Raw genomic sequence first — 71,680 nt, 5'->3', positions numbered from 1 at the left:
AGCTAACAAGCTACAGTGCAGGGTAACTCAAATGAGCTGCTAAATGATATCTAGCCAACTTTACATACTGTAGAGATAGCTAGCTAAGTGAATGAAATATCACCAGCTACCTAACTTCATATTAGCTAGCTATCTTGATGTATTCGTCAATGTAAAAAACAAACTCCAAATGCATTTGTAGGTAGCTAGCTAACAACCATGGAGGAGGTTGAAAGGATAGCAGCCCCAACTGTCAAAGTGAGAGAGTAGGCTATTCTGGATAGGGCAGGTACTTGTGTAGTTCCAATCCCAAGAAGGGAGATAATAGATAATAGTAACATAATATTCAGTGTGGTGTAATTTGAGTATAATGACGTCTGTTTCTTGTGAGGTTTTCTGTTCTCAGATAAAGAGAGCTATGAAAGCCTGTCTACATATGAAGATGTCCCAATGAAGAGCACTGGTTCTCAGTCCTGGTCCTGGGGACTCAAAGGAATGCCATTTTTCTTGTTACCTTAGCACTGCACAGATGAAGTAAATTAGATATTGAGATGAACCGGTTTTACAATATTTACATGATGCATAAGACGTGTACTGTGCTATTTAAAAAAATATATATTTTTCTGTATATATGAATTACAAATCAGCTTTTAACTAGTTAAATCATTTTTCTAGTCTATTGCATAGTTACAATGTGTAGCCATTGATGTCCCAGGACCAAGATTGGTAAACTCTGTTGAAGTGTATATTTGTAATACATGCAGACACTGCATAATTCAAAGACTGGAATTTGATACTCCTGGTATTGGGTATGAGTGAAAAATGAGCTCAAAGACATTCATACCTGAACTGCACCTTTATTTTCCAAGGTAGAGTACATAATCAGTGAATATATTACATGTACAGGCTACAATGTGGGGATCTCATGCAAGGTAATAACTACATGTGTATATGACTTGAATCCTTGGCACAAAGTTATATTTTATTCTACTCAATCCATAGGCTTCATTAATGTCATTCAGACTGTTTGAAGTTGATACAACTGGCTATTATAGCTGAGGTTCATAGCTAGGTTCTGAACTGATGTGTACACCAAATGTTTTATGGTCCATACACAGATCGGCGACATAGCTAGCTACACATCCATAGGCATACAGGTATTTTTATCCTCCACTGCGCACAATAAGCAATAAAATAGTTAGCTATCTAGGTTACTTCATCTGCATTGCATGGCAAATATCATCAAGGCAAGCTTACAAAATTGTAAATTACATTCAATTTGTAGTAAATGGTTTTGCTAGCTAGATTCTTTACATCCACTGTTTCAAAGGACGACAGCCTTGTTTGCTGGTTGTTTCAGGAGTCCCTAAAACATTAAACAACCAGAATTACATTTTCATACTCATTTCATGTTGGGCCGACTTGGGCTCCCAGTCGACCCGATGGTTATCTTAAGAGCGGGTGAGGTGGCGATGATGGGACTGGGGGTTGGCATCCTCTCTCACATCAAAACATATCTGCAGACAAGAGACAGATGGTGTTTTATTCTAACACTGTCAGTCATCATAATCATCAGGAGTTGAAATGCAAAACTGACCTTGGATCATTAACTCTGGGACAACTACATCTATCTGTATTTCAATGTAAAGCATCTCTTTAATAATACTTCCTGTTGACCCAGCCAAGTCACCTCTCACCTCTGATCATTCTGTGCCCTCTATGTAGCCAGTTCAGATGCGGGAGGGGTTCACCGACACAGCTGATATAACCTAGAGGATTTAGGAAAAGGGGGAGAGGGATGAAGTGAAGGAGAGAGACTGTTATTGAGAAAATAAGGTAGACAGAAAATAAAGAGAGTCTTCAACAGGAATCTGTGTGTGGCCTCACCTGGCGTCCACACTAAGTGGCTGCAGAGTACTTTATATTGAAAAACATGCACAGACACACAAGGACAAACAATATGGCATAGTTATAGAAATAATTAAGTGTCTGGCTGGCCCTCTTGCCTATTCTTTGAAGGTGGAAGGAGCCACAGTTATTCTTCTGAGCCTGCTTACTGCACAACACAATCAGATTGATACATGAGTGTGTGGGTTATAGGGTGTCTAATTGTTTTGTTTTTTTCTCAATATGGGTGATTTAAAATAGCCTGTTTTGTTTTTGTACAGACATCACACCCTTACCTAAACAGCACCCTCACCTGAGAAGTAGAAATCAAAGGAAGGGAAACTGGGAATTGAATATCTGCAGTTGACAGCTAAGTAAATGGAAGGATACTCTTATTGCAAATTGGATGGCTCTTAAAATAGCCTTTGGTTGTGCATAGTACTGTATAGTCTATGGTGTTGCCAGGGAACAGTAGGAGATGAAGATCTCCCACACACGGATTGCCTCTCTTGCTGCGTTGTTGGACCCTATCTTTAAAACATCCTGCAGAGCAGCAGACTTCTCCTCTGGCACACGGTGGCGAGCTGCAGATCCCCTCCTGGTCCTCGTGTCCATCCTCATGACGTTATGCAGAACATAGGTAGCCTTCACACGCCTGAATTCCTCCAGGAGGCAGTCCCAGATGGCCCTGGTCACCAACCTTGCATTGTCCTACACGGTAACTGTATGTAATCGTTTTGAAAGAATCTCCAGTTACAAGGTATCTATAGGAATATGGAGGATAATGTCATTATTAGACTTTTACATCCCCAGGTAGCATGTGACAATAACAGGATCATATCAAGGATAGCATCACAAATGAATACATAAGTACCACTTGAAGCTTGATGATGAGTTGATCATTTGACTCAGCTGTGCAGTGCTAAGGCAAAAACAAAATGTGCACCTCTGAGTCCCCAGGACCAGGACTGAGAACCACTGCTCTTAATTGGGACCTCTTCATCTGTAGACAGGATTTCAAAGCTCTCTTTATATGAGGACAGAAAACCTCACAAGAAAGAGACTTCATTACACTCAAATTACACTGCACTGAATATTATGTTACTATTATTGTATTATCCTGAATAGACCAACATATCATTGGAGGACACAGGATGTAATCTTTACTTGTCCTTTATTAGGAACTGATTTACATCACTATCTATCATGGAGACCAATACTCAACTATCTCTATTGCTCACAGAACAGTTACCAATCTAGGACCAGTGATAGCGCCGCCTATTGGTTAGATGAGCCAGCATAATGTATCACTCTATAACACTCCTCCCCCCATTAAATCTGAACTAACTCTTGGTTAGTTTAACATTTTTAGATTTAACACCTACTGTAGGAGTATTCCAACAACAATAATAGTTACCATTATCATTGTAACTGGTAAGTAATCTCTTCACTTAGCATCAATAACACCTTACAGTGTGTTTCTTATATCAACTGAACAACTGATTCAATGTTTGCATTGTCTTTTCACTTTTGTTTATTGGAAGCAAGGGTATCTTCCTAAAGGAGATAAGGGCGCATTCTAGCCCATGAGAAACAAATATCTCCTTTACTTTCCTAACTCTTTGTAAGCGTCGCAATTCCCCTCTAGGTGAACCTTTGTTGGTTTCCTTAATAAGTGCATTGTCCGTTGGTGGCCGTGGAATACCTGTGTCCTGTGGTAACTCCTCGCCTGCTGGACTGAGCCCTGTGTTGCATGTCATTGGCTCTGCATAGTCCTGTTCCTGTCTGCTGTCCTCGTCTCTGTTGTCTGTCACTGGCTCTGCATAATCTGTTTCCTGTCTGCTGAACAGCCGATCAACGTGCCTACGTACTCCTCTACCATCTATCACTAGCACAGTTTACGACACTTGTCATGTGATTTCTTGAACCAGGCCAGGTATCCATTTAGGTCCATACCCAAAGTTCTTGGTGTACAGTACACTTGAGTCTACACCTCAACTTCATCCCCATCATCATCTCAACCAGTGAACGTCCGGTGGTTGACCGTGGCGTGACACGATAGCTAAACAACGCTCTACTCAGTTTTGTCTCCAACGAGTCGACTGCACTCTTTTTCATTAGCTCTTTGAACGTCTGAACAGCTCTCTCTGCCAAGCCATTCGACGCGGGATGGTGTGGTGCCGAAGTGACGTGTGTGATTCCATTCTTTGTCATGATCTCCTTACTGTTCTCACACACAAATCACTGAGCTTTGTCTGAAACAGTCATCTCTGGAATGCCATGAATACTGAAACTGTTCCTGAGGCACTCCACGGTAGCAGCAGATGTAGCTGAGCTCACTGGATATACATCCAGCCATTTTGAGTGAGCATCTACTATCACCAAAAACATCTTCCCTATGAAAGGGCCTGCATAGTCTGTGTAGCCTTCTCCAAGGCTTACTGGGCCACTCCTATGGATGGAGTGGTGCACTAGCAAGTGCTTTCCTTTGCTCTTGAGATGTGGTGCATGACTTTACCTTCCTTCAATGTCAGTCCATATTAAGCCACTACATGTAGCTCCTGGCCAAGGCTTTAATTCTGGTCATGCCGGGATGACTCTGATGTAATTGCTCCATCATCGGTGTGTGTCCTCTCTCTGGAATGATGACACGGGCTGCCCACAGCACACAGCCGTCCTGGACACTGAGGTCGTGCTGTCTCTATTTGTATGGAGCAAACTCGGGTCCCACATTATGATCTGGCCACCTCCTCAGTGTGTACTCACGGACCCTCGACAGGACTGGATCTTTCACTATCCAGCTCTGTATTTGCTGGGAGGTCAACAGTAGGCTGTTCTCCTGGTCCAACATCCGCACTCGTTCCTCTGGAGGCGGACTGCTTGGACACTCTGGGAGAGGGAGGCGGCTGAGGGCATCTGCATTACCATTGTCCTTGCCTGCTCTGGAAGTAGTAACGTTCTCATATGCTCGTAGTGTTACTGCCCATCTCATTACTCTAGGAGACGCCATCTGTGGCACTGCTTTTATTTCATTCAACAGACTGATAAGAGGCTTATAGTCTGTACAGATTTCAAACTTTCTCCCATATAGATACTTATGAAACTTCTGCACCCTGAATATGATAGCTAACCCCTCCTTATCAAGTTGTGAATAGTTCTTCTCTGCAGGTGAGAGAGTGCATGATACAAACCCTATTGGCTTCTCCCCCCACATCTGGCATGCGATGAGACTCTACCGCTCCTTCCCCGTAGGGCGAGGCATCACAGGAAAGTATCAGTTATTTTCCTTCATCATAATGCACTAACACTCTGCTCGACTGCAACAGTTCTTTTGACATTTTGAAGGCCTTTTGTTGTTCTGATCCCCAACACCATGGCTCGTCCTTCCTCAGCAGCTTGTGCATAGGAGCCAATAGTGTCAACAGATTCGGTAGGAAACTATTATAGTAGTTTAATAGGCCCAGATACGATTTCAGTTCTGTGACTGTGGTAGGCATTGGTGCATCCTGCACCGCCTTGACTTGCTCTGGCACTGGATGCCGTCCAGTAGCGTCCAACCTGTTTCCTGGGAATGTCTCTTCCTTCTCCATGAAGCTGCACTTACTCCATTTCAAACGTAGCCCAGCCTCCTCCAGTCGCTGTAACACTCTGTCCAGTGTTCGGAGGTGGTCCTGATTATTTCTTCCTGTCAGGAGAATATCATTGAGATACACTGCACACTGGGTAATCCCCTGTAGAATCTCCTCCATCGTGCGCTGGAAGATCGCGGGATTGGAGCTGACGCCAAAAGGTAACCTGGCATAGGTGAATAGTCCCTTGTGCGTGTTCACTGTGACATATTTCTTTGAATCTTCATCTAGCACAATCTGCTGGTAAGCATGATTCATGTCTAGTTTGCTGAATTTTTCTCCTCCAGCTAAGGACATGAATATGTCCTCCATTTTAAGAATGGGGTATTATTCTATTGATGACAATCTGTTTACCGTTACTTTATAGTCACCACACAATCTCACTGTACCGTCTGGTTTTAACACTGGGACTAACGGTGCTGCCCAGTCTGAGAACTTCACTGGTTCCATGATTTTGTTGTCCTGGCAATGATCTAACTCGGCCTCTTAGTTTTCATTGCAAACGGTATTGTCCTTGGTTTGAAGAAACGAGGTGTGGCATCACTTGATTCATGTATCTTTGCTGTGAATCCTTTCAATGTACCCAACTCATCCATGAACACTTCCTCATGTTTCTTTAACACTTCCTGTAGAGCATCTTTGCTGTCATGCATCTTATTCATGATATGCCAGTCCACATCCAACATGGTGATCCACCCTCGCCCCAGCAGGTTTGGTCCTGACCCAGCTACAACTACAACTGGTAGCTCTTTGACTATTCCTTTGTATTCAGCTTTCTCAATAGCTGATTCTACAATGTCCACTTTCTGTCCTGTATATGTTTTCAGACTGATAAAACATGTACCTAGCTCTAAAACCTTTGCTTTCTTTCCTAGCCTAGCATACTCGAACTGTAACATTATTGTTACACTACAGCCAGTATCTATCTCATATTTCACTTCACATCCATGTACAGTTAAATACTGTCAAAGCGGGGGTACCTTAGTAATGGTAGTGTCCATATTGTGAATAGTAAACACATCCTCATTCATCCTTTTTGAATGTCTCTCTCCCCCCTTGAGTAGTTTAAGGAGCCTGCGTGCTCGTTTTGTCTGCGACTGTAATTCTGCAGGCCCTCTTATGTGCCCCATTTTACTACAGTTGTGACACTTTTCTCCCGTGAACCTGCACTCATTTGCTCAGTAGTTGTGTCCACCACATCTGTAGCAGTTTCCCTCCTGCTGCGTCTTCACGCGCTCGTCCATTTTGTATACTGTCCCCACCGCCCTTTGGACCCCTTCGCTCAGGCAGTTAAAATCTTTCATAATCTTGTTGGCTGCTTCAATGGCCTGCGTTTTCCTTAGCGCTGTGTCAAATGTCAAAATCTCCTCAGATAAAAGGCTCCGCTGTATCTTATCATCATTGACCACACATATTAATCTGTCACATAGCATCACTGTGGTGGTGTCTCCATAGTTACAGTCATGCGCTAGCTTCCTTAGCTCTGCCACATATTCAATAACACTTTCCTCTGGTTTCCTATTTCTTGAGTTGAATTTCCACTTTTGTACTATTTCACTTGGTTTAGGATTGAAATGTGTTTTCAGTAGACTCACCGAGTCCTCAAATGATTTCTCCCCTGGCTTTGGCGGGCTCAGTAAATTTCTCATCAAGGTGTATGTTTGCATGCCCACACAGCTCAGTAGAATGGCCCTTTTCTTTGCCGCGTCGGCGATCTCATTTGCAACAAAAAAATGGTTGAGAATTTCGCAATATTCTTCCCACAACTGTGTCTTGTTGTCAAATGGTGCCACCAATCCTACTGTGTCTACCAACCTGTCCGTCGTCCAGTCACACACTGTATTTGCTAGCTTCCCCACGTTAATAGCTCTCACTCGGTTAGATTAGCGTTTCCTAGCTAACTAGCATGCTAATATTCACTCACGTTAGTTTCACCGTTCATAACTCATAAAATTCCGTATTCTCACCGACAACTTCTTCCGATTTTGCCTCGTCGTCAAATGTAGTATCTTGAATAAACCAACATATCATTGGAGGACACAGGATGTAATCTTTACTTGTCCTTTATTAGGAACTGATTTACATCACTATATATCATGGAGACCAATACTCAACTATCTCTATTGCCCACAGAACGGTTACCAATCTAGGACCGGTTATAGCGCCGCCTATTGGTTAGATGAGCCAGCCTCATTTATCACTCTAACACTCGTACCCCCATAAATCTGAACTAACTCTTGGTTAGTTTAACATTTTCAGATTTAACACCTACTGTATGAGTATTCCAACAACAATCTCCGTCCTCACTTCCACGGACTGCCCTATCCAGAATAGCCTACTCTCACTTTGACAGTTGGGGCTATCCATTCGCCTTTTTCCATGGCTGTTAGTTAGCTACCTTCAAATGCATTTGGAGTTTTTTACAGTGTTAAATACATCAAGATCGCTAGCTAATATGAAGTTAGGTAGCTGGTGATATTTAATTAACTTACCCAGCTATCTATACAGTATGTAAAGTTGGCTAGATCGCTAGCTAGCTAGCCAACTCAACAGCTCATTTGAGTTAGCCTGCGTTGTAGCTAGTTAGCTAATAATACATCATTTAAAAAAACATTTTTTAAATATATTTACATACTTGTATAGATTGTCCCAGCCATATGGACAACTGGAAACAGGGCAGCAAAGTGTGTTTGTCACCAGAGTGTTTTATTGCATATTGCTATTGAACTATTTACCCATTTAATAACCAGACCTTCATTGCTGGATTGGCTTGTGGGGAAAGCCAACTGCACACTATTTATCCCGCATCTGGAGGAGACAGTGGAAGAAACACGTTTGGCAAATCGAAACCTTGCTCATCCAGTGGACCCAAATCGACTATCTGTTACTGGGTCAGGAGATCATGCCACTCCCTCGGACTCACCTTCTGGTGCTGCTGGCAGCGATATGTGTGGCAGAGCCCCTTTACCACCCCCCCATGGCAGCGACAACGAGGTCCTGAAACGCACAGAGGCATCACTCACCAAGAGCCAGAACCTAGAGATTGAGAACGACATTGGAAACTTTAGTAGAACTGAGCTTGGGGATGAACCAACCGCAACCCCTGCAGCCTCTTTCACCACCACATCTAGCCCAGCCCCAGCTCCTACCCCCACCCCCACCCCTCAGTGCCCAGGTAATAAGGTAATGTTGGTGGGCAGCGACGGCTGTGGGTGCCCCTGTTGGCATGGAGGAGAGATTTGTAGGTTGGAGGAGAGATTTGCACCTACCCTGTGGGATACACTCTGCAGGGGGCAGCAGAGTGCCTAGAAATAGATGAGTGCAAAGGGGATGGGCCAGGACCATGCATTCTCCATGCCAACTCCACAAACACACCCGGCTCCTACCTGTGCAAATGTCTCCGTGGTTACCTAATGGGTACAGGAGGATGCCAAGGTATTGATGAGTGTGCTCTAGCTGAAGTGACAGGGCTGCAGGCATGTGGGTCATGGGCTGACTGCAGGAACACCCCTGGATCCTTCTCATGTTCCTGTCCAATTTGTACACGTTATGGCTCTTGATGGACACATTTGTGTGGACGTTGATGAGTGAAGCTTTGAGGAGCAGTGTCGCAGGGAGCTGGGGAACGTGTGTGTGAACACCCCTGGGAGCTTTGTGTGTCAACCTGGCTTCAGAGCCGAGGTCCCAGCATGCATCGGCCTCACTCCCCCCTATCTGAGATATCGACTGCAGCCCTCATCCTCCACATACAACACCCGTTTTGCCAGTCACATTCTGTTAAAGGTCCCCAAAGCACACACACCCCTGGGTCACTCCTCTTTTCAGTTCGCTGCATCTAGCCACTGGAACGAGCTGCAGCAAACACTCAAACTGGACAGTTTTATCTCAATCTCTTCATTCAAAGACTCAATCATGGACACTTTTACTGACAGTTGTGGCTGCTTTGCGTGATGTATTGTTGTCTCTACCTTCTTGCCCTTTGTGCTGTTGTCTGAACCCAATAATGTTTGTACCATGCTTTGTGCTGCTACCATGTTGTGTTGCTACCATGTTGTGTTGCTACTGTACCGTCATGTGTTGCTGCCTTGCTATGTTGTTGTCTTAGGTCTCTCTTTATGTAGTGTTGTCTCTTGTCGTGATGTGTGTTTTGTCTTATATTTATATATTTCTTTATTTTTTTCATCCCAGCCCGTCCCCGCAGGAGGCCTTTTGGTAGGCCGTCATTGTAAATAAGAAATTGTTCTTAACTGACTTGCCTAGTTAAATAAAGATAAAATAAAAATACAAACTTGCTATGCTGATTTCTTGATGCACAATCGAACGTGCTGTTATATACTGCTAGCACGCCCACAAGTGAGTCACAATGGGCGGCCTAAGTGGCATGCGGCAATTACCGATTGCTAGTGAACATGCCGCGTCCCACGCCACCTTTGCGCAGCCCAAAGGTCCCCCGCCCTCTCCGCTTCTCACCTCTTTCCTTCCATTGAAAATGAATGGGAAGCGGTGTTTAACCACATGGCACCGCATGCTAGTGAACATGGGGCCAGAGAAAGTGAAATATTCCTCGATATTAAAAAGACACAAGCTGCAAGTAATAACAACGCAAGCTTGTCGAAACGCGCATTTTATGGCTTATAAATCTGTGGAACAAAGTTCTAACGGTGCTGAATAACAACTTACATTAACATACTCATAAAAACAATAGCTCTTTGCTGTATTGGTTTAGTCTCTCTAGTTATGGTTTTAAAAGTTTTGAAATCTCACATTATCAACTTGTGTGCGTGCATTCGAGGCTTCTTCTTTTTTTACTGTCAATGGCGCGAGGAAACTATAGACACGGTGACCTGAGCTATCTGATTGGCCAGCGGTAGACCTTTCGGTGCACTTGATTTTCTCTCTGTGCCTGCGGGGTAGACAAAGTTCTACCTGAAGTTCAGACATGAAATGGTTCAAAATGGAAACACTTTGCCTTCCCGGCCCTAGGGCTGCTGAATCAAGTACAGCTACCGTCAACAGCGTGAACCGAACAAAAACATAGGAATGCAAGGCTTTATCGTTGTTGTTTTTTTACAGAAATGTTTGGCGATCGACTAGGAATGGATTGGAGATCGAGCAGAAGATAGATAGGTTGGTGACCACTGGTCTACATGATGAGGTTATTATGGATAAGAGTGAGAATATTTGTATTTGTCAAACAGCATTCAATTGTCAATCATCATGTCACCAGAATAAGACACTCAATATTTTTTGGAAAGGAGCATCTAGCACTTTCACCACCCTGTGAAGTTCATCATATTTTATTTAATCAATAGCTTAATAAACTGCATGCTTTCCCTAGTCGTAGTGGGAGGACCACCCACCATATCATCGCGTGACTTCGATATGATGGTTATTATATCAATATTTGCACATAAAGGCGTCTTCACTCTTTTTAATAAAGTATGACTTGCTTAAAAACTGTGGATGGAAATGTGGTTAATGACTATGGATTTAAGGAGGGGTGGTTCTGCTGTCTCCTTTTCCTGGAATATGGCAGAATGTCACTGGTAACTGAGTGGGTGGCCAAGTACTGCTGTAGAGGCCATGCATCAGGTCATTGATGTTTCAGGAACTGTAAAGACCGAGATGAATCATGATTAACCCTTACCTAAGGTCTTCACTAAATAAGACTTAGCCTAGCAAGTACATTGACTATGTTGCCCCTCAGCAATCTGAGAGAGAGCCTCTGTTTTGCTGTCTATTTAAATGTTTTAGTCAGCAGGCTATATAACCTCTGTACCCCTTCCCTTTGTTCCCTCCTCCAGCCTTCCATCCAAGCTATAAGATTCCTGCAAAAAAAAGAGAATCCAAAATTGAAAAAAATAAGCAAACGCGTTTGGTGTTTGTCAACAGGCATGTAGTAGACTCCCCAAACATATGGGAGAAGGTACTCTGGTCAGATGAGACTAAAATTTTGCTTTTTGGCCATCAAGGAAAATGCTATGTCTGGCGCAAACCCAACACCTCTCATCACCCCGAGAACACCTGCATGGTGGTGGCAGCATCCTGCTGTGGGGATGTTTTTTATCGGCAGGGACTGGGAAACTGGTCAGAATTGAAGGAATGATGGATGGGGCTAAATATAGGGAAATTCTTGAGGGAAACCTGTTTCGGTCTTCAAGAGATTTGAGACTGGGACGGAGGTTCACCTTCCAGCAGGACAATGACCCTAAGCATACTGCTAAAGCAACACTTGAGTGGTTTAAGAGGAAACATTTAAATGTCTTGGAATGACCTAGTCAAAGCCCAGACCTCAATCCAATTGAGAATTTGTGGTATGACTTAAAGATTGCTGTCCACCAGCGGAACCCATCCAACTTGAAGGAGCTGGAGCAGTTTTGCCTTGAAGAATTGGCAAAAATCCCAGTGGCTAGATGTGCCAAGCTTATAGAGACATACCCCAAGAGACTTGCAGCTGTAATTGCTGCAAAAGGTGGCTCTACAAGGTATTGACTTTAGGGGAGTGAATAGTTATACTCGCTCAAGTTTTCTGTTTTTCTTGTCTTATTTCTTGTTTGTTTCACAATAAAAAAATATTTAGCACCTTCAAAGTGGTAGGCATGTTGTGTAAATCAAATGATACAAACCCCCCCAAAAACATTTTAATTCCAGGTTGTAAGGCAACAAAATAGGAAAAATGCCAAGGGGGGTGAATACTTTCGCAAGCCACTGTATTTGGAAGGGTGTGAGAACCATGAGCCTCATAGGTTTTGTATTTCTAGTCAATGTACATAGAAGAGGACGGAAGCTAGCTGTCCTCCGGCTACACCATGGTGCTACCCTACAGAGTTCTGTTGAGGCTACTGTAGATCTTCTTTGCAAAATAGTGTGTTTTAATCAATTATTTGGTGACGTGATTATATTTAGTTCAGTTTTTTCAAAAAAGTATCACTTTTAAATGTTTGACTTTTTATTTTTGAAATTCACTGAGGATGGTCCTCCCCTTCCTCCTCTGAGGAGCCTTCACCAGTTTAAAGTCATGGTGATCAACTGCACTGGAAATCACAGAAAATAGGTGTGGCATTTGCAGCAGTAGAAATACATATTTGGGTGTGAGAGATGCAGAAGGTCTACAGGAAGTTTTGAGAGATGGGGTTCCATCCTCCCATGCCGATGGCCTGGTGTTGGATCATTTAGGGCCAAAGTAGTGGGATGGGGTGGTGGGTTTTGGGGATAGTGTATACGATAGATGGTTGTGCAATGTAAAAAAAAAAAAAAAAAAAAAAAAGATGTACCTTCCCATTTTCCTAGTGACCAAAGTGTGCAATTCGCACTCCGACCTGCGAAAGGCAGCAATATGCAACACAGCGTCTAGTCTGCCGGAAATACAAACGAAGAAGAATATATTACACGTTTGTTTACAACCAGCCTGTTCGGGTTTTCTCCTTCAGACCAGTCCAAGAAATTACTTTTGTGCTATTTGTTAAAATGGGATGTGATGGTGGAACTATTCCTAAAAGGCATGAGTTGGTAAAAGGTCCAAAGAAAGTTGAGAAGGTATGTAGTGGTATAACGTTAGCTAGCTTTAACCTAACGTAGCAGGCGTAAAATAAACGAGTTAGCCTGCACTTTAGCTAACCTTCTTTCAAACACTTTTTTATTTGCTAACGGGTGTTTACATGTTTAGCTAACTAACTGGCTTCGCTAGCGACCGTTTTGTTTTTAAATCAGGGAAGATGTCTGCCCAAACTGAACTAATGTTAGATAAATGAAATGTATACATTTAGGTAACGTTAGCTAGCTTTTTTTATTAACTAGCTAACGTTAGCTTGTTAAAACGCCATGTTCACACTCATCTAACGTTAGTTCTAACTGCTTTAGTGCCTATTGACGATGGTATAGTCTGACCGAAGATGTTTTGTAAGAGGACCGACGCTTGCTCTAAACGTGAACACACATCACTTGCGGTACGTTTTTGGAAACATAAGCAACGTAGCTACCTTTCACATCAGAGAAATAGTTTTCAAAAAAACGAAATGTTAAATTACCACACACCTTTTATATAGGGTTAGGGTTCCCACACGGCCATATTTCAGCGCTTTTTTACGCAACACACGGCGTGGACTAGCTAGCTGCCTGTGTTAATTAGCATCTTAAAAGCATGGGGAGGGGTGGGTATAATTTGTGTTACGTTCCAACATGAATCTGTTCCAAAAACTTTGTAACTAACAAGGTTGCCAACAAACAACGCATAGTTGTATTGCGACAGAATAAGATACCAGGTAGAGAGGGAGTGGGCAATGTTGTTGAGTTTTTCACTCACCACGTTTATTACGAAAAATGTCTGTCCTCACTCTGGTTAGCCAATGGACAAACATTAAGAATAAGCTACGTGGTGAGTTGATGCCTGTTCGGCAACTAGTCAGCCAGCTAGGTGAATTGATCATACTACTTTGTATGCGTTGTTTGTTGGCATCCTTGTTTACGACGTTTTTGGAACAGATTCCTGCTGGAACGTTCCACAAATTATACCCACCCATGGGGACCGGTTAATATATTTTTTGTTTTTACATTTGAGGCATTTTTTTCAGTCCCGCAAAAAAAATGCCAAAGCTCTCACCCTGTCAATCAGAAACATATTATGGTGTATGCCTTCCTGTAAGTCTTTGCTAGTGTCTGTGTGATGTGTGTTAGAAACGTGATTTATGTTTCTAGAACCATAAACAGAACATGTAAGGTTCTTGGACTATAACAATAGATTACTTTAGTCCATTATTGGGCTAGCTAACAAGGAGCTTTATGGCACAGGTGGTAGTTAACGTGGTAGTCAATCACAGAGCACAGGTGGTAGTCAATAACAGAGTTGCACCATGGGTGTTCCATCTCTCACTATTCTTGCAAGCAAAGTATTTCAGATATAACCAAATGCAACTGAACAGTGAGGCAGGAGCTAAATTGAACGTGTAAATCTTTCTGCACTACAGGTTGACAAAAATGCAGAGCTTGCTGCCAGGTGGAAGTACTGTGCTCTCAGTACAGAGAAACTCCGGCGCCCTATTGTTGCTTGTGATCTGGGAAGGTGAGGACATTTTAAAATCAGTTTGTTGTTGTGAACTAGTCATATAGTATGACACCATTTTGTATCTAGCAATCTACAATATTTTGTTGGCATTATCAGTCTCCTAGGTGTCCCTATTAGATAACTGGATATAATCTGCATTTTAATAATATGAAAATCAGGAAGTAAGTGCTGCTTGTTGATTGGGTGCAGTTAAGAAATAAATGGCGCTGAATATTAGTAGCTTAGGTATAGGCTGCTTTTAGATACTTCTATCACACATGGTTTTCATAATCAAAATGCTATTCTTGCTTACAGACTGTATAACAAAGATGCTGTGATTGAGTACCTTCTGGATAAATCTGCAGATAGACCCAACAGCGAGGTTGTATCACACCTTCGTGGCATTAAGGTATGGTAATTTTCCATGATTTCAGCTGAGGCCACATATCATTGCATTATGTAAAGTGAATCAAAGGTGTGTGTGTGTGTGTGTGTGTGTGTGTGTGTGTGTGTGTGTGTGTGTGTGTGTGTGTGTGTGTGTGTGTGTGTGTGTGTGTGTGTGTGTGTGCCATTCCACAGGATATAAAGGAGCTGAACCTGACTGACAACCCAGCCTGGGAGGGCGAGAGGAGGAACATCAAAGGGGACCGCTATGAGGACATGCACTGTGCCATGTTCATCTGTCCTGTGGTGGGCCTGGAGATGAATGGCAAACATAGGTACGGTGTGTGTTGCTATGGTGTGCACTAATGAATATGACTCTATATACAAGCATCTCGTCAATGTCTATGCATCTTATCAATGTCTTTCAATGACAAGCGTAGAGTGGGGCATTTTGACCAGGAAGTGTCATCTCACAATGTCTGCATTTTGCTGAGTTCTGGCACTGAATCATGTGCATTAACCTACAGCCTGAGTGCCAGCCTGTCTGTGCTATACTTTTTTAACTCCGTCACAAACCGATCTGGGACCAGGGCTAAACTATAGAGAAGAGATTCTGAGGGATGATGTGAGCCACTACACTTTGTGCATTGCCCCATTTAAAAAGTATATATTTTTAAGTTCAATGTAGCCTTTAAAAAAAAAAATGTATCTCTATTTAAATCATTTCTGGGCTATATTTTAAGAACCTTACTGTAATTGTTTTCAATTAAAATTGTCAAAAATAAACAAAAAGCTTCTTAGAAAATAGCAATTTCTCAAGCAAGAATTTTACTAGGACTGTCTGAGAGTGGTCTAGGTGGGGAGGGGGGAAATGAAAACAAGTTCTTATTGGCAGAGAGGTTTGGAACTCTCTTATTGGTCTGTTAACTAGTTTCAAGTATTGTCCACAAGTACAGTGAAATGCTTTTCTTGCAAGCTCTTTTCCAACAATGCAGTAATCAATATCCGTAGTACTATAAAGTAAAGTAGAACACAAACACGAGTGAGTAAGTAAGCTATATACAAGGTCACATTTCTGTATGGACCTCGCTATGTGCATGAGGGCATTGTCATGTTGAAACAGGAAAAGGCCTCCCCCAAACTGTTGCCACAAAGTAGGAAGCACAGAATTGTTGAGAATGTCATTGTATGCTGAAGCGTTACGATTTCCCTTCATTGGAACTAAGGGGCCTAACTCAAACCATGAAAAACAGCCCCAGACCATTATTCCTCTTCCACCAAACTTTACAGTTGGCACTATGCATTGGGGCAGGTAGCGTTCTCCTGGCATCCACCAAACTCAGATTAGTTGGTCGGACTGCCAGATGGTGAAGCGTGATTCATCACTCCAGAGAATGCATTTCCACCGCTCCAGAGTCCAATGGTGGCAAGCTTTACACCACTCTAGCCGAAGCTTGGCATTGCGCATAGTGAGCTTAGGCTTCTACTGCCAATGTTTCTCTATGGAGATTGCATGGCTGTGTGCTCAGTTTTATACAGCTGTCAGCAACGGGTGTGGATGAAATGGCCAAATCCACTAATTTGAAGGGGTGGTGATTTTCTGGCACCAGAACCCATTTGACTAAAATACCACTATGGCTGCATTTACACAGGCAATTCTGATCTTTTTTTTCACTAATTGGTCTTTTGACCAATCAGATCAGCTCTTTTGCCAAAAATTGGGCATAATATTAGAATTGGGCTGCCTGTGTTAACGCAGCCTATGAACCACAGTGGCAGCTTGGCTTGATAATGATCCCCTGTCCAATCCCAAGTTGCTAAAATATCACCATTGCAAAATACAAAAGTTGTGATAAGAGGGTGATAATTCCTATGGCAGGGTTTTTTTTCATGTACTGATGGTAGCACTATGTTTTCCCTTACAATAGATGTGTTGCATCACAACCTTAACCCTAAACCTTATGTCATCTTGTTTCTCTCAGGTTCTGTTTCCTGCAGACCTGTGGCTGTGTGTTTTCAGACCGGGCCCTGAAAGAAGTCAAGACTGAGATCTGCCACAAGGTAGGACACAAGGTAGAACAGTGCGTTCGGAAAGTATTCAGACCCTTTGACTTTTTCCACATTTTGTTACGTTACAGCCTTATTCTAAAATTGATTCAATAGTTTTTTCCCTTGATCAATTTACACCATAATGACAAAGCAAAAACAGGTTTTTAAATTTTTAAAAAACTATCACATTTACATAAGTATTCAGACCCTTTACTCAGTACTTTGTTGAAGTACCTTTGACAGCAATTACAGCCTTGTCTTCTTGGGTATGATGCTACAAGCTTGGCACACCTTTATTTGGGGAGTTAATCCCATTCTTGGCAGATCCTCTCAAGCTCTGTCAGGTTTAATGGGGAGTGTCACTGCACAGTTATTTCCAGGTCTCTCCAGAGATGTTTGATCAGGTTCAAGTCCGGGCTCTGGCTGGGCCACTCAATGACATTGAGACTTGTCCCGAAGCCTCTCCTGTGTTAGCTTTGTTGTGTGCTTAGGTTCATTGTCCTGTTGGAAGGTGAACCTTCGTCCCAGTTTGCGGTTTTCATCAAGGATCTCTCTGTACTTTGCTCCGTTCATCTTTCCCTCGATCATGACTAGTCTCCCAGCCCCTGCCTCTGAAGAACATCCCCACAGCATGATGCTGCTTCCACCATGCTTCTCCGTAGGGATGATGCTAGGTTTCCTCCAGAAGTGACTCTTGGCATTCAGGCCAAAGAGTTCAATCTTGGTTTTGTCAGACCAGAGAATCTTGTTTCTCATGATCTGAGAGTCCTTTAGGTGCCTTTTGGCAAACTTCAAGCAGGTTGTCATGTGCCTTTTTACTGAGGAGTGGCTTGCGTCTGGCCACTTTATCATAAAGGCCTGATTGGTGGAGTGCTGCAGAGATGGTTGTCCTTCTGGAACGTTCCCAGTTCTTGGTCACCTCTTTGAACCAAGGCCCTTCTCCCCCGATTGCTCAGTTTGGCCGGGCACTCTACAGACAATTCCTACGACCTATTGGGTTGGTTTTTGCTCTTGACATGCAATGTCAACTGTGGGACCTTATATTGACAGGTCTGTGCCTTTTCCAAATCATGTCCAATCAATTGAATTTACCACAGGTGGACTCCAATCAAGTTGTAGAAACATCTCAATGATGATTAATGGAAACAGGAATCACCTGAGCTCAATTTCGAGTCTCATAGCAAAGGATCTGAATACTTTTGTAAATACCTTTTTTCTTATATATATTTGCTAAAATTTCTAAACATTTTTTTGCTTTGTCATTGTGGGGTATTGTGTGTAGATTGAGGAAAAAAATGTATTTAGTCCATTTTATAATTGGGCTGTAATGTAACAAAAGGGGAAGAGGCCTGAATACTTTCCGAATGCACTGTAAAACATTCACCACATCTATTCAACAAGCTGTGCTCTACATCTACATGGTTAACTTTTTTTTGGTTGCTGCGTAAAACCAATAAGAGGGTAGGCTCTCACAAAGTTGATATATATCTTCAATATCTTCATTTTTCCCCCCCTACTAGCAGCAGGGGAAAAAGCTCTTTCACAGGTGTTTCAGTCCAAGTCTTCAGTGTGTACTAAAATAAGATATTGGAATGTTGTGTATGCAAACCTACCCTCTTATTCAATCAGTTACTACACTGTCCACACATTTTCATTTGTTACACAAAAGCTGTTGTTATAGTCAGTCATCTGTATTTTGACAGTAGGGAGAGTTTTCAAATGGAGGGTGGTGCTGTTTGTGTCTTCTACTGTAGATTAATCAACCTTTAGGACGGCGTGTCCCTGCACAGTTGTCAGACAGGTACATAGAGGTGGTGCTAACTGTGAACCAGTTAGCTGTTTGTGCTCACATGTGAATGATTAACCCTCCGGTCTGCTGTTTTTGGCATGTTTGGTTACTTTGAGTTCCTTGGAGTTGGCCACAGGTCCATTTCTGTTCTTATTGCATAAATTATTTGCCGTGATATGGAGATACAAATTTCCTTGTTTTGAAATTACAAAATTATACAGTGTGTGGTTTAGCAAAGGAAAGCAAATACAGTAGCTCCAACATTTTATCTGTTTGCCATCTTGCACATAGAAAAGTACCATGGTGCCCCATTCACCATGCCTGCCGCACTTTGTTCTCACATTTTTGTATTGATTACATGCTCTATTTAAGGTAAGAATGTGATAGATAAAGTAGGACACACAATACACAGGAAATCCTATTGAGAAACAGCAGATCGCCTCCGATAAAGCTATGTGCTGTAACTTTATGACAGTAAAAGCTCTCCTCGGTGTCATGGAAACCAGATAAACCCCCCCCCCCCCCCCAGCCCTGTGCCTGTCGTTATTCCCAATCCCATCAACCAGCTGACCGGAACCTGAGCCAGGCTAAATGAGGAAGCTGCCAGATGATTGGAAACCATGTGGTGCTGTGGTATTAGTTGCAAAAACCTGACCCTAGGCCACACATTGACTAGGGTCTGATTTCAATGATGGACTCCTTTATTTTTTGGGGGGGGCAGAGAGGATCTACATCACTGCCTCTGATCTCCATCTTGCTAGCTACTATTTTGTATTCTATTCAAGCGGATAAAGTAGTGACGTAGGCAGTGGTGTAGTTTCTCTATGTCAAAAGAGTCCATTATTGAAACCAGACCCTAGTCACTGTTGGCTAACGTTGAGTTTTCAGGACTACTGTGGAATCGGGAGAGCGAGCAGCACAACAGGTCACCTTTCCGACTCCATCAGAGCGTGAGAGCAGCATTGTTGTGGTTGTCCACTTGTGGGAATTTTCCTTGCTAACTCTCAAAGGGGAACAGATCAAAGTGCCTTGTCCATTTGCACTGCATGTGATTGTGCAATTTGTATCAACAACCCTTTTGAAAAGTGAATCAAAGCAAAGATCAAGCTAAGCTAAGTTAAGACCCAAGTGAATTTATAACAAATGTTTAATATATTCAAAGCATTTGGGAATTTCAGTGAATAGCGTAACTTCCTTTACAGTGAACAAACAACAAACATGTTTTGGGTAAAAATGTGCACGCTGTACGATTTCCACTTTCAAGCCCTTAATGTTACATTTTTTTGAAGTCAATTGAAATATGGTTTGATGTCAAAGTGGCAGTTGAACACCTTAACTGCCTGCCTCAACCTAATTCACATTTATTGGACCCTGTTCTCTTAAATTGACAACATATACACAATGTAACCATATTTAATGTCAGTGCAAATGTTTAGGCCTATTTGGTTTATTATACGGTTGTACTTTGCCAGTACTAAGCTCAGAGGGTATCGTTTAGCAGTAGTTGAAATTATCAAAGAACTGTGGGACATTTTTTTATGTAACTTTAAATAATGAGTAACCTATTTTTGTATTATTTACAAAACAAATAGGAAACAATGTTAACGGGTCAAGATTAGCACACGCAACATTTTTACCTTTTAACAATCACACCTTTTTACTGGTCTTTATTAAGCTTTTACGTATCAGCCTCAAGGCCTTCGTCAGAGCTTTTGTCAGTGTTTTTAATTTTCACCCTCTTCGAATGGGATTGGACTATAAGGAAAACAAGCATATGTTACCAAATATAACAATGTGTATTTCATAAGTATTCTAATAAAGTGTGTACATAATATATTAAACAAGACTGTGAAACCACAATGAGGACATTGACCTTTCAAGCAAGTTTTCATAAATCATTGGGTACAGTACAAGAAAAAAACGTCAGTTATCTGAAGTTACCTTAAAATGTTCACATTTACAACATAACAATCACAGACAAACATATGTAAAGCTGTCATAAAATGAGTGCTACTTTATTTGCAATAGGCAATCGCACAGTATTAATAGTTTACTTTTAAATGGATTATTCTTAACATGTAATTGAGTGTAAAAATAATTTGAAATGGCAATATTCAAGTTACCACACATCTAAGCAGCCATGTCCAGAGAGCTGTGTGTTGCTCTCCCTTGTAAAGGTTTGCCGAATTCCTTAGGTACAGTGGCCAGTTGTTACAACACATCTAAGCAACAATGTCTACAGAGCTGTCTGTTTCTGCCTGTAAAGGTTGACAAATGTCTTTGGTACAGTGGCCTATGCGGTTCTGTTGTCAAAGTGCACCACAGGTCAGTAAAGGTCCTTGTTTGACGTGGGGGGGAGACTTGTGAATTCCTTAGTGATTATGGTTGCGTCATCCTCTCAGCCACTGTGCCTCTTAATGATACACAGAGCCTAAATTTACCACAAAGCGTTTCAGGACAACTGAGATATGTCAATAACAAGTCTTCCCTGCTCACCTCGCAAACAGTTTCCTACTATTACAGTTTCCTACTATTACTTTCTCGAGATTTGAGCTCAACGCACCAACAGAAATGCATCAAGGCACTTGCAGCACACTTTAGTACAGCCCTCTGAAGTGATACAATAACCAACAAGTATTGGAGAACTACATCCATTTTGGTCAGGAAGAACCCCACAGCCTCGTCAAAGTCCTACCGTGGCATTGAAAAGGGAGGTGGCATTGCCTTGCGTGGCAAGTTGCCACCATGACTGGATGGGAACCATGGCTTGCTGCAGGACCTTGTCTCTGTGCCACTGCTCCAGGCAGTCCAAAGCTTCTGGGAAGGCCTTGCTCTCGAACTTGTTGGCAAACATGCTGTTTCTGTCGATGATCCACTGCAAATCCTCCAGACCATAGATGCAGATGTCCCTAACATAGCGGCCTGTGGAAAGACGTGCAGCAGAAGGGACATAAAGATGAGATTCAGCTCAGTATCAAATTCTATCAACTGCTGTTGCTCAAACGATGGCGCCGGAGGGGATGGCTGCCGTTTTACGGGCTCCTAACCAATTGCTCAATTTTATTTTATTTTTTCCGCATTGTATCTTTTTTGGTACATAATGTTTCTGCTACCGTCTCTTATGACTGAGAAGAGATTTTGGATATCAGAACAGTGATTACTCATCCCGAACTGGACAAACACTTATTTTCTGGAATCTGTCTGACGCAAAGGATTTACTGCTGCTCCCGGACCAGGTCCAAATCCCCGTCATTCGCATGAAGAGGAGATGGAGATACAGAGGCTGCAGATCCGGGTGCCTTGTGAGAATTAGTCAGTGACTGGGTAACCCGCCTCTACCATTCGTCCTGTTGGCCAACGTGCAGTCACTGGAGAATAAACTGGATGAGCTCCATTTGAGACTATCATACTAAAGGGACATTAAACTGTAATATATTGTTTCACCGAGTCGTGGCTGAACGACAACATGGATAATATACAGTTGGCTGGGTTTTCCGTGCATCGACAAGACAGAACAGCTACCTCCGGTAAGATGAGTGGTGGTCTGTTTATTTGTCAATAACAGCTGGCGCGAAATTTTTTATATTAAGGAAGTCTCAAGGTTTTGCTCGCCTGAGGTAGAGTACCTCATGATAAGCTGTAGACCACACCAACTACAGCGAGACCAATTCAAGACCAAGACCGGAGAAAATCAAGTCAAGACCGTGACCGGGAGGGGGACAAGGGGTCTGAGACTGAATCAAAACCGAGGACAGAACAATGTGAGTCCAATTGTAGACCATGATTGTAATTTTGTCAAATCACCACCATAATAAGTTCAAAATGTCCAGTATTTCTGTGTTCATATTTCAGAACAACATATGGATTCTTTAGACATTCAGAATAGTGAAAAAATGCACGCTGAGGGAAAATAGAGCCACTCTACAAATTATTACTAATCCGAACACAGTGGGGAACAATTGGCCTTTACACCTTCAGAGAAGGGCTAAGGATTTATAAAATAATTATTATAATTATATTTTCAACTATGTTCTGATTTTAATCTCTTCTGTTTTTGTTGGAAAGGGTTAACACTGAAAATAAAACAATATCCAACCAGGATTTTTCTTTGCTGGCCTCTGGGGAGATAAATCCAAGTAAGTCAGCCATTGGCTAAGCCAGCAGAAGCTAGATAAAGGCATCTGCCATTCAACTGTATAAGAATAACATTTGAGTGGAATCAACCAATAACATTTTGACTTAATGGGTGGGACCATTTTTACAAAAACGTATGGAAACTTCTGCCTTCTCGAAGGCCAACGGGTCAGTGCACAATAGCAAGCAGTAGTTTCCCCACTGTCTAGCTAGCTTTTGTTGTCGGCTAGTTTGCAGCGGCTGCAGCAGGTCTTATCAAAGATGTTGTTGCTAATTTGTTAGCGTCTCCCTTTTCATGAATAACTTACAAAAATAAGTTACGTTTCAAATGATCATCTGGTGAGTGGAACTGTTTTTATTTATTGCAGAGTGCTTGCTTTTGTTAGCCATCTCTTGGAAAATAATTTATGAACAGTACCAGTCAACAGTTTGAACACCAACTAATTCCAGGGTTTTTCTTTATTTTTACTGTTTTCTGCATTGTTCAATAATAGTGAAGACATCAACTATGAAATGGAATCATGTAGTAACGATGGAATCATGTAGTAACCAAAAAAGTGTTAATCAAATCAAAATATATTTGAGGTTCTTCAAAGTAGCCACCCTTTGCCTTGATGACAGCTTCGCACACTCTTGGCATTCTCTCTCCTGGAATGCATTTCAATTAACAGGTGTGCCTTGTTAATTTGTGGAATTTCTTTCCTTCTTAATGCGTTAGAGCCAATCAGTTAGGTTGTGACAAGGTAGGTGTGGTATACAGAAGATAGGCCTATTTGGTAAAAGACCAAGTCCATATTATGGCAAGAACAGCTCAAATAAGCAAAGAGTTTGAAGGTAGGCCTTGAAATACATCTACAGGTACACCTCCATTTGACTCAAATGATGTCAATTAGCCTAATTCTTTAGACTAGTTGAGTATCTGGAGCGTCAGCATTTGTGGGTTCGATTACAGGCTCAAAATGGCCAGAAACAAAGACCTTTCTTCTGAAACTCGTCAGTCTATTCTTGTTCTGAGAAATGAAGGCTATTCCATGCGAGAAATTGCCAAGAAACTGAAGATCTCGTACAAAGCTGTGTACTACTCCCTTCACAGAACAGCGCAGACTGGCTATAACCAGAATTGAAAGAGTGGGATGCCCTGGTGCACAACTGAGCAAGAGGACAAGTACATTAGAGTGTTAGAGTTCCTCTGTCCAGTGTCTGTTCTTTTGCCCATCTTTTCTTTGTATTGGATAGTCTGAGATATGGCTTTTACTTTGCAACTCTGCCTAGAAGGCCAGCATCGCGGAGTCGACTCTTTACTGTTGACGTTGAGACTGGTGTTTTGCGGGTACTTTTTAATGAAGCTGCCAGTTGAGGACTTGTGAAGTTTCTGTTTCTCAAACTGAACACTCTAATGTACTTGTCTTCTAATGTACATGTTACCTCGACTAACCTGTACCCCTGCACCTTGACTCGGTACCGGTACCCCCTGTATATAGCCTCTTATTTTTTTTGTTGTTGCTTTTTTATAACTTTTGTTTATTTGGTTAATATTTTCTTAACCATTGTTGGTTAAGGGCTTTTCAGTAAGTACCTGTTGTATTCGGCGCATGTGACATACAATTTTGATTTGTGTAAACAGTTTGCTTCCTAATCAGAAGACTAATCTGGAATCAAGGTGCAAAATTTGCCCTAGACAAGTGAGATCGAGAGTAGAAACTGACTTTGACTGGGAAAGGGAGTTGTTGTACCTTTGCATCCATTGTGTACAGTCCCCTCTTGGTCCCTCCATTTGATTGTCCGGATCTCGCCACCCCAGCCGCCTCCTACATGACTCCCTGGCGCTTCTAGGAGCAGATAATCGATCCAAAACAGATAATCTCATTCTCACGTTCCATTATAGCCTCTCACGTGTCACTTGCAGAGCCTTCAAAATAGTCATACCCCTTGACTTATTCCACATTCCGTTGTTACACCCTGAATTCAAAATAGATTACATTTTTTTCTCTCACCCATCTTCACACAATCTACACTACACACAATATCATCTATATCCCAGAATGACACACTACACACAATATCCCAGAATGACAAAGTGAAAACATGTATTTTGACTTTTTTTGAAATACAGAAATATCTAATTTACGTACGTCTATACTTTGTAGAAGCACCTTTGGCAGCATTTACAGCTGTAAGTCTCTAAGAGCTTTCCACACCTGGACTACAACTGGACTGCCCATTTATTATCTTCAAAATTCAAGCTTGTCAAATTGGTTGTTGATCATTGCGAAGCCATTTTCAGGTCTAGACATAGATTCTCAAGTGGGTTTAAGTCAAAAAATGTTACTCGGCCACTCTGGTAAGAACACTCTGGTAAGCAACACCAGTGTAGATTTGGCCTTGTGTGTTAGGTTCTTGTCCTGATGAAAGGTGAATTCATCTCCTAGTGTCTGGTGGAATGCAGACTGAACCAGGTTTGCCTGTAGGATTTTGCCTGTACTTAGCTCCATTCTTGTTTTTTTTTATCATGAAAAACCCATAATCCTTAACGATTACAAGCGGAGGGTTGTTGAATCTGTGTTTTGAAATGAATTGCTCGACTGTGGGACCTTACAGATAATTGTATGTGTGGGGTACAGGGACGAGGTAGTCATTCAAAAGTCCTATTATTTACTATTATTGCAAACAGAGTAAGTCCATGCAATGTAATGTGTTGATAAGCAAACTTGTACTCCTGAATGTATTTAGGCTTGCCATAACAAAGGGGTGGAATATTTATTGACTTATTTTTCCTAGCCACTGTGCTTCTGCATTTCTTTCTCTTTTGGGGTTTTAGGCTGGTTATCTGTGAAGCACTTTGACAACTGCTGATGTAAAAAGGGCTTCATAAAATACATGTCATTGAGCTACGCTGGTTTACTTTACTTCAAACAGAGTGGGCATGTTGAACCCATTCCTTTTAAGTTTCAAGGCTAGAAGTAATCTTTGAACACGCCAAATAAGTGTACTGTAAGTCAGCCTTTCGTGAACTCAGCTCCTAGGCCACCAGGATATATCGACTAAGCATAGCTATTTCGTCTCCTAGGTTTTTGCTTTTGGATACATTTCAAATTGGAAAGGTTGTGCGTGGCATAGCTATGCACTCATGGAAAGATTGTAGATGTCTTATCTGTTTTCCTCATGGATTTAACAGTTAGAAATGTCCCTATGCATTGATATAAGCTCAGAACCAATTGTGTTACAGAGATTACAAGTTGCTTTTTATGTGCTGTTTGTAAATTTGTACTTTACCTTTAATGTGATTGAGCGTCACCCAGTAGTGCTCATCTGGGCTGAATGCGTCTTTGGACCACTCTAGCAGGTCTCTGGACACGTGACTCCTCAGTACAAACTCCACAAAGGTCCTGGTTAGTGCGTAGTAGGCTGTACCAAAGTAAATCTGAAGCCTGTGGGGCGGAGCACCTTTCTTTGGGCCTCCGTGCTTGGGGGCCACGTGGGAGCCCCTGACCTCCCTGTACTGCAGCTGAGTCCGGTGCCTCATAGCCGCAGGCTGCTTGATGCCCGGGGTCATGTTCCTGTCCCTCCACTCCTTGCTCTGCATGTAGCGCACCAGCTCCAGGTTGCTCTTTACAGGGAAGTCCTGGCCGCACAGGTTGAGCACCTTCCTCCAGGGCACAGGCGATGCCGCCAGGTCCCTCATGCAGTTGATGTCGGCCTGCAGCCGTGAGAAGCCGGCGTAGGTCACCATCTCGCTGTGGCTGGCCAGGAACACATTGGGGAAGCAGCCCACAAGGCTTTCCACGGCTTCCCTGTACTCCCGCGGAGCCTTGGCGTCCACGTGGACACAGTAGACATTCTGCGGCGTGTAGATGGCCCGCAGCAGGCGCACCAACAGCTCCAGCTCCTTGTGGACAGTGAGGATGAAGGCCAGAGGGTAGTCTTCCTCCTCCTGGCTCAGCGGGCGGGTGATGAAGTGAAGCTCCCTCACCAGGCGGGAGCAGTCCTGGTCCCCACCTCGACTTCCCATACCCAGAAGATAGCTCTCCACCTGGCAGTCACGGCGTTGCCATGCTGGCGAGCCCTTGGTGCTGGGGATGAAAGCTTGGCAGTACTTAGAGAATGGCCTGCAGCCCTGGGGCCCACTCTGACCCTGGGGATCTGTGCCAGCCATGGCCCTCAGGTAGATGACCGAGCAGATGAGCATGCATATTCCCAGGCAGAAGAGGAAACTGCACTTTGCGCCTTCCAGCTGGAGCATAATAGTCCAGCACTGGACGGACACCACGCAACCACCGGCAGCAAAGGACCAGGGTTAGGCTGTACTGTAAAATGACAAAGCCAGACTTGAGACGTTAAAAGTATTTTAAAGACTCATACCCTTCCATACTTTTTATGGAAGATTATTGAAAAATAACCACAATTATTGGCAATGTTTTACAGTCTAAGGCGAATCTGTTTCCTCATTGCAATTCATACAGGGATTCTTTCGAGAGGTGTTTAACGACCCAGCACACAGCAAAGATGAGTAGCTTTTTATGGAGTGCTTATTAATCCGATCACAACAGATGACACATGATACAAGTGAGTAGAGAGGAAATGCATAGATAATGCTGCTAGATGGACTGAGGAAGCTGGCTCAGGAAGTTTAAGAAGTAAATCATTAAGCAATGCAAGAGACAGACTCATTGACATCAGAATAGATATGCACATTTGAATGTTGAACCTAGCCATGCAAACAAGGTTTGTATTTTTGCAGTATACAGGTTTCGAAATATGGAAATGCTCTAGCTCATAGATACACAATACCCTGGATCTAAATAGGATCACATAGCCATAATTACCGTCATACATTTTCTTAATCACTTGTAAATCAAAGTAGGTCTACCTGTTGTTCCTGCTAACAGATTGGTTATATTTTGTAAGAAGTGAGCTACACTGCTTCGCTCATTCGCTGCACTACCACTGGTGGAGAATCAATAAGAATTCAATAGAAAAGGGATAACTTTTGCTCTTATAACACCCTCTGCAGTTGCCTGATAGCACACTAGAGAGACGTATTCACCGGAGACTTGCTAGAACCCGATAATCAGTGGCAGCCCGTTGAAGAGATTTGAACATTGGGCTTGTTATGCAAATATGTAATGAAATCCCAAGGGTCTCTCACCTCAACTACACAGGCCATTGTGACATCAAGGAAAAAACAAACAGGATTGGTCTCTGCAGTAATTATGTCAACAGACAGATAAATCCCTGGGGGTTCTATTCAACTTTATCTCATTCTTGGCTTACTGATTCTGAGAGGTCTGTCTTGTTTGCTTATGACAAATTGCCATTGATGTATTGTTAATGGGAGACTTTTTCACAAGAAATGAAACCGTCAACTGGCGTTGTTTATTTAGAAACTAAGCAAACTACGTGTGGATAGCAGTGTATCATCCAGTGTGCAAGATTTAAAAAAAAAAATAAAAAAAATGTGAACCACCTGTTGCCATTATTAGTTGGATTAAACACTGCTAGTTCTCATGGAGCCATGCTTTTATTGTATCACCTGTTAATGGATTGAGTAATTAACCAGATATTCCATCACTCTTAGGTATTTGTAATTGAAAGCTCATTGTGGGAATGTTTAATACCACACACATCATAGCATACTACCCTCAGCAACATTTTGATTCAGAGCAAAGAGGATAAGGCTATCCAGTTACCTTAATTGCAGTTGAGCCCGGGGTCCTTTCGCTGAAGAATAGGTTAAACATTAAGTGCCTGGCCAAAAAATGGCGAGCCGGAACCAACAGGGAGTCAAGCCTGGCGCACGCAGGGAGCTGGAGCCATGGGTTGTCAAGGGATGGGCTGGTGGAGCTGTTGCTGCTGCAGTTTGCTGTGCGTTGCTTTTGTTGTGGTTGTCTCAGGTCGGTGGGTGGCTCGCAAGGTCATTGTACTCCGCATCCGTCTCTGTTTTGAGCGTGTGTGTGTGCCTGCATGTGTGTCATTTCTTATCCTCACGTCTGTGGCTGAGGCGCTCCCACTGCATCCCATCTGAGATGAGGGCCGGCCCTGCCTGGTAACGGGCGGATTCTCTCTCATTTGGCGCACACACACACCCATATAGAAGCACTGGCAACCTTTCCCGACAGTCTCCTACCACCTTTAAAATGATCTTCAACTACCTCGCTTAATTTCTTTTCTCTCTTCATCTCTCACACCATATCGCTATTGCTCTCTCTCTTCTTTCCCAATTTTAGATTTAACACAAAAAAAGCTAAGCAACCCCAATCTTCCTTCCAATGTCAGATTTGCAGCATGGATTATGGATCTTATCCTCGACTCATTTCTCTCTGCCTCTCTTGCTCCCTCTCTCCTGGGAGAGTTCTCAGATGGTTCTGCTGCTGTGGCTTGTTTAGTACTGTGCAGAGTAGAGTGCCGCCAGAGGCAGCGACAGCCTCAGCCAGTGTTTTGTTTGCTGCCTGGTCAGCGACTGAGATTAGTTATTGTTGGCCACATGGCCAGAGGTCACATTGAGCTGACACCAGGACACAATAGGTCCCTCCTGCTGGTGGGCTTTTGTCTTTGTGTGGCCGAGTGTGACGTTATGAGTGTGTGCATGTGTACATGAGTGTGCACGTGAGCATTTGTCACTCATTAATGAAAATAAACATTCAGTAGTGATGCACAGGTCTGTTTTTATGAAAGAGGGAAAGAACACAACAGAAGCTGTTGATTTGAGTAGAATAGTGATTTTTTTCCCCTCCATTATTCCACAATTTAATGGCCTCCCCTCATATCACTTCCTGTTGAACGCGTAATGAGGAAGAGCTCGGTTTTTGTTTGGAAAGTTTGTAGCAGTTGGCATCAGTTTCTGGGACTGCTTATCTCTATCCAATGATCCTGCTGACCAAGGATGGGTCTGAGGAGCTATTTGGCATCGCAGCTAGCCTAGCTGCTAGCTAGCTGCATATCAAGCTAGCGAGGTTTTCTTGAACGCAGCCCGCGACGAGGTTAGCCATTGTGGCTGGGACCGTGGATTGTTCTGGGTTTTTGGCTGTCTAGATTCCTGCTGTTGTTTTCAATCTTCCCTGTGACCTGCCCTCTCTGGAACTGCGAGGAGTAACAGCGTAACATACGTTGCTAGCTACCATGACAAAGACCAAAGCCGGCGGGATTACCGTTGAGGACAGTGGTGTCTCTCTATCACACGTGAAGGATCTTTTAAACAACAAAGAGACCTACAAGCAGTTGTTACAACCACAAGAAAATAGCTTCAAGTGTTTTGTACAAATTCTCGTGGATTTTACCAATAAAAGAATGGACGACCTGACCAGAGATTTACAGGACTTGAAGAACAATTTGCAGTTCTCCCAGGTTCAGCTCGATGAGTTGAAACAAAAGAATGGCAAGATGACAGCAATCTGTAAGTCATTGAGAGAGGACTCCGTCTCATGCTACCACTAGAGTGAGAGCACCGCCAGCATTCAAAAGTGACCAAAACATCAGCCAGGAAGCATAGGAACTGAGAAGTGGTCTGTGGTCATCACCTGCTGAATCACTCCTGTTTTGGGGGGTGTCTTGCTAATTGCCTATAATTTCCACCTTTTGTCTATTCCATTTGCACAACAGCATGTGAAATTTATTGTCAATCAGTGTTGCTTCCTAAGTGGACAGTTTGATTTCACAGAAGTGTGATTGACTTGGAGTTACATTGTGTTGTTTAAGTGTTCCCTTTATTTTTTTGAGCAGTGTATTTGGCCACCACTATCTTAGTACTAGGCTTAGGTTATTTATTGTTTTGTGATTGTAGGTAACTATGTTCCATTGAGATTTGGAAAGTATTATTTACTCGGGCTGGGAATTGGCAGTCACCTCACGATACAATATTATCACGATATTTAGGTGCCGATACGATTATGTATTGTGATTTTCAGAATGCTATTTGTATTGCGATTCAATACTGTGATTTTGAGATTCCATGTTCCAAATATAATGCTCACTATATGTCTGCTGCAGAGGGATAAGAGAGAGCCATGAGAAAATTAGTTTTGATCAGTCATGGAAATAAAAGCTCCCTATTTAAAAAGTAGATGGAGAACAAGCTATGAAGGAAAAATACACACGTTTTGGTGCAGGTACAGACAACTAGCGCAAAAAAAATATTGCGATATTGTCAAAATAATACTATACGGTATATTGTCAAAAATAATATCCTGATATGTAACTATTCCCCCCCCCCCCCATCACCTTCTTGCTTCATGTCCTTGTTGTTGTGGCTCTAAAGTACACAAAATACATGTTTATATGTTCTATATTTGCATTGAACATTGCGAATAAAATACAAGACGGGATACCCATATGGGAGTTTAGAATCCCTACATGTGTTTTCCTTTCATAAACCATCCCTGTAATGTTAAACTAATGGATTCAAATAAGATACTCAAAAGCATAACATATGTCATGAAAATAATGTATAATAATGTTGGGGCTTAACTAAACCTTCTCTTGGTTGCAGTGTGGCGACCCGTTCAAAGACGAAAGCCTTGTCGTCCTCAACGGGACCAAGGAAGAGGTGGATAAACTGAGGGAGAAAATGGAGGAGAAGAGGGCCAAGGCCAAGGCAACAAAGGTACACATTCGTAGAGTTTTCTAATAAAAAATGTAGACCTGCATTGATGTCAGTGAAAATCGTACTTACTGTAAGTGGAAGTAAAGGTTCTCCCCTTACCGGAATGTCAGTTACCTGGAATTTACTGTAACATTAACCACGTTTCCATCCAACCATTTCATGTGGATTAATTACATGATGCATAAAAAAAGTAATGGGCTGATGGAAACATGAAATCCTGGTACAATTGTATAAATGCCAACAGACCGTTCGTTCGACATGGTGGAATCTTTTTGTGCCGGTAAAATTAATTGTGCGAGAAATGGCGGTGGAAACGACTTTATTCGCAAATATTGATATAACAATCATATTAATGTAAACTTGGAGTCACGTGGCGATATGTTGTGTGGTCCTCCCACTACGGTTTGGGAAAGCGTGCAGTTTATTAGGCTACAGATAACTTTTTTACATTTTTATCATTAACTTCACATGGTGGTGAATGTGCAAGGTGATGCGCTTGATGCTCCTTTCCAATAAATATCCAGGGTCTTATTCTGGTGACATTATGATCCATGCTTGACTGCCGTTTGACAATTACAAATAATATCACTCTTATCCATAATAATCTCATAATGTAGGTAGCCTACCAGCACTGTATCTGCGAGCTGTTGGCTAGAGCGCATATGCCAAGACCAGAGTGGGCACATTTTCTAAACAAGTTTTTGTGACTAAACCATCAGTAGAGTTGAAAATGCGATGGAAACCCATTTAACTTGTATTTTTCATTCGGTGCATGGGAATTTAGCAACAAAAGTTATTTTTATGTGCACTTTGTCATAACGCAGAGCCTTTTATCCGCAAAAGGTCAGTTTGATGGAAACAAGTCTCTGGTGGGAAAATGTCCATATTGTTTGATGCAGATTGGATGGAAACCGAGCTATTTATCTTTATAATATTTTTTTTGGTAGAAAACAAAGAAGAACAAAGTTGCTGAGACTGTTGCCAAGCCATCTGACTCAAAAGGTAGGAAGTGACAATGATTCTTGACATATCATATTTTGGGTTTATATACACACACAGGCAGAAATTGGTGCAACCAATTTGCAGAATGAATTAGTTTTGCTTTTCTATATCGATATTGCCCCCCCCCGCCTAGCTCAGTTGCCACCCACCAAAAATAATTTGGACTTTCAATGGAATTGATTAACATTTTTGGGATACCCGTGTAGCGCTCCTGACAAATTGTTTTCTCAATTTCAATTGAAATCTATGGGAAACACAGGTGTAAATACCATTTAAAAAAGCATAACATGCCAGTCATATCAATCTTCAGTCATCCAAGGTTATGTCTGACAGAGATCTACATAGTGATGGAAAATATGTCCACAACGGCCAATGACATGAGCTAGCAAAGTAACCATGCAAAGCTTGACCTTATTAGTTGCTCAAACACCAATTGCTCATATTTGTTTTGGCTGCTTTTGGTTGCGTGATATAACACATTACAATGTATTATGTAGACTTGGATTGTGTTCCAAACGGCACCCTATTGCCTATGTATTGCACTTATTTTGACCAGGGCCCATACGGCTCTGGTCAAAATTATAGCACAATATAGGCAATAGGGTGCCGTTCTGTAATGCTTAGTCTGTATGTATGTGTATAGGTTTGTTCCTTATTGGTTAGTTATTTATTTGATAATGCCCGAGAAGCTGGTGTTTGGAGGATATATTGTAGAGGGCCCGGCAAACCGTAACAATATATTCTCCAAACGCCTGCTTCGAGGGCATTATCGTTTTTATACACCGGGTTACCAACATATTCAAATAATGATTTACATATTTTCATGAACTTTTTTTCATACTATTTAATCCTTCCACAATACATAGTCCCGACACAAATCAAGGGTTGCTACCCAAACCGGCTGGACGTTCGTTCTATCGGTTCGAGTTCCAGAGACGCAACCCAGTCATTGTCTTTTTGTTCTGCATCTATGGACGCAACCGAGTTGTTCGTTCTAAATGTTCCAATGCCATACTGGCTGGCAACATTCTTATCCCATGCTTGCTAGCTAGCCAACTACAGCTAACTTACAGTAATGTCAAACATTGCAGCCAGAATAACAGCAAAGTAGCTGCATTTGTGTTTGTTTAAGGTGTTTTGAAGTGATATCTATTTAAATACAGTGTATTCGGAAAGTTCTCCGACACCTTGACTTTTTCTACATTTTGTTACCTTACAGGCTTATTCTAAAATGTATTAAATAGTTTTTTCCCCCTCATCAATCTATACACAATACCCCCATAATGACAAAGCATTTAGAAATATTTGCAAACTGGAATAACATTTACATAAGTATTCAGACCCTTTACTCAGTACTTTGTTGAAGCACCTTTGGCAGCGATTACAGCCTCGATTCTTCTTGGGTATGATGCTACAAGCTGCACACCTGTATTTGGGGAGTTTCCCCCAGTCTTCTTTGCAGAGCCCCTCAAGCTCTGTCAGGTTGGATGGGGAGGGTCGCTGCACAGCTATTTTCAGGCCTCTACAGAGATGTTCAAGCCCGGTTTCTGGCTAGGCCACTCAAGGACATTCAGAGACTTGGCCCGAAGCCACACTTGTTAAACTTCTTGCAACTATAGGGGGTGCTGTTTCAAATTAGCATAATTGTCTCTACAGATTAAACTGCCTAGTACTCAATTCTTGCTCGTACAATATGCATATTATTGTTATTATTGGATAGAAAACACTCTCTAGTTTCTATAGCCGTTTGAATTATGTCTCTGAGTGAAACAGAACTCATTCTACAGCACTTTTCCTCCCAGTGTGTGAGATTTAGACATCTTGGCCTCTGGTTCCAGATCAGTTTTAAAAGTCTCTGTTAATCCTATGAGATACAAACACTGCCCACGCCTTCCTCTAGATGTCAGTAAGTGGTGACAATTTGAATGGAGTCGATTGCGCAATCATTGGCTCTATAAATGACAAAATACCGGAAGTAGCCTTCCTTTGGACACTGCGCTCAACGCGAGAAGGATATCTGACTGGCCTTTTTCCAAGCATTGGTTTAGCCAGTAATATAGCGTCGGTCATCTTTTTACTTGTTAAAGGTGTTAGAAACATCATAATGTAGTTAATTTAAACCGTTTTATAGCAATTTATATCCGTTTAGTGCGATTTTGAGGCATTGCTTTGTAATAGACTTTGAAGCTCCGGGCACGTTTCGGGGTCCCGGTCGTACGTTAGTGGGCATTTTGACGGACAAGTGGACATCTTTCGACCAAAAGAAGATTAGACCCAAGAAAGGATTCATTGTCCAAGATTCTGATGGGAGAACAGCTCATAGTAAGAACAATTTATGATGATAAATCGTGTTTCTGTCGACAAATGTTAAACGTTTATGCCGCCATCTTGTTTGCTATAGCTTCACTTGGCGCAACCTGTATTGAAAAGTAAGGATAATTTAAAAACTATAATTCCGCGATTGTATTAAGAATTAAATTGTCTATCAATCGCTGTCCACCCTGTATTTTTTAGTCAAGTATATGATTAGCTATTGATTAAACTAGATCACTCAAAGATGGCGACCGACATTTCCAGGCTTGTTTTGCTACTATTTTCATTGTATAACCACGTTTTTTTATGGCTAAATATGCACTTTTTCGAACAAACTGTATATGTATGTTGTAATATGATGTTACAGGAGTGTCATCGGAAGAATTCTGAGAAGGTTAGTGAAAAAATTTATATATTTTGGCGATGATACGATATCGCTCTCTTTGGCTTGAATCAGTGCTCGGGTAACGTTTGCGTATGTGGTATGCTAATATAACGATTTATTGTGTTTTCGCTGTAAAACACTTAGAAAATCTGAAATGTTGTCTGAATTCACAAGATCTGTGTCTGTCCATTGCTATGTGCTGTGTATTTTTAAGAAATGTTTTATGATGAGTAAATTGGTAATTCACGTTGCTGTCTGTAGTAATTCTAGGAGCTTTGGTGAGATTTGTGATGCTGGCTGCAATGGCAAACTATGATTTATACCTGAAATATGCACATTTTTCTAACAAAACCTATCCTATACCATAAATATGTTATCAGACTGTCATCTGATGAGGTTTTTTCTTGGTTAGTGCCTATCAATATCTTAGTTTAGCCGAATTGGTGATAGCTACTGGTGTTGAGAGAAAATGGTGGACAAAGAAAAATGGTGATTTTTGCTAACGTGTTTAGCTAATAGATTTACATATTGTGTCTTCCCTGTAAAACATTTAAAAAATCTGAAATGGTGGCTTTATTCACAAGATCTGTATCTTTCATTAGGTGTCTTGGGCTTGTGATTTAATGATATTTAGATGCTACTATTTAATTGTGACGCTATGCTAGCGATGCTAATCAGGGGTGGGGGGGGTGGGGGGTGCTCCTTGGGAGCTCGTTAGAGGTTAAATCCAAGATGGCGTAGCAGTCAGACGTCTTTTGTCCTTCGTCTTGTCGTGTCCCATGTATATACCTTTTTTATATATTTTACTTCGCATATCATCTTTTTTTTAACTCAACTTTAAAACACTCCTGCAACCCGCCTCTCCCAATGTGGTGGGGATCTGTTTTTTTTTTTTATAAAGTATTTTTATTCACCTCGAATCTGGAATCCCCCAACAGAAGCTAGCTAGCTCACTAGCTAGTAGTCAGCTAACCACTGCTAGCGGTCATCAGCTAACCATTAGCTCGGAAAGCTCTCGCACGTTTGTACAACGCGACTCAAACCAGAGCATACCGGACCTATTTTCTACCGCAAGCTCTGGATATTTTCATCTGGATCATCGCAGCTAGCCAGCTGCTATCCGAGTGACTGCTGGCTAACGTCGGTCATGGAGCAAGCAAGCACCAATTAGCCTGTAGCTAGCCCATGCTAGGCCCTTTCTCCCGGCTAGCTAAAGAGGCCCATCAGCCACTCCTGGGCTACAATACCCGGACCCCTTCTACTGCCGGTACGGGGCACGGAACCCCACCGATCCTTTGCGACTACGACATAATCTGCTTGAGGGGGTACTCAACTGGCATCTACATCGCGACGTCCCCTGAATGCCCATCCACTAGCTGTCTAGAGCATATTGGACTGTTAGCTGTATAGATCCATCGGCCAATTTCTCAGGCCACTATACCTATTTTGCCAATTTGGACATAGACCCCACTGCTACTCGGAACCCTACTAATCCATCACGACTGGTCTATCGACTTCACAGCACGTGGAGGCTAAACAGACTTTCCTCTGTCGAGATGTCCCTCTAAGGACCTTCTGCTAGCTTGCCTGCCATGGCCTGCTAGCTGTCTGAATCGCCGTGTCTCCAGCCAGCCCAACCACTCACTGGACCCGTGTTTTTAACATGTAACATGTTATAAGACTGTCATCTGATGAAGTTGTTTCTTGGTTAGTTTGGTTGGTTATTGGTTAGTTAGGTTGGCTTTGTGCATGCTACCTGTGCTGTGAAAAATGTCTGTCCTTCTTTGTATTTGGTGGTGAGCTAACATAAATATACGTGCTGTTTTCGCTGTAAAACATTTAAAAAATCGGACATGTTGACTGGATTCACAAGATGTGTATCTTTCATTTGCTGTATTGGACTTGTTAATGTGTGAAAGTTAAATATTTCTAAAAAATATTTTTTGAATTTCGCGCTCTGCCTTTTCAGTGGAATGTGGGAGGAGTTCCGCTAGCGGAACGCTGGGGCGAGACAGGTTAACAGATTACCAACCATTTCGAATCCCACCGTACCTTCTCCGCTATGCAATCTGGTTTCAGAGCTGGTCATGGGGGCACCTCAGCCACGCTCAAGGTCCTAAACGATATCATAACCGCCATCAATAAGAGACATTACTGTGCAGCCGTATTCATCGACCTGGCTAAGGCTTTCGACTCTGTCAATCACAACATTCTTTTTGGCAGACTCAACAGCCTTGGTTTCTCAAATGATTGCCTCGCCTGATCCACCAACTACTTCTCAGATAGTTCGGTGTGTCAAATCGGAGGGCCTGTTGTCCGGACCTTTGGCAGTCTATGGGGGTGCCACAGGGTTCAATACTCGGGCCGACTCTTTTCTCTGTATACATCAATGATGTCGCTCTTGCTGCTGGTGATTTCTTTGATCCACCTCTACGCAGACGACACCATTCTGTATACCTCTGGCCCTTTGGACACTGGGTTAACTAACCTCTTGACAAGCTTCAATGCCATACAACACTCCTTTCGTGACCTCCAACTGCTCTTAAATGCAAGTAAAACTAAATGCATGCTCTTCAACCAATCGCTGTCCGCACCTCCCCGCCCGTCCAGCATCACTACTCTGGACGGTTCAGACTTAGGATGTGTGGAGAACTACAAATACCTAGGTGTCTGGTTAGACTGTAAACTCTCCTTCCAGACTCACATTAAACATCTCCAAACTAAAATTAAATCTAGAATCGGCTTCCTATTTCGCAACAAAGCATCCTTCACTCATGCTGCCAAACATACCCTCGTAAAACTGACCATCCTACCGATCCTCGACTTCGGCAATGTCATTTACAAAATAGCCTCCAACATTTTACACAACAAATTGGATGCAGTCTATCACAGTGCCATCCAATTTGTCACCAAAGCCCCATATACTACCCACCACTGCGACCTGTACGCTCTCGTTGGCTGGCCCTCGCTTCATACTCGTCGCCAAACCCACTGGTTCTCAGCTCATCTCAGCTCACTGGTCACCATAGCAGCACCCACCCGTACCACACGCTCCAACAGGTATATCTCACTGGTCACCCCCAAAGCCAATTCTTCCTTTGTCCGCCTCTTCGTCCAGTTCTCTGTGGCCAATGACTGGAACGAACTGCAAAAATCACTGAAGCTGGAGACTCTTACCTCCCTCACTAGCTTTAAACACCAGCTGTCAGAGCAGCTCCCATCACTGCACCTGTACATAGCCAATCTGTAAATAGCCCATCCAATCTACCTCATACCCATACTGTATTTATTTATTTTGCTCCTTTGCACCCCAGTATCTCTACTTGCACATTCATCTTCTGCACATTCTACCATTCCAGTGTTTAATTGCTATATTGTAATTACTTTGCCACCGTGGCCTATTTATTGCCTTACCTCCCTTATCCTACCTCATTTGCACATGCTGTATATAGACTTTTCTACTGTATTATTGATTGTATGTTTGTTTATTCCACGTGTAACTGTTGTTGTATGTGTGGAACTGCTTTGCTTTATCTTGGCCAGGTCGCAGTTGCAAATGAGAACTTGTTCTCAACTAGCCTACCTGGTTAAATAAAGGTTAAATAAAAAATGATAAAAAATAAAACTCCTGCGCTGTCTTGGCTGTGTGCTAAGGGTTGTTGTCCTGTTGGAAGGTGAACCTTCGCCCCAGTCTGGGGTTCTGAGCGCTCTGGAGCAGGTTTTCATCAAGGATCTCTCTGTATTTTGCTCCGTTCATCTTTTCCTCAAGCCTGACTAGTCTCCCAGTCCCTTCCGCTGAAAAATATCCCCACAGCTTGAAGCTGCCACCACCATGCTTCACCGTAGGGATGGTGCCAGGTTTCCTCCAGACGTGATGCTTGGCATGCAGGCCAAAGAGTTCAATCTTGGCTTCATCAGACCAGAGAATCTTCTTTATCATAGTCAGAGTTTTTTAGGTGCCTCTTGGCATACTCCAAGCGGGCTGTCATGTGCCTTTTACTGAGGAGTGGCATCCGTCTGGCTACTATGATTGGTGGAGTGCTGTAGAGATGGTTGTCCTTCCGGAAGGTTCTCCCATCACCACAGAGGTTCTCTGGAGCTCTGTCAGAGTGAACATCAGGTTATTGGTCTTGGTGGTTCCAAACTTGTTCCTTGGGGACATTCAATGCTGCAGAAATGTGTTGGTACCCTTCCCCAGATCTGTGCCTCGACACAATCCTGTCTCGGAGCTCTACGGACGATTCCTTCAACCTCATGGCTTGGTTTTTGTGCTGACATGCACTTTCAACTGTGGGACCTTATATAGACAAGTGTGTGCCTTTTCAAAATCATGCCCAATTAATTGAATTTACCACAGGTGGACTCCAATGAAGTTGTAGAAACATCAAAGAAACAGGATGAAACAGGATGCACCTGAGCTCAATTCGAGTCTTATAGCAAAGGGTCTGAATACTTATGTAAATAAGGTATTTCTGTTTTTGTTTTTTAATAAATGTGCTATAATTTCTAAACCGGTTTTGGCTTTGTCATTATGGGGTATTAAGTGTAGATTGAGGAAAAACAATTATTTAATCAAACAAAATGTGGAAACAGTCAAGGGGTCTGAATACTTTCCGACTGCGCTGTACATCCATAACAATGAGCTAACGATGTGCGATTTTCCCCCATGCGCACAAAATATGCTCTTCAGGACACTGTTGTTCAGAGAAGCTAGCCAACAACACAGCTAACACAATTTCAAACTGGAGCTGGAAAGACCTCAAACTAGCTGTTTGTTTTGTGTGACCTGTTTTCTATTAAAAGGTCTTTGTATATATCCATAAAAATTATACTGATTCATGATTTCAACTGGCTGAGAAAAGCTGCCTGTCTGTCTTATCCCGACTCCGTTCATTACTATGGGACAGCTGGCGATGTAATTTGAATATTGAAACAATGTTGCAAATGTTCGGAGAGACATACAGCAAGGTTTATACAAATCTCTGCTGTTGAAAACAAAATGTTTGTCTAAAAGAAATTAGATAATGTCTAGATTATTTTTATAGTGGACATCAAGTTTTTAAATGCATGGCTGGGCTGATGAGACAGTGGATTGCGTGGTCAGATGGAACAGCGTAAATAGGCATGGTAGCTTGTGGAATAGACATCAGCTGGAATGCGCTTTGAGCACATAGTGGTTAGAAACAGAAGGTCCATGTTAGCCTTTATGCAACGGATGGGAATAATCCTGACTACTAATTGGTTAAAACCGCATTCCAGCCAATGTCCGTTCCACAAGTTACCACCCTCCAAACACCGGCTTCTCGGGCATTGCCACTTAAATTTTGCTCTCAAGCTAACCTATAGCTTCAATGAGGAAATGTCTTGATCTGAGGTAGATAGATATTCGTCAGGTCAAAATTTGTTTTTGTAATGGTTAAAGACCCACTCCAGCCTACTTTGATTAGCTTTTGGAACATACATAATGTATTCATCATATTCACACTATTGTCAAAGATTGTACCTCTCTTTTCAGACACAGACAGGAGCTTCATGAAATGTTTCAGAACATTCTGTTTTTCTCCCCAAAATGCCAGTGTGTTATAGATGTTTGTTAAAATGTTCTATGTATTTCTTGTTACCATTCATCTCTTTTGTTCCTATATAGAAAATCCAGAGTCCACTGAAACTGTTTCTTCAGAGGGCCAAACTTCAACACATAATGGTGGAGACAACAGCCAGCCAGGTATTTGTGGCTTATTTTACTAGGGAGGGATACAAACATATTAAAGAGATACTTCAGGATTTTGAAGCCCTTTATCTACTTCCCCAGAGTCAGATGAGCTCATGGATACCATTTATACACTGCTCAAAAAAATAAAGGGAACACTAAAATAACACAACCTAGATCTGAATGAATGAAATATTCTTATTAAATACTTTTTTCTTTACATAGTTGAATGTGCTGACAACAAAATCACACAAAAAGTATCAATGGAAATCAAATTTATCAACCCATGGCGGTCTGGATTTGGAGTCACACTCAAAATTAAAGTGGAAAACCACACTACAGGCTGATCCAACTTTGATGTCCTTAAAACAAGTCAAAATGAGGCTCAGTAGTGTGTGTGGCCTCCACGTGCCTGTATGACCTCCCTACAATGCCTGGGCATGCTCCTGATGAGGTAGCGGATGGTCTCCTGAGGGATCTCCTCCCAGACCTAGACTAAAGCATCCGCCAACTCCTGGACAGTCTGTGGTGCAACGTGGCGTTGGTGGATGGAGCGAGACATGATGTGCTCAATTGGATTCAGGTCTGGGGAACGGGCGGGCCAGTCCATAGCATCAATGCTTTCCTCTTGCAGGAACTGCTGACACACTCCAGCCACATGAGGTCTAGCATTGTCTTGCATTAGGAGGAACCCAGGGCCAACCACACCAGCATATGGTCTCACAAGGGGTCTGAGGATCTCATCTCGGTACCTAATGGAAGTCAGGCTACCTCTGGCCCCCAAAGAAATGCCACCCCACACCATGACTGACCCACCGCCAAACCGGTCATGCTGGAGGATGTTGCAGGCAGCAGAACGTTCTCCACGGCGTCTCCAGACTCTGTCACGTCTGTCACATGTGCTCAGTGTGAACCTGCTTTCATCTGTGAAGAGCACAGGGCGCCAGTGGCGAATTTGCCAATCTTGGTGTTCTCTGGCAAATGCCAAACGTCCTGCACTGTGTTGGGCTGTAAGTACAACCCCCACCTGTGGACGTCGGGCCCTCATACCACCCTCATGGAGTCTGTTTCTGACCGTTTGAGCAGACACATGCACATTTGTGGCCTGCTGGAGGTCATTTTGCAGGGCTCTGGCAGTGCTCCTCCTGCTCCTCCTTGCACAAAGGCGGAGGTAGCGGTCCTGCTGCTGGGTTGTTGCCCTCCTACGGCCTCCTCCACATCTCCTGATGTACTGGCCTGTCTCCTGGTAGCGCCTCCATGCTCTGGACACTACGCTGACAAACACAGCAAACCTTCTTGCCACAGCTCGCATTGATGTGCCATCTTGGATGAGCTGCACTACCTGAGCCACTTGTGTGGGTTGTAGACTCCGTCTCATGCTACCACTAGAGTGAAAGCACCGCCAGCATTCAAAAGTGACCAAAACATCAGCCAGGAAGCATAGGAACTGAGAAGTGGTCTGTGGTCACCACCTGCAGAACCACTCCTTTATTGGGGGTGTCTTGCTAATTGCCTATAATTTCCACCTGTTGTCTATGCCATTTGTACAACAGCATGTGAAATGTATTGTCAATCAGTGTTGCTTCCTAAGTGGACGGTTTGATTTCACAGAAGTGTGATTGACTTGGAGTTACATTGTGTTGTTTAAGTGTTCCCTTTATTTTTTTGAGCAGTGTATTTCTCTGCAGGAAGGAACTTAGCATTGGCTGGTGAAACTACCTCTAACTAGCATTAACTCAATGACTGGAAGTCTATGGTATGTACTAGCATGCTACCAGTTACTATAGACTGCCAGTCATTGCGCTAATTCTTGTTGGCAATTGCAGTAATGCTAGGTATTGCCTTTCAGACACTATAACCTCTCCTTACAGTTCATAGCTCAGCAGCATGATGTTTCTAACGTTATAACTGTCATTGTAATATTGAGGAAGGCACTAAACCCTTAGTGTGTGTGTGTGTGTTTATTTGGAGGGGTTGAGATAGGCAGAAGACCAATTTTCATTTGGCCCCAAAAAATTATATTTTATTTTATCCTACACAATTAATGGTAATTTTGTCTTCTCCCGCTAGCAGTCCCTGAACCCCCTGCATCTTCCAGCACCAAGGTGGTTACACCCTCAGCGGCAACCGGAAGCAAGAGGTCCATCCAGACCATGGAAGAGAAGTCGGAGACCTACAAATCTCTCTTCACCAGCCACAGTTCAGCTAAACGCACCAAAGACCAGACGTCCAACTGGGTCACCCATACCCCCTACCATTTCTAAATGACTTCACCTCCCAAATTACCATCACCACCAAGTGGTCATGGGAGGCAACACACAACCAGGTTGTGTATTTGAAGGGTATCTATAAAAGGTTATTCATAACACATTCATAACCCATACTTAATACATTCATAAGAAGTACGTGAGCATTTCATAACTGCTTATGTCAACAACCGCAAGTTGAAAGTTCAAATTTCGGTGACAAAGGCAATATCAACTTGCTACTGCTTATGAATGTGTAATATGTGGGTTATGAAGCCTATGTCGGTGTCCTTCAAGTAAAGTCTTAAGGAATTTGACATTTTTCTTATAGCTTTTCTTGGCTCAGGCTAACGAATCAATAGCCTATAGTATGCACTATTAATGCTACTTTTTCTAAGGAATGGCTGTATTATATGTAGGTCTTATCTAGGTATCTATGGATGATGTAGATTTGGCAAGTCTTTATGGTTTGCTATGCAATATGACATACATGTTTTGAAATTATATCACAAGGGCCTAGTTTATCTTTTTTGTATAGGATGTGGAATAGTGAGTTTTTGTAGTGTTCATTCAAAACAGCTTTCCATAAGCTCATTACTTATTTAAACTTAAGCTCATTACTTATGTCTATACTCAATTTTAATGTTTCCTCCAAATAGCTTGTCACCCACCACCTGTCAAAATATAGATGGGAAAAAAGTGTTTTATTCACATGTGCATATTTCATTTTTATTTAAATAGTTACCTTTGATGAATTTTTTTCCCGCTTATATTTGTTCAACCCAAACAATGTCAAAATAAAGAAGTCCTTTTATTTAAAAAATGCATGATTTTTTATATTGAACAACATATTATAGTAGTGTGTACAAGTGAATGTGCATTAGGTCGACTCAATACGGGATTTTTTTGTTGTCCCTTTCAATTTGTATTTTGGGTGTATCGCCAAACTACTGTACCTCACCTTTTCATGACACTGCAGGTGTTTTTCAGGTTTAAGGGTGGGTTTATAGGATTTAAGGTATATTTGGGTTTCAATTATAGTAGCCTACTTTTAGTACAAGACCATGAAAGTGTAAATGAACCCAAAAGAGAAAATGTGTAATTTAAGTCACACGGTGTCAAGGCTTTAATAATTCCTGTCACAAGATGGCAGCAGAGTTGTAAACTTTGCCTTAGATTCTACTTAGAGTAGTAGAACTCTGGAACTCTACTCTGCGGATAACTAGATTATACTAATTTAGGATATGACCACTGGAAAAAGTCGCATTGGGGAATTCTGTTTCTCATGCAAGTAAATTAATGAAATACAGTATGTGTGTAGGCCTACTCTTTCCATGAAACACTATGAGGAAACCCCCTCAACGTTTCAATTTGATGTAGCCTATTCCCGATAGGCCTGTCTACATACTCAGCCTCAATTTTCATTCTTACAAAATCCCATGTCCTTGTAAAAAAAAAAAAAAAAGGAATCTTGTATTTTCTTAATTATTAGGCATTTTACTTATAACCATCTTCTTCATGTAGTCCTCAAAGATGCATTAAACTGAATCAAATAGGGTGACCATGCATTTATTCTCATGATTTCATTCACATAACATTTTCACAGTACATAGCTTTTACATTGACAGTCAAGAGAAACATATTTTCTTTCAACGCAATTGTGCAAAAATAAATACCAACAATATAGGCATATGATTAGTCGTTGTATGAAAAATTGTATTGTGATTCATCAATTTTAATGAAACTTTAAAGGAAAAGCAGGCTATGCATTTTTGTTAGCCTTCAACCGTTCATTGAACAAAATTGGAATGCGTCAATGTGTTGTTGTAGTAGGCCTAAGTAAGTAGTTTAGTTGACAGGTATTTCGCTATAGGCTATTCTTATCCTCTGGCATTTGGCTTTGAAATTGCGACAATTTCAGGATATATATTTGAATCTATCAACCCTACACACGTTTACGATAGTCTAAACAATAAATGTGATGTTTATATGGGACGGGATTAGATTAGTCCAGTGGTATAGGCTCAAATAATCCAAACAATAAATTGTAAAGAAAATTGAGCTGTAGTTGATCGAAAAGGAAAGAAACGAAAATGAATACGCCTAAGCCTATTTTGACAGCTCCTCACATGGTTTACAAAATTATTTATTCGATGAAGATACACTTTCAAAAGTAAGATTTTACTCTGCAATGTGTAGATTCAACAGCAATACAATTTCAGAGAGACGTAGAAAAGTCTAACAGCATCAGAGTAGCTTACAACTGGAATTTGCATAGGCCTTCACTCAGGTGTATTACCATGCAGGGCGCATGCGCATTCCAAGAAAACCAGGTGAAATCAGCAATACAGACCACTTGCGAATTCACTCATTCGTAACCACATCACTGGAATTATACTGTGTTCCTTGCAGATGTCTTTACTGGAGAGGCTAGACTGGCGGGTAAGCGAATGCATGTTTTGCTTTATTGTGTTATTTGAAAACATTAAAGGGTTATTCATTGTCTATCTTTCGACCTAAGTCAGCACATTAATTGTAGGTTATAGTTTTTTAGGACCTTTGGAATAGGCTACTCCGCGGTATTTGATAGTGGCTGCTAAATATGCTATTTGAATTCATTATTAAAGACAATAGTTGTGATAATATCAATCAAATGTATTTATAAAGCCCCTTTTACATCAGCCGATGTCACAACGTGAAAATAGACCATATAACGTCGATCCATTGAAATAAGGTGGTGCTCGAGTGCTCACAATTTTGGAATTTGAAATCCTGCAGAAGATAAATAGTATAGGCCTGAATTGCCATACACCTGGTCACCATACAAAAATACGCGACCAACGGCGACTAAGATTCATAGTTCATATTGGCAACTGGTTTTCTGATAACTTGGCCTGTGCTATTCATTTCAAGAACATTATGTATCCTGGTTTTCACAATACTCAGTAGACCAAATCTGCTCCATATAATAACATATACTATTATAGACTACACTAGATAAATGGTTCAATAATAAAATACTATAAAACTAATTTCAGTTAGGCTACTTTGAGATTGCGCATGTGCTTCAAAATTGATCATTTGTCTCTGAATTTCTTAGTTGCACATAGGCTATATAGCCTACACGAGCTAGCTTCTTCAGTGTGACAGATAATATTAGCATAATTCAATTCTTTATTTTTCTCTTTCGAAAGCGCATTTTTTCTTCACGTTAAACCACTTGGCCCATGTGACGCCTAACGTGTTGCTAATTGCTTTAATGGATAACGATTTACTTTACAAGTGTCTATTCTGTCACTAGTCCTTGTTTAAACGAATTGGCCTTGACATGATAGTCATTGAAATGTTTATTTATTTATTTATATTTTACTGTTCACAACGCAACGGCAAGGTTCCTCTTGCGTGTCTAACCTCTTTTACTCTGTACAACGGCGATGTAAAGACGCCTTAATTAATTAGTGAGCATTCATTTCTGGTTTATATCACATCTCGCACAGAAAAACCACACGCAGTTTACAGCCACCGCATCGTTCATGGATGAGTTGATCTTCGTTACCCAATTTTAATTGTTTCCCAGAGACGATGACCACATGCGCGCAACAGGCATAGAATCGCATTCCCAAAAACTTTGATGATAAATGTAGACACCTGTATTGTTCTCCCATGCATATAAATGGTTATCAGACAGAAAATGTTTCACACCATTCACACGCTACTGCTGTAGCCTGTCTCTAGGACTCATTATATTTCACAATAATATTGGAAACTTAACAATTAAAAGAAGAGCTCAAGCATAAGTTTAGGCCTATTGTCTTCAAAACACTTCATTTTGCTTGAAGTAATGCATATTAACACATCAAAGGGAACCTTTATTTTGGATATTGCAGTGCTCCACCCTAAATGTTAATTAAACTTTTTTCGTTTGAGATCCCTGGTGCTTAGTGGTTTCGAGAAGAAAGATGTTTTTAAGCCTTGGGTCTTTGAGGTTTGTGAAGGCACCAAACTATAACGTGAAGCTCCGTAATGTAACTATGCATAAATTATTTAAACAATTCAGTTTGGCATGGAAATCGCAATATTTGATATGAGCGCCTTGAAGCGAAATATGCTAATTCATTTTTCAGACTGTTGGCAATGAATGGGTGGTGCGCTTTGCCAGTGAACCCAACGCCTGGTCTAATCGAATGATTTTATGGAGTCAATAAAAAGTGAGAAAAGTAACAACATTTTGACAGCCCTGCAATGTTATTGGCGTGGATCGCATTGAAGGATGCGCATAATGTTTTACATTGACTTTCGTATAGGCTATTGTTTTGCAAATGTGCTCATTGCATTGATTATCGTATTGCTTAACATGGCAAACAAATATATAGATTTTCTCGATTACATTCATAGGCTATAATTGTCATCACTTTTTAAAGCAAGTTTTCCAACTATAATATTAATACATTTAGTTATTCAGCCACAATTACCAATAATAAGAGAATAATAATAAAGTAGGCCTGTTATTATTATTATTATTTAATTAATTAAGCTATAGTAAGGTTATCGGAAGTATAGGCCTAATCCTATAATATTTGTGTCATGCGAGCAACTGCAGACGGACAGCAATATGATTGGCTCCAATAATAACAGATAACAACCAATCAGCAAACTTTTATTCTGCCATATTCAAGATGACATCATGACAAAGGCACGCCCCCTAAAAATATCTAACCTATGCAAATTTAGTACACATGCTTCCAAGCGGGTTCAGTAAGGAGAAAAGGTTTGAACATCATCACTTTGTCCGTCAGAGGGAGTCAAGTTTCTTATTCAGCGCGTCTTCCCATATTCACTGAAGAACTGCTTACTGAGTCGTTGGGATGGAAAGGGATCTTGCTTGACAACCGTTTTCACTCAGTTGCTGTTGAGACCTACGTTGATAGCCGCCCGAATCACGCTCAAACGTCAGTGCGCTTCAAGGAACCGCCGCCCTCCTCTCGAGTTGAAGAAGTTGATTCATGATTTCTAGGAAGTACAGTATTACTTTATTTCCTACCTGGATTAACTCGTAGAAAACCACCAATTTACCTGGTCAACCTTCTTGGTGTAACATTTTGCCTGTCAGAAACTATGCTGTGGAAACTAGCAGATAACGTGAAGTACGAGGACGACTGCGAGGTAAATTCTAGCTATACACATAGACAAACCGCACGGCATTAGGCCTGCGTTTCAACAAGGCTAGGATTTATGAAAAAAACATTTTATGAAAAGGTTGTGGCCCTCATGCGCTCCATCACACCATCGCATCTAAAATTGGTAGCCAATTTTATGGATATTTTTTGAGCGACAATAGCTTTTAGGCAGACTCGATAAAAGTTTTACAGAAAGAAAATGATTTTGATGGAACATTTTTAAATGATACAGCATTTAGAATAAGACAGATCAGTGGTCGGTATATGCTATTTTCGTTGTCACTATTTGCTTTTATGGAATTCATCTTAAATGCAAGTTCAAGTGCATTAGGGCATCCATGTTTGGTTTTCTGGTTTCTTAGCATTGTCAATATGTTTCTAAATATGCAACATTATTAGATGTCTATAGGCTAATCTCGATGGGCTTTGACTCTATCCGCAGAATCTCCTCCACTAATGCATTGGCGACTGACACCATGTAGTTTTGATTTCAGTAAATAACTTTTAGATTAGTCTATATGGATTGTATAGTAAAGAAAAATTGTTACATGAGTGGGATTTTAATGAAAGTGGAACGCTTTTTGATTTATTTAGGCTTATTTCTCTGAGCTAAGCCTAAATCAGGTTATTGTAAATAATTAAAATGACAAAATTATTATTGTTATTATTATTATTATAGGCCCACGTGGGTAGTAAAATAGTTCCCTCCTGTCTGTCTAATGAAAGCTGACCATGGTGACAACAATACCTCAATAGTCCACAGATTGCATAAACTATCAGAAAGTTTTTCAGTTTAACAAAATATGCATTATTAGGCTACTTTGAATACTAAAACCATGTATTGCCTATTTTTTTCTTGAAAAATAGTCTGACCTCCAGAAATTGAGTACTGCAATAAAATAAAATAAATGGCCTTATTTCGCCCACTAAATGTCAGCCTAGGCATGAATGTGTAAAACATTTCACAATACAGACCATGCCTTCCTAAACGATGGTGAAAAATACATCTCGATGTCAGGCCTAGCTATCAACACAGTTGTTATTTCTAATTTTGTCGACGATTGTTGATTCACCATGAATTTGGTTGATTGACAAGGGGCACAACATTTTATCATTTATCTTAATATCATTGTCAACCTTAACGTAAGTCTCTCTGTCCCCAGGAAAGGCACGACGGGAGTAGCAATGGGAACCCCCGGTTACCTCACCTCCCCGCAGTGAGCCAGCACCTTTACAGCCCGTCGCCGTCTCTCTCCCACTCGGCCAACTCAGACTTCCAACCCCCGTATTTTCCACCTCCCTACCAGCCTATATCATACCCCCAGTCCAGTGACCCCTACTCGCACCTCGGCGACCCTTTCAACATCAACTCCATACACCAGTCGTCGAACCAGCAACAATCATGGCCGGGGAGACAGGGTCAAGAAGGACCTCATTCGCGAAGCGGACTCGCTAGTCAGATTCTGGGCCTGGAAGGCGGCTCGTCCGCCTTGAGGAGAGAAGGTTTCCGACGGCCGGAACTGCTACCGCCTCACGCTCATAGCATTGAGTCATCCGTCATTGGTGATAATATAGGACTGCACGAAATGGGCCATGGCCTGGATGATGTTCAAGTGAGTGATTTCATTGTGATTTTGTTGCTGACTTAAATTGAAAGAAGCATGACATCGAAAACAAAAATATATGGGCATGCAACAAAGGCATGGTTTTATTATGGTTTCATGTAATGGACGGAATGGAAATGGCATATTTCATAATGAACTCCCTTGTAAGAATGACTATAACATCACTTATATGAAACTTATTTTTTTTCAGCATGTAGATGATCACAGTATTATAATGGCAGATCAGACGGTCATCAAAAAAGGTGAGTTTATTTTACTTTCCACATCGCTACTTTCCTACTGTATATTAACTAATTGATCAAACTAATTGATGAAATGGTAAAAAGGCTTTTACACCACTTCAAGACAATACACTTAGTGGTTTGTGAGATAGACATGCTTGATGTATTAGGCGCTGCGTGTGCCAACAGGTAACACGGATGCAATAGAGAAACATTGAGTGCTATTTCCATTAACTCCATCCCTGAGATTGCTTGTTACTAAGTACATACCTGGAAAAAATCTTCTTCGACAAATATTTTGCAATTATTTGTACAGTGATGTCTTTGCATTTGATTATAAAAAATCGGAATGGGAAAGGCTTTTCGTTGTACTTGTTCGTACATACAGTGATAATCCCCGTAGTCATGAGGTGCACTTAACTAAGCCCAGTTTGATCCTCTGTGTGTTCTCGTGCTGAGGTCGTTTGAATAGAGCACCAGAAGAAGAACCTTTTCAAAATAGCAGGCTCTAGCTGACAAGATGTAACTGTGAGGACATTGTGCAATCCTTGAAATCCTGCATTGACTGGGGAGAGAGAGGGAGAGAGAAAGAGAGGGAGGGAGAGAGGGAGGGAGGGAGGGAGGGGTCTTTAGCGGTCTAAGCTGGTGCATTCGACTCCTTTTGAATTCCAGTTAAAAGCAGTCCAATGGATTGCTCTTCTCAGGACTCGCTGGCTGACGCTCTGCAAAACCAGCTTTAGCTGGGGTGTGGTGTCCTACTTGCAAATCAGTCATTTGTTGGGGCATGAAATGTTTTGAATGAGGAGGATTCAGAGTGTTATCTATTACGCCTTCCTTCAACAGTCTTTCACTCAGAAGACGGTCATGTTGTGCATTGATTTGAAATTCTGCACCACCTTTGTAACCCAATGAATTTCTAGATTTATGTAGATATCGATCATATTAGTAGTAAATGTATTCTAGATGTATGGTTTGTTGAAACAACATCACTGTAGACATGTAGGTTCAAGAACTGTAATGATAGATAACATTGTTGTGGTATGGTGGGTGACTACAGTTAGTAGTGTGAATGACATTGGCAAGAATGGTAAAGAGTAGTTGACGCTGTCTTTTCTGTAGTAAAGCCTACATGTATAATGCTAAACTGCTTGCTCCACAGGAAGACGCATGTGAACAAATGTATAGTTAACATGATATAGAATAGCCTAATGTGCATGCTCAAGTACTTATTTATGTTTTTAGACAAAAGATTTTGATGGCCATCTAGGCAGTAGAAAGCATGAATATTATATTTAATCCAGCTATAACCATCTGTGTTAAAGCTACCTAAATGCTCCTAATGCCTCATTTTGCATACCATATATATTTTCTCAATTGCAGGCATTTTTGATTTGAGACACACATTACATTGGTGGACATTGTTGATTTTCAGATTTGAATCAATACGATAATCTGATCAAACATACAGTATTAAGGAGGTAACAAGTTGTACGATTAAAAAAACAGTTGTTGTGCAATGGCTCAATTTATTGGTCTTACACTCAAGGGTAGACTGTGGTACATTATTGTAAACGGTGAAAGCAAAACTTCCCTCTTAGCTGTTTATCCAATAGATGAGCTCTAAATCATAATTTTGCCCCCCTTTTGTGATTCTTCTCTCAGTACTAGGACTACGAGGGGGCAGGAACTTTGATCGCTTACAGAGGACTTATTATGAGGGGGGAATTCTTGCTGGTGAGGACGAAGGTATATGTAGTGTACTTTGTATGTTTGTCTGGGTGTGACTTGTTCAGTTTGACCCTTGAACTTTTGACCCAAAATGGCCACCTAGTTTGCCAGTTGGACAAGTCTTTAGATGAGGTTATTTTTAGTCACTCAATTAGAAGTAGCTAAAGACCCTTGAACGTTTAATCCAAAATGTTCGTCCAATATAGGCCCTGTTTCTGTATATAATTCTTCAGATAGGCAAGGCAGGGAGAAGGGATTCATTGGGAAGATTTCAATTGCATACTCCTCACCTTCTCTCTCCTTGTCTCCTTCTCAAAACCCATTGGAGGAGAAGGTCAGAGGGGAGGATACTCTGGCTTTCTCATCCAATGGGTTTTGAGAAGGAGACAAGGAGAGAGGAGGTGGGGAGTATGCAATTGCAATCTTCCCTCGGTGAAGAAGTATGGAGCAGTTGTGTGTGTATATGTGTGGATGTCATGTCAGTGGGTGGTAGGAATGAGGGGACTTTTAGCTGTGACACCGCAGGAATTATCGTTATCTAGTTAATGGCTACTTATGGTCTACATTTTGGCTTCCACAAAGTAAACATGTTTGTTGTTTACGTGTAACAGGTCAGTCACCCTGATTTTCTTTACAAATCATTATGATGGTGTTAAATTTCATAGTTTATTATAAGGAAAAGCATGTTAAAGTTAGAATCCAAGCTGCAGTGTTTGGAGGTTACAAACAGTGTGGATAAGATTTACAACTTTTGGCAGACGCAACCAGTCTTGATGACTCAACCTGAATTTCTCAAAGAAACAGTCTCTTCTCAAAATAACATTTTTTGCAATGTAGCACAAACTCCAGGAAGTCCAATAATGTTGTCTAATGTCCGTCTGTCCTCGCTGCAAACCAAAATTCCCAATGGGACAATACAGATACATTTACCTTGATACTCCCAACTTTTACTCGTACTTTTACTAATCCTACTCTCATGATCATTTCTCTTCCCATCTATATTAACCTACACTCGTACTAACCACTCCTCTCTCTCCACACCCCTTCCCCAGGCCCCATGTCTCTCCCCAAGAGCAACTCACTGGGCCTGCCCTTCCAGAAGGAGTCCCTGCTAGGCATGGTGTCCAACCCCACCGAGGTGTTCTGCTCAGTGCCCGGACGCCTCTCGCTCCTCAGCTCCACCTCCAAGTACAAGGTGACTGTGGCTGAGGTGCAGCGGCGTCTGTCCCCTCCCGAATGCCTCAACGCCTCCTTGCTGGGGGGAGTCCTGCGCAGGTCAGTATTCGCACAATGTCAATCCATTGGGAGATGGTTCTAAGACATTATAAGGGGTGTTAAACATGTATCGCAAAGCATTATAACATCATCATTCAAAGCTGTACCTGTCGGCTTTAAGTTTTTAGTTGTAGCCTGAAGGTTTAAATAAACAAATGCATTATAACTGCATCATAAGGCATTATAACTGCATCATAAGGCATTATGCCGGTAGGTGTTGCTGTTTTTTTCCCTCCTTTATTTAACGAGGCAAGTCAGTTAAGAACAATTTCTTATTTACAATGACGGCCTACCGGGGTACAGTTGGTTAACTGCCTTGTTCAGGGGCAGAACGACAGATTTTGTACCTTGTCAGCTCGGGGATTCGATCTTGCAACCTTTCGGTTACTAGTCCAACGCTCTAACCACTAGGCTACGCTGCCGCCCCCAGCGGGTGTAATTGTGAACAATGGCCAACATCTAGTCCGTTAAAATATGGTTCACAGCAGCTCAAAGGATCAGTGATTGTGGTACAGCTGATGTGATGTAGTTAGGAGATCACAGCGAGATGTGCACGCAATACATTTCTCAGTTTACTCTGATGTTGCTCCTGTTTTACAGCTATTGTTAGTGAGCTACTTCCAGTTGCTGGATACTAAACGAGTGAAAGATTGTCGGTCTATATTCAGTTGTACACTCTTAGCAAAAAAGTTGCTATCTAGAACCTAAAAGGGTTCTTCGGCTGCCCCCATTGCCTTTGAAGAACCCTTGTGGGTTCCAGGTAGAACCCTTTTGGTTCCAAGTAGAACTGTTTTGGTTCTACCTGGAACCTAAAACGGTTTTACCTAGAACCAAAAAGGGTCCGCCAATGGGGACAGCCGAAGAACCCTTTTGGAACGTTTTTATATAAGAGTGTAGGTCTATACTGTGAAAAGTTCATACCTGGTTCATGGACAGACATTAATTTAGGAAAGTTTAGCGGTTCTCTGAAAGCAGATGTGTTGCTGTTCCTCTTCATTGCTTGTGTGGAAGCACCGTGACTACCTTTGTACGTGCCCTGCAATTCCAGATACTTCGCTTTGGGGATATGTTACATCAGAGTAGTTAGCACCAGTATGATAGAAAGAGTATGTTTGTGTGTGGGTGTGTGTCTACGAGTTCAGGGGGGGGGGGGGGGGGGCTATAGGGCAGTTTTAATTGCTGCTGAGCAGTTGACCTTGTGCCCCATATATCAGCAGGCAGTCTGTTGAGGGACTAGGGGTTCGCTCCTGCCTATTATTGCTGGGAATGGAAGTTTTTTACTTCCATGTGACCCCGCCAGTGCAACACGCATTAAAGCCCCCCACACACACACACACACACACACACACACACACACACAATCTGAGGCACTGCTAACTAGGTCATGAAGCGATAGGCGACGGTGTGGAGGGAGCGGGGCAGTCACACACACGCGCCTCCCCAAAGACACTGTCTCTCTCACCCGCCAAGGACGGAGCGAAGCCTGCCACTCAGTCATGTGGAAAACTGAATTGGCTACAGCGAGTGGGGAATTTTAGTGTGTGAGTGTGTGTGATTTCCCTTCTATGTTCTTAGGGCGGGAGAAGCATAATTTGACTGGAATATTTCCGAATCCAAACAGTGTAGTTATTCCCTCCTCAAGGCAATCAAACAAGCGAAATGTCTGTATAGGGACAAAGTGGAGTCACAATTCAATGGCTCAGACACGAAACGTATGTGGCAGGGTCTACAGACCAATCACGGACTACAAAAGGAAAACCAGCCACGTCACGGACACCGACATCTTGCATCCAGACAAACTAAACACCTTTTTGCCCGCTTTGAGGATAATACAGTGCCACCGACCCGGCCCGCTACCAAGGACTGTGGGCTATCCTTCTCTGTGGCCGACGTGAGTGAGACATATAAACGCGTTTACCCTCTCAAGGCTGCTGGCCCAGACGGCATCCCTAGCCGCGCCCTCAGAGCATGCGCAGACCAGCTGGCTGGTGTGTTTACGGACATATTCAATGTCTCCCTATCCCAGTCTGCTGTCCCCACATGCTTCAAGATGGCCACAATTGTTCCTGTACCAAAGAAGGCAAAGGTAACTAAATAACTATCGCCCCTTAGCACTCACTTCTGTCGTCATGAAGTACTTTGAAAGACTAGTCAAGGACGTCAGACCCACTTCAATTTGCTTACCGTTCCAATAGATCCACAGACAATGCAATTGCCATCACACTGCACACAGCCCTGTCCCATCTGGACAAGAAGAATACCTATGTAAGAATGCTGTTCATTGACTACAGCTCAGCATTCAACACCATAGTACCCTCCAAGCTCATCATTTAGCTTGAGGCCCTGGGTCTCAAACCCCACCCTGTGCAGTTGGGTCCTGGACTTCCTGACGGGCCGCCCCCAGGTGGTGAAGGTAGGAAACAACATCTCCACTTCGCTGATCCTCAACACTGGGGCCCCACAAGAGCGCGTGCTCAGCCCCCTCCTGTACTCCCTGTTCACTCATGACTGCGTGGCCATGCACGCCTCCAACTCAATCATCAAGTTTGCAGACAACACAACAGTAGTAGGCTTGATTACCAACAACGATGAGACAGCCTACAGGGAGGAGGTGAGGGCACTCGGAGTGTGGTGTCAGAAAAACAGCCTCTCACTCAACGTCAACAAAACAAAAGAGATGATCGTGGACTTCAGGAAACAGCAGAGGGAGCACCCCCCTATCCACATTGACGGGACAGCAGTGGAGAAGGTGGAAAGTTTTAAGTTCCTCGGTGTACACATCACGGACAAACTGAAATTGTCCACCCACACAGACAGTGTGGTGAAGAAGGCGGAGCAGCGCCTCAGGAGGCTGAAGAAATTTGGTTTGTCACCTAAAACCCTCACAAACTTTTACAGATGCACTATTGTGAGCATCCTGTCAGGCTGTATCACCGCCTGGTATGGCAACTGCACCGGACACAACTGTAAGACTCTCCAGAGGGTGGTGCGGTCTGCACAACACACCACCGGGGGCAAACTACCTGCCCTCCAGGACACCTACAGCACCCGATGTCACAGGAAGGCCAAAAAGATCATCAAGGACAACAACCACCCGAGCCACTGCCTGTTCACCCAGCTACCATCCAGAAGGCGAGGTCAGTACAGGTGCATCAAAGCTGGGACCGAGATACTGAAAAACAGCTTCTATCTCAAGGCCATCAGACTGTTAAACAGCCATCACCAACACACTGCCTACATACAGACTTGAAATCTTTGGACACTTTTAATAAATGGATTACTAGTCACTTGAAATAATGCCACTTTAGTAATGTTTACATATCTTGCATCACTCATCTCATTTGTATATACTGTATTTTATACCATATATTGCATCTTGCCTATGCCACTCTGTCATTGCTCATCCATGTATATATTCTTACTCCATTCCTTTACTTAGATTTGTGTGTATTAGGTAGTTGTTAGATATTGCTGCACTGTCGGAACTAGAAGCACAAGCATTTTGCTACATTTGCGATAACATCTGCTAACCATGTGTATGTGACCAATACAATTTGATTTGTGTCATAGTGTATTTTTGTTTTAGGTTAGGATGGGTATCGGAGGCTCTTTTTCATTTGATTTATTTGTTTTCAAAAGTGAATGATGAGGTCTCCTTCAGGGATGGGGGAGACTTTTGCCGCTAGGTTTTCTCAAAGTGGTAGGAAGTCTGAAGTTTGGGTGACAGCCCTTACAACATCACTTATTGATGCATACTTTCGATTCGTAGGAAAAACATTTAATGAGAAATAGCCTATGGAATGGAATATGCTATATTCTTTAGTTAGAGGGACTGTATGACTGTTATGAATTCAGACATTTCTTCACTTTATATGACCCCAATGTGGCCCTGTTCGTATGAAAGCAGACATTTGTCAAGTAACGATGATGACACTAACTATATTTGTCCTTATCTTTCCAACAGAGCCAAGTCTAAAAATGGTGGCCGGTCATTGAGAGAGAAGTTGGACAAGATTGGGCTCAACCTGCCCGCTGGAAGGAGGAAGGCTGCTAATGTCACCCTGCTAACTGCACTGGTAGAAGGTATGCTGGCCTCTTCGTCTTTAAAACCGTGGTGAATGAGCCAAAAACATATATGACATCATAGAAATGCAATGCATAGAACTCGTCTCCATCTTTACTCCTTGTTGGCTGGTCCAAAATGGAGAACCAATTGAATTCATTGTTGCACATATACAGAGATGTGATAAACAACATATCATTTGGATGTCTTTGTAGTCATCCCATCAGAGATGGTCATTTTGTTTTTACCACTTCCACTGGTGTTGTACCATCTATTCATTATATTTATATGGTGAACCTAAACTCTGCGATTCCATTACTGTGACATGATTACCTGTATTATTATAATATTGGCTGTATAAAACTTACTGGAACGTGGCTTCAATAGTAGCTGTGGCTGGTCTTTGTCTTGTCATTTCCCCATTTTTGGTCAAAATGGCAGTGACCTAGCGGATGTTTGATTTTTGTCTTTCACTACATTTAACTGCCTTTGAAAATCAAGGAAGCTTTGACATTATCCACCCTGACTGCCTTGGTGACATTTTGAGGTTACCGAGCAGCTGGCCAAGACCAGTAGAGTAAGAGAATAGCCCCGAAACACAACTTCACGGAGTCCAACCCTGTCTATTACGTCTATTACGGCTGTGGCATTATCTAATACAGCACATGCGACCAAAGGACAAAGAAACATGTAGCTTGTAACCTTCCTGTCTTTCAAATCACACAAACTCTTGAAAGATGTTAAATACCCATCTCCTCAAATCATTTTCAGGGCGAAGTATTTCATGAAGATTTTTTCTTGTTTTAGATCATTGTTTTTAGGCAGGATAGTCACCTCGGTCTACTTTTTCATTAAATCCCGTCTTTGACGCTTTCGTCAGTCATACCTCGGCTAAACAATGTCTAAGCAATGACGCATAGCTGTGCGCCTAGCCGCCCGAAGCCACGTGTAATTTCATTCCCCCCCCCCCCATATAAACTCTACTCACTATAAATGGAGTGACAGTTCGGTGCAGGAGAATGACTCGGGGCCAGTGTTATTTAGAGACCTTCAAAGTCTGAATTAAGGCTTGTTATAACGTGTTTGACTTGCCAGGGGGGTTAACTGACCTTAAAGCCTAATGTTTCTGAATAGCTACATTCCCCAAGTGATCCGTGTGTCTATCAATAAGTGCCTCTGTTTGGTGCTACAGGCCGCCCGGGTGCAGTTAGCCACATAAGCCCATTAAAGACCATGCAGGAAGTCACCCCTGAAGATGGGATATATTCATCTCATTGGCACAGCTTCCCCCGAGCCAAGAGACTGAGCGCAACTGATTTATTTACGTTGCACCACTTCAATGTTCCCCTTTCTACATAATAGTTCCCCTGTGGGATGTGGGATGTCAGCAAGACCACATTCACACGTCTCTTAGATAGGTTTTTTTGTATTTTGTGTGTTTGTTTGTGTGTTTTATGCGTGTGCATCACTTGTGTGTTTGTCTTTATAGGTGAAGCCCTTCACTTGGCAAGGGATTTTGGCTACGTATGTGAGGCAGAGTTTCCGGCAAAGGCCATCGCTGATTACCTGGGTCGACCACATGTGGAACGCAATGAGGTCAACTCCCGCAAGAACATGCTCCTTGCTGCCAAGTGAGTCTCTCTCTCTCTCTCTCCTCCAAATGAAGGGATGTACACTGCGGGTTTTGAACATATGTGATGTTTTGGACTCGGTTAAAACCTTTTTCAACTAGTTTTCAAGCTGCTCTTGATTTATAAAACATCTTGATGTCTTCACTACTTTTAAGACCTCCCAGTTTCGTAGTGTGTACATGAAACAGTGTACACATATAAGTGGATAATTGTCACCCAGACATAAATCCAATAGTCCATGTCTGGGTCATGTACATTCCGTTTCCTTTATCTAATTTCTGTCATCTTTTTAAAAAAAAATTTGTGTGTGTGTGTGTGGGCCATATATTTTTCCACTGTGCTGTGATGTTTCACAAAAATTCTGAACCTTTCGATTCTCATCGTTTCTACAGGATTGTAAATGAAAGAGTAACACCTTTGCTAAGAGTATTATTATACTATCGATTGATTGACTCTGACTTTTCAAATCACCCAGCAGTTCTATTTGCAGAGTTAGCTCCAAGTACATTTTTCAGCCATTCCTGAACCTGTGACCAAAAAATAGCTACACATGGGCAGTACCAAAGAAAAGTGATCTAATGATTCTGTCTCTTTGCAGCAAAATCTGCAGTCTATTGGTTGCAAGAATTTTGTATAATAATTTAATTTGAAAACAAAGTTTTGATTCCAACGTCGTTTTGGATTCAATGTCCTTTTGTGTATCAGTTCATAGACCATGTGCCATGGAAAATCTCCCAACTATTTTGCAAACTGTATGGTGCAGCTGTACATTTTTTGGTCCTTAAATTAAACCGGTATACTTTTTTATTTATCACAATTTTCTTTAGCCAATTTTGGTCTTTAAAGCAGAGCTGACACACAAGTTCCTCACCTTATACCTACATAAATCCAATAGTCTATGTCTGGGTCATGTACATTTCTTTAACTTTATCTAATTTCTGTAATCGTTTTCTTTTTAAAAGGCAAATCTGTAAGGAGTTCACCGACCTGCTGACTCAGGATCGCTCGCCTCTGGGGAACTCGCGGCCGGCACCCATCCTCGATCAGGGAATCCAGAGCTGCCTGACCCACTTCAGCCTCATCACCCACGGATTCGGCTCGCCCGCCATCTGCGCCGCCATGACCTCCCTCCAGAACTACCTAAACGAGGCCCTCAAACAGGTGGACAAAATGTACCTGAGCTCTGGCAGCGAAACGCAGGGCTCCTCCGACAACGGTAGCAAAGCCTCCGACAAAATGGAGAAGCACAGGAAATGAGGAAATGCTCCCACATTGGACTGTATAGCCCCCCCCTTTCCCCTTTGGACTACTTTGACCTCCTATTTAGTAGCGAAATTGCCGATATGAATCCGATTCTAGATCATTTGTGTTTTTACACAGTTGAATTGACAATTTCTGGTGCTTATGGCCTGTGCTCTTTTACGAGTAGAGTTTTTCAAAAGACTTGTCACTGCTTTTGCGTTGTTACTACCATTGGCTGGTTTCAATGCGAGATCAACCTACCTTGGTGCCTACTGTAATAGTAGGTGCATAAGCTGCTTACAGCCAAAGGGCCTAGACGCTGTTGACATGGGGAAAGGAACAGAAAACAGACTTTGTTTGCCTATAGGACATATTTTCAAGATGGGTAACTGTGGTTGTAAATTATTTTCAGCTATTTTCCCTCCTCTTCTGTCTGGAGACAAATCCTCTGATTTCCTCTGTCTCTTCCGCAGTGCTCAGTTCCCATTGGACTTACCAAAGGCCATTTTTTTTAAATAGGAGATAAGAAAATCCACTTCATTCTTGTTTTCTTTGATGCTTACATTTTCATAACGACTTCAATGGGTACGGTGTTATTGTGCTTTGTTCATGGGGGTTTCTTTGGTAGGTCTGGTAAAAAAAGAGGAGCCTGTTTCTTTGTTTGTCTACATTCCCCAGAAACCTTAAAGATGATTTGCAATGGCAGACATTCATTGTTCGATGACGGATGGTTACTTGTGGGTTGTGACAAAAGCCACAGCAATGGGGTCTTTGTTACTTTTAATCCTGTCTTTAAGTATTTATATTGCCCATTGGTTACTTTAGTATTTTTACAGTTTGCAAATGTAAAAGGAATCAGTCCCCGACCAGATTAGATATCCCTCACCTTCAGTACAAACTATTCCATGTTGATGTTAACTGTATCCAATCATAATCTGCCATTTTGATCTAAATTGTATCTCTTTTAACCAGAACACCAGCAAGAGCGTATGTGTTATGTTGTGCGAGTGTGTGTCTGTGTATGCCAAAAGTATATATTTCTTTTGAAAAATAGTGTTTTTAATTAGACAATGAACTGCAAACAGAGGATTTCCCCTGTTATCTTTACCTTGAATGTAAATATTTTCTAATTTATGTTGTAATTTAAATGGGATATGTAAATAATGGTATCATTGTGGTGTGTGTGGCTTAACTTTTTATAATGCGTTAAAGTTGTATAAATGGGTTTTTATAGAGTAGAGGTTAGGCAGTTGGTATGACATGCTTTTTGAATATGTGTAAAGCTGTTTTAAAGCTATAGGAAAGAATATAAAAAGTCAACCCTGTGTATAACAACTGTGTTGATATTCTCCCATTTGGGCAAGAGTTTTGCCTTGCATGGACATTTGATGATATCTGAGGCAGTGGGTTCTCTCCCTCTCTTTGCCTCTCTTGCAACCCAAACACACACGCACACGAATGCACTCACGCATGTACACAAAGCAGCAATGTACAACAGGCAAAACAGTTTCAGTTGTGTGTTTCATAAATTATGGGCAAGTCATTTGCGTGAAGATTTTCCTATTAATAAATGGTTTAAGAAAATGGGAACAATGGGCATCATTATGTGTGGCAACTTAGCTACACAAATAAGCAATGTTGCTTGGTGCATGAGGATGGTACAAAAAGGCATCATGTGAGAGCAAAACATTTCTCGTTTATGTTTTCACTCAGTTAACTATTTGGTGCACAACACACATACTTATTTGTGTTGCCCAATAAAATATGTTTATATGTTGCCCAATAAAAGCTGATCTCTACTTTAGCATATAACACACTGACAAATGTACGAGTATGTTGAACGTTTCACAGTAGGAGACGATTTTGATCGGCGAGAAAAAAACTACAGTACTGTGGTGCTCAATGTGTTGACTCTTGAGCAAAGGCCGCTTAATCATCACTTACCCATCCCCACTGAATCATATGGCAAGTCTTTGTTGACATAGATCACAGAAACTCTCACAACACAAATGTGTCCTACCATTATGCATATTAGACACTTGACTCAGACTACAAGGGGAATTCAGAGTATGTCTTACTTAAGTGACACACATGTAGGAAGCCTACAACATACCTCCTATCTAGGCTATCCCATGCCTCATTGAAATGTGTTACCACTGATATACTTTTAGCAGACCTATTTTTACTACCCTGTGTCTTACAGTGTTGTTTGGAGTGTAACAAAGTGCCCAGTTGGATAAATAGAAGCTGTGTGACTCATGTCATGCCTAGCAGCCCAACAAGTAGCGGCCTCTCCCTTAGAACCTGTTTGACCTGTCAGTCTCGCTATGGCTTAGCACACTCTAGCAGTTGTCTGTAACTGCCTTCAGTTACATTTATACATGTTCTTCTCCGGAGGGGTTGAAAGCTGAGCCAGGGGGAACTGCTTCAATTGTCTTTGATGACCAAGCTAGCACGATTGCGGCAACATTTCCTTGCCTCAATGGCATTGATCAGAGGTTCTTTCTTTTCTTTCCTCTCTCAAACCAGTGTTACTGTTTGTCTACTGCCAGGCGTTGCTTTTTGTTGTAAGCTTTAGCCGCAAGCTAGTTATTAGCTGCAGTAGGTAACTGTTTGCTCTTTTGAATGCCGCCCTCAGTGGATGTTGGAGTTTCGTGGGTTTACTGTCACATGCTCAAAATGTTATGATGTTTGAGATGGCTGTGGGTTCTGAATTACCATGAACATTCTTTGCCTTCCAGGTTTTTAATAACAGGTTTCACTCCTTTACGACATGCACAATATTCAATGAAAGCTGAATGATCCTGTATTTGGGACTGCTGATGAACAGTCCAAAGAGTTTTATTTTTTCTCATGGAACATTTGAACGTTTTTTCCCCCCTGTCATTTGCCCCCATTCATCACAACTAGATATTAATTTGCATTGGCCATATTTTATCCCTCTATGGTTAAAGTGACGCACCCACTCACTCATTTTCAAATCAACATAGGATGGTTTATATGTGAAGCAGGTTTGGACCTGTTACACGTACCTGTACCTGAATCTAATATGCGTCTTCTCCCAAAGCTAGTTGTAAATGTTCAAATCATCGAGCCATAATCATATTTTATGTAAGCTGTGACTCCATGACCTTTCTATATAGGTCGTGAGAAGTCACATGACACGGTGGTGGCCAGCTATGCAATATTTGGATGTTCCAAGGATCCCGAATAGCGGTGTGGGTGGTTGAATTCTCAGAAAATGGCAGAAGGGGATACTGAGTTTGAAACTGATGGTGTTGGCAAAGATGAGTGAGAATGAAGCTGATGAGAATACTGGATAGACTACAGTCGCTAAATGACGGATTAAGAGAGCTAAAATCGCAGTTAAAAGGCTGTCTAGTATGCCTACTGCCCATGGCACAACTTCTTCACAGTTTTGTAGTAAATCAAATCAAATCAATCTTTATTTGTCACTTGCGCCGAAGACAACAATTGCAGACTTTACTGTTAAATGCTTACTTACAAGCCCTTAACCAACAGTGCAGGTCAAGAAGAAGAAAATATTTACCAAGTGGACTAAAATAAAAAGTAATAATAAAAAGAAACACCATATGAATAACAATAACAAGGCTATATACAGGGGAAACCGATACCGAGTCAGTATGCGGGGGTACAGGCTAGTTGAGGTAATCTGTGCATGTAGGTGGGGCGAGTAACAACAGCGAGTAGCAGCAGTGTAAAAAAGAAGGGGGGGTCAATGTAAATGGTCCGATGGCGATATTATAAATTGTTCAGCAGCCCTATGGCTTGGGGGTAGAAGCTGTTGAGGAGCCTTTTGGTCCTAGACTTGGTGCTCCGGTACTGCTTGCCGTGCGGTAGCAGAGGAAACAGTCTATAACTTGGGTGACTGGAGTCTCTGACAATTTTATGGGCTTTCCTCTGACACCGCCTATTATATAGGTCCTGGATGGTAGGAAGCTTGGCCCCAGTGATGTTCTGGGCTGTTCGCACTACCCTCTGTAGCGCATTACGGTCAGATGCCAGGCAGTTGCCATACCAGGCGGTGATGCAACCAGTCAGGATGCTCTCGATGGTCCAGCTGTAAAACTTTTTGAGGATCTGGGGACCCATGCCAAATCTATTTAGTCTCCTGAGGGGGAAAAGGTTTTGTCGTGCCCTCTTCACGACTGTCTTGGTATGTTTGGACCATGATAGTTTGTTGGTGATGTGGACACCAAGGAACTTGAAGCTCTCGACCCGCTCCACTACAGCCCTGTCGATGTTAATGGGGGCCTGTTCGGCCCTCCTTTTCCTGTAGTCCACGATCAGCTCCTTTGTCTTGCTCACATTGAGGGAGAGGTTGTTGGCACCACACTGCCAGTTCTCTGACCTCCTACCTATAGGCCGTCTCATCCTTTTCGGTGATCTGTGTCGTCAGCAAACTTAACGATGGTGTTGGAGTCGTGTTTGGCCACGCAGTCGTGGGTGAACAGAGAATACAGGAGGGACTAAGTACACACCCCTGAGGGGCCCCAGTGTTAAGGATCAGCGTGGCAGACGTGTTGTTGCCTACTCTTGCCACCTGAGGATGGCCCGTCAGGAAGTGCAGTTTTAGTAGGAGTGCAGTTTCAGGATAAGAAGATGTACAGTACCTGGGAGATCCGTTTGATGCTGCCAATCTGTGAGGGTGACCAGAAGTGGAATTTTGTTTATTTTTTGTGTGTCGGCAGAACAAAAGGAGTGTGTGTTGCGCCTCACCAGAATCAAGGAGAAAGAGGAGACTGCTTTCGATTTTCAGAGCAGTGCACCAATCCGGGGCGTGATTTCTGGAGTGTCTGTGGAAGTTGGGGCTGAAGATCAAGATGAAAATTCCTGGAGTAGTTGGGGGTCGACGATTGATGCGTATGTTCAATGGAAAGAAGATAGAGAGTACGTCTGCGTTAGTGTTTTTTGATATCGCTCCCTACATTTGTCAAGATGGGACATGTGGGTTACCCTGAGAGGGCATTTGTCCCCAGGTTATTGCAGTGTTTCAACTGCAAATAATTTTGACATGTGTCAAGTGTTTGCAAAGAGTGTGACTTTAGTAATTATTTTGCTGCAGAAGATGATGATGATGTGGAATGTTGCAATTGTGGTGGGAATCATGTACATGAGCTCTCTGAATGTCCTGTAAGGGTGAAGGAGGCAGAGATGGCTAGATTAAGAGCTCCAGCGCATCTCCTATGCAGAGACAGCGAGTAAAGTTAAAGGATGTTCTAGTGGTTCTGTTGCCGTGGATACACCGCACTCCAGTGCAGGATCCAGATACCCTTCTCGTGAAGAAAATACATTTTTGGGCATTTATTGCAATGGTAATAAACTGCACTGAATCAAATAAGAACTACAGAAAGATCGATGTCATCGCATCTGCAGCTGAACGTTTCTTGGGAATGAAGGATGTAACCGGTGAGGAGCTGCATGGTCTACTGACCAGAGCAGCAGCTCTGTCCTCTTAGGTCACCAGATCTGAGTAGGGCTCTGAGTGTATTCTGAAGGACTAAGGGTCGCTGTTTTTAGTTTTGTATTTTGTTTTCAGATGTTTGAGTGGATTAAACGTGAGTTTATTTCCCTTTTCCATTTAGACTTTCCCCTTTTTCTTTTTTTCACGCATCCAGTAGTGGGTGGCAATACATCGTTTCAGGTGTAGTCCTCCCTAAAACACAGCTGAAGAAGAATGACATTGTGGTTCAAAATGGAGGAGGACAGATCGTGAGACACTCACTGGCTTCAAAGAAGACAAGAATCCTAAGTTGTTACCCAAGTTGTGTGAGTCATTCTTTTGGCATATTATCCTGTCTTGATTGAAACAAATGGGTTCAGTTACCAGCACCTCAGTGGGAATGTGTTCATGTATGCTTGACTCCATAACAAAATGTCAATGAGTCAGTTCCACAGCAGCTCATCACTTCTTTTATCTACTTCCTTCTTGCCCTTTCCTGTTAAGGAAAACACAACATAACACAACATAACCACCATTCAAATCTGCTCCTCATTAAGAGTAATTTGCAGTTGCTCTAATCGGTACTGAAACTCCTGGCCACTGAAACCACTTAATAGTGCAAGGTTGAAAACGTGCCATGTCACATCCCTATCAACTACAGCCGTTCCTTATTTCCTCATTTACAATATCACTCATTGTCCCTTGAAAATGGGTACAAGACAAAAATCAATACAGATCAGGGGGACACGAAAAAAAGGGTCTAACCTGGAACTTGATTTTAGAGGAGGGGGAGGTGAATTAAATAACGAGAACATCAAACAACAACGGGAATGGTAAACAACTAATCCGGGGGAGAAAATATGGAAGAAATTAATCTAAATTACAGATGAAGATAGGTTTAGCTAGGGGGAGGGGGGGGGGTGTATAGACCCAGGGAAGTGGGGAAGGGGCAGGGAGGAGGGTGCACTCACTGCATAAATCACTCCTCTTCTCTGCTTTTTGTTCTTTTATTTTGGACTCATTCTGTGGGAATGTGGTGGCCTGTCCCTCTTCCTCCTCGGCCGCCCACCCAAACACCCCTCCTTCTCCTCCTCACACATCCTACCAATTAGACTGCAGTGCAGGCTGCAGTGTCGCCGGGTCCACAGCCACCCCTCTATCCCTCGCCTCCCCTCACAGACAACAGATGTTTAGGTTTCTCAGGGAACTGGCTCCGCTAAGAACCACAATAAGGATTCTTTCCTCTTCTCTGAACTGCCAACTAACTGGAACTAGGACTCCGGTTCTTATGATAGAGGTCACTTTTATCAAGGATAAGATTTCCCCCACTTTGCTATGGCCTCCACTTCCTCCGTCTTTCTATTTAGCACAACAGAAAAACAGATCAATTACAAGATGGCCGACACCAAATCTCTAGCCAAATGAAAAGCATCTGTCGTCTCCCTAACAAACATACCTTGTCCACCTATCTAGCACCGAGCAACAACAGTAATTGGAACAAGCTGTTTAGTCAACAAACAGGCCTACATGTACAGACTTGATACTGTGCGGCCCAAATGGCTGAACGAACACAGCCTTTACAGCAATGGAGTTGAAACGTCTAATCCTATTAGTATTGGACTTTGACATTTTTCCGGTATTGTCCTCATTTTCAATGGATTATAGCCCTTATGGATTATGAAGGTATTATTGATTTCTCCCTCCCACTTCTCTCCCCTAGCTCTATCTCTCTCTCTATCTGTCTCTTTCTCATTATCGATCACATGGCTGATTCCCAAGCCTATTGTGCTAATGATTGTTAGCGGACTCCTAATGCTATTGCAATGCGTTAGCAATTAGCATTGGGTGGGAGGACTCTGTAGGGGAGAGGGATCGGAGTCACCCACGAGCCACCTGTTAGCCAGCCCAGCCCAGCCCTGCCCAGTGCATCATGGGAAGGCTTGGTGATGCCAACTGCTAATTAGTGCATGACACTCACATACTGTAAACTTAAGAATTCTGGCCAATAGAATTGCAGCCATTTTCGAAAAGCTAAGATTTTAAAGCTAGAATCCTTAATGGTGAAACTGCCACGTCCGTTTGCGATATTACAACATCAAAGAAGTTACTGCAAACAGCAAACATCATTTTCCCCTCAGACATCATTGCATGTGTGATAGAAGCGCAGAATCTTTTTTTTTTACCACGTTGGGCAACGCTCCTCACCTCCACTTTGCCAACAAAACAAAAACAAATAACTGTGGCTGTGGGGCAGACAGTAGTGCTGTTTCCCTTACTGTGGATTGCATCTTTAAGGAATAGGCCTACAACTCAAAAATAGCCAAAACGAAGCACTTTATGAAATGTTATTGTAGATACTGTTATTGCAAAAGTGGAAAATACAGATCAATTATGGAAAACTACCCTAGGTAACAGCAAAAAAAGTAACTTTTCCCACATAACTGAAACACAGTAAGCAGGTGAGAGAGGGATTTGGACAAAATCTGATCTTTGTAATGGCCTACTGACACACACAGCACATAAAGCATACATTAATTGTTCAGTTATAGTATAGATATTTCCAATGCAATAAAAAGTTTAAAGATCACCAAGAGCACGTTGTGTTGAAGCAAATGTTGCAGCAGAAAACAAATGACCAATGAAACAAAGTACATACAGCCTTCAAATGAACAACTGTTTACCATCAATCATGCCTTCAAATGAACAGCGAGACAGTGAACCTCCCTACTTCGTTTCAAAGTATGGTAATGTTTGTGACTATAAGAGTGAACACATGAGATGAGAAATCTTCAGGGACAGAATGGGACCAGAAAATGGCCCAGGCATTTCGAACACACTGGCCCATTTGGGGCTCCTACACTGGCCCATTTTTTCCCCTTGAGGCCACCATTATAAAAACAAATTAGGGTTATTCTGCTCATAACCCCCAATTTAGACCGGCCCACTGGGCAAAAGATGGACCAACCCATTTTGCACTGCCAGAACTGCCCTATAAACAGTCCGTCTCTAGCAATCTTTAGACTGTCTAATACATCACTGACAAGTATCAACACATAATGCATATCCACTTATTGTAACAAAGTGTAGTTCAAGTAATCAATGGTACGTAAAAAATCACAAGACTGGATTGAACGTCATGACTCAAATTTATGTGCATGGTATTTGAAGGTGTCATGTGTAGGTTATACACTGTCATAGCTCTAGATGTAGTGGGCCACTACATCATGCCCACACTTCAAGGGACATTATCGTAACTGTCATCTTTTAGTCATGCCTTTAAAGGGAAAACAGCCCATACTGAAAATATTTTTCTCTGTTTCAAACTTTAGCCTTGATGACACATAGTGTGCACTGGTTGACCCTTGTAAGGAAGTCATCAGGATATGTACAGTAAAAAAAAAAATACATTGGTTATCAATATGCTAATACACATGTACAGTAGATAGAATTTACTTCAACATTGTTGTGACTCTTGAAGGTCCTGAACAGTAATACCATGCAATTCATGTGATTACCACTACCAGTAATAGAGGTCTTAAAATAATTTTTTAAAAACATCTGGGTGAGATGTGTTGTTTGATTGTTTGTGTTGGTCGTTGTTGCTGTGGCATAGTTAGAAGTGTGGAAAATAACTGTCCTTGGGGGGGAGGGATGGATAGTGAGGAAGGGGGGGGGGGGGGGGGGGGGGAAAGGGGGTGACTGGTGGAGAGGAGCAGGAATGCCCGTAAGCAGGCACAAGCCTTTATGGTTCAGCTAAAGGTAAAACTCATTACTCCCACAGACAGTCAATAACCAGCTGTCTCACATGGTTAAAGCAGATGCCCCCAGGTCTTTTGACTTTCGACTAAGAAAGAAAGCAGACCAAGGGAGAAACACATGAAAACAGCATACAGGGAGGGCACATACTGTCATTTTAACCAAGCAAGCAGTTCTGGGAAATTGAGGGAAGTTAATCATGACGGTGAGATATAAGCAGAAATGTATATCAGAAATGTTCTGAAAGTTAGAAAGCTAGTAATAAGTCGGAAGCTTGAGATATTTATGTAAATAATCAAAATGAGATGTGTATCTGTTCAAGTTAGAGACAATAGTAAACATGTGAGACCAAAGCTGTGCTTTCTTTGACAATAAATCCTTCCAGTATGGAGTGAATCACTGGAAACCACATTAATTTCCTGCATGTGTTTATTCAGCGGAGATGAGATACAAGCTGTCCAGACTTGTTTGCAATGTGCAGGATCAAGGGGGAAAAGATGAGTTGAGAGAGAACACTATATCCAGGGAAGGGCCATGGCTGACAATTAGTGTCCTTTAAATGTACTGTATGACAATCCCTTGAGGACTAGACAAGTTAGACAACACCAAAAGAGAAAAAAAATGACAATCAGTTAGGATCATTTCTTAGAGCAATAAGAGGGATGAGCAGAGCAATAAGAGGGATGTATGTGATTGACATTGGATTTCTCAAAAGAAATGCATTAGCAAAATGTTTTAGTCTCAGGTCAGCAATTGATTTATGATACATTGTTGGAGGAACCTACCTGGCAGATTGGTGCTATATGTACGTACACATTGATAAATCAATTTGTGACAATAATTTTTCATAGCACATCCCATACTCACCAGCATGCCCACTTATTAAAAACCATAGGGGCGTGATCTGACAGCAAAATTGCCTTAGAAAAAGTGGGCTTCCTTCTCCATCCACATACCTCCCTCACACCTTACAACACCCATGTGCCATAGCAACCACAGCCAGTGTCCTAGGCCTGTTGAGCATTATGGCGTTGGAGAAAGACTCGTGTTTACAGTATACTCTGGCATCCGGCCAGGGTACAGATTTCTGCCTAAAGAGGGAAGGTGGTGATGAAAAGTGTCAATGCCGCCTTGTCAAATCGGCTACCCCCTCTTTAAGCAACAGGGGACAGAGGAAGAAAAGCCTTGCTAGTCTCTCTATCTGAATTGGGATGTGCTCTACCCATCATTCCATTAATTCACATCTAAAGTCCTTCTAGTTCATGCACACAACATGTCCAACTCTTAAAGCTCAGTAAAAGCTAAGTGATATATACTGAACAAAAATATAAACGCAACAGGCATCAATATAAAAAATTGGACTAAGTTACAGTTCATATAAGGAAATCAGTCAATTTAAATAATTCATTAGGCCCTAATCTATGTATTTCACATGACTGGAAATAAAGCTATGCATCTGTGGTCACAGATACATTAAAAAAGATAGGGAAAGTGCATCAGAAAACCAGTCAGTATCTGGTGTGACCACCATTTGCTTCATGCAGTGCGACACATCTCCTTCACGTAGAGTTGATCAGGCTGTTGATTGTGGACTGTGGAATGTTGTCCCACTCTTCTTCAATGGCTGTGCAAAGTTGCTGGATATTGGCGGGAACTGGAACCCGCAGTCGTACACGTCAATCCAGAGCATCCCTAACATGCTCAATGGGTGACATAATTGCTGAGTATGCAGGCCGTGGAAAAACTGGGACATTTTCAGCTTCCAGGAATTGTGTACAGATCCTTGCAACATGGGGCCGTGCATTATCATTCTGAAACATGAAGTGATGGTGGCGGATAAATGGCACGACAAAGGACCTCAAGTTCTTGTCCACGGTATCTCTGTGCATTCAAATTGTCATTGATAAAATGCAGTAGAGTTCTTGTCTGTAGATTATGCCTGCCCATACCATAACCTCACCGCCAACATAGGGCACTCTGTTTACAATGTTGACATCAGCAAACTGCTCGGCCACACACCGCCATACACATGGTCTGCAGTTGTGAGGCCAGAGTTATTTAAAACGACATTGGAGGCAGCTTTTGGTAGAGAAATGAACATTGTCGTGAAAGGCAACAGCTCTGGTGGACATTCCTGCAGTCAGCATGCCAATTGCATGCTCCCTCAAAACTTGAGACATCTGTGGCATTGTGTTGTGTGACAAAACTGCACATTTTAGAGTGGCCTTTTATTGTCCCCAGCACAAGGTACACCTATGTAATGATCATTCTGTTTAATCAGCTTCTTTATATGCCACACCTGTCAGGTGTATGGGTTATCTTGGCAACGTAGAAATGCTCACTAACAGGGAGGTA

The 71,680-nt window shown here is 42.1% G+C and overlaps 3 protein-coding genes across 10 annotated transcripts; 2 read left to right on the top strand and 1 right to left on the bottom strand.

Moving 5' to 3' along the window:
- The first annotated feature begins 12,834 nt into the window (after nt 1-12,834).
- LOC129840777 (replication termination factor 2-like) lies at nt 12,835-43,966 on the top strand. Of its 6 annotated transcripts, none has more exons than XM_055908923.1 (9): nt 12,837-13,031; nt 14,459-14,553; nt 14,851-14,944; nt 15,115-15,254; nt 16,902-16,980; nt 31,374-31,487; nt 32,435-32,489; nt 40,835-40,912; nt 42,971-43,966. In XM_055908923.1, exons 1-9 carry the CDS (start codon nt 12,963-12,965, stop codon nt 43,159-43,161), a joined length of 915 nt encoding a protein of 304 aa, XP_055764898.1. In that variant the 5' UTR covers nt 12,837-12,962; the 3' UTR covers nt 43,162-43,966. The 6 variants fall into 6 exon arrangements, with proteins under 6 accessions (XP_055764902.1, XP_055764898.1, XP_055764901.1 ...); XM_055908922.1 differs by having other exon boundaries at nt 12,838-13,031; nt 42,968-43,966; XM_055908924.1 differs by lacking the exon at nt 12,837-13,031 and adding an exon at nt 13,370-13,441 and having other exon boundaries at nt 42,968-43,966.
- On the bottom strand, nt 21,022-29,362 carry LOC129840752 (beta-1,3-galactosyl-O-glycosyl-glycoprotein beta-1,6-N-acetylglucosaminyltransferase 7-like). 3 transcript variants are annotated; one of them, XM_055908911.1, is made up of 4 exons: nt 28,579-29,362; nt 26,165-27,195; nt 24,625-24,720; nt 21,022-21,679 (listed from the first exon to the last, which is right to left on the bottom strand). In XM_055908911.1, the coding sequence occupies exons 2-4, from the start codon at nt 27,129-27,131 to the stop codon at nt 21,441-21,443; spliced, it is 1,302 nt and encodes a 433-aa protein (XP_055764886.1). In that variant the 5' UTR covers nt 27,132-27,195; nt 28,579-29,362; the 3' UTR covers nt 21,022-21,440. The 3 variants fall into 3 exon arrangements, with proteins under 3 accessions (XP_055764886.1, XP_055764896.1, XP_055764895.1); XM_055908921.1 differs by lacking the exon at nt 28,579-29,362 and adding an exon at nt 27,759-28,555; XM_055908920.1 differs by lacking the exon at nt 28,579-29,362 and having other exon boundaries at nt 26,165-28,555.
- A 3,980-nt stretch (nt 43,967-47,946) lies between the features above and the next one.
- On the top strand, nt 47,947-61,848 carry LOC129840745 (transcription factor AP-2 gamma-like). The gene is made up of 8 exons (XM_055908897.1): nt 47,947-48,306; nt 49,484-49,933; nt 50,136-50,187; nt 51,829-51,912; nt 52,947-53,169; nt 57,134-57,252; nt 58,722-58,863; nt 59,826-61,848. The coding sequence occupies exons 1-8, from the start codon at nt 48,259-48,261 to the stop codon at nt 60,118-60,120; spliced, it is 1,413 nt and encodes a 470-aa protein (XP_055764872.1). The 5' UTR covers nt 47,947-48,258; the 3' UTR covers nt 60,121-61,848.
- Nucleotides 61,849-71,680: the final 9,832 nt, after the last annotated feature.

The sequence above is a fragment of the Salvelinus fontinalis genome, chromosome 3 (genome assembly GCF_029448725.1).
Source record: "Salvelinus fontinalis isolate EN_2023a chromosome 3, ASM2944872v1, whole genome shotgun sequence".
NCBI lineage: Eukaryota > Metazoa > Chordata > Actinopteri > Salmoniformes > Salmonidae > Salvelinus > Salvelinus fontinalis.
This window is presented reverse-complemented; position numbering and strand designations above follow the sequence as displayed.

What these genes read in the sequence shown, in the direction of transcription:
- LOC129840745 (XM_055908897.1), top strand. Translation starts at nt 48,259, where the DNA reads ATGCTGTGGAAACTAGCAGATAACGTGAAGTACGAGGACGACTGCGAG. An exon ending in ATGGCCTGGATGATGTTCAA is followed by an intron (nt 49,934 to 50,135) that starts GTGAGTGATTTC and finishes ATTTTTTTTCAG; the next exon opens with CATGTAGATGATCACAGTAT. An exon ending in GCTAACTGCACTGGTAGAAG is followed by an intron (nt 57,253 to 58,721) that starts GTATGCTGGCCT and finishes TTGTCTTTATAG; the next exon opens with GTGAAGCCCTTCACTTGGCA.
- LOC129840752 (XM_055908911.1), bottom strand. Translation starts at nt 27,131, where the DNA reads ATGCTCCAGCTGGAAGGCGCAAAGTGCAGTTTCCTCTTCTGCCTGGGA. An exon ending in GACGCTCAATCACATTAAAG is followed by an intron (nt 24,721 to 26,164) that starts GTAAAGTACAAA and finishes ATCTGCTCCTAG; the next exon opens with AAGCGCCAGGGAGTCATGTA. An exon ending in TGTACACAATGGATGCAAAG is followed by an intron (nt 21,680 to 24,624) that starts GTACAACAACTC and finishes GTCTTTCCACAG; the next exon opens with GCCGCTATGTTAGGGACATC.
- LOC129840777 (XM_055908922.1), top strand. Translation starts at nt 12,963, where the DNA reads ATGGGATGTGATGGTGGAACTATTCCTAAAAGGCATGAGTTGGTAAAA. An exon ending in CACACCTTCGTGGCATTAAG is followed by an intron (nt 14,945 to 15,114) that starts GTATGGTAATTT and finishes GCCATTCCACAG; the next exon opens with GATATAAAGGAGCTGAACCT. An exon ending in CCAAGGCCAAGGCAACAAAG is followed by an intron (nt 31,488 to 32,434) that starts GTACACATTCGT and finishes TTTTTTTGGTAG; the next exon opens with AAAACAAAGAAGAACAAAGT.